The 72,089-nt window shown below is 35.3% G+C and overlaps 1 protein-coding gene across 3 annotated transcripts; it reads right to left on the reverse strand.

The window, feature by feature from the left end:
* Nucleotides 1–7,746: 7,746 nt before the first annotated feature.
* On the reverse strand, nucleotides 7,747–52,558 carry LOC150098310 (U11/U12 small nuclear ribonucleoprotein 25 kDa protein). Of its 3 annotated transcripts, none has more exons than XM_090405480.1 (4): nucleotides 52,403–52,558; nucleotides 38,402–38,526; nucleotides 23,409–23,806; nucleotides 7,747–8,234 (listed from the first exon to the last, which is right to left on the reverse strand). In XM_090405480.1, the coding sequence occupies exons 3-4, from the start codon at nucleotides 23,793–23,795 to the stop codon at nucleotides 8,070–8,072; spliced, it is 552 nt and encodes a 183-aa protein (XP_090261606.1). In that variant the 5' UTR covers nucleotides 23,796–23,806; nucleotides 38,402–38,526; nucleotides 52,403–52,558; the 3' UTR covers nucleotides 7,747–8,069. The 3 variants fall into 3 exon arrangements, with proteins under 3 accessions (XP_090261606.1, XP_090261608.1, XP_090261607.1); XM_090405482.1 differs by having other exon boundaries at nucleotides 52,418–52,556; XM_090405481.1 differs by lacking the exon at nucleotides 52,403–52,558 and adding an exon at nucleotides 51,880–52,378.
* Nucleotides 52,559–72,089: the final 19,531 nt, after the last annotated feature.

Here is a 72,089-nt window from a genome sequence, read left to right on the forward strand (position 1 = left end):
TCTGTACCATTCTATTCTTAGAATCTTCCTGTAACAAGTTCTTTCAAATGCTAAAATTCCTTTTCTTGATTCCTTATTTATTGCCCACGTTTCAGATCCATACAGTACACCACTGAAGATGCATGTTTCCAATACTCTTAGTTTTGTTTGCAGACTGATCACTTTATTTTTCCAGATGTTATCCATGGCCTTCAGATTTGTTCTTCCCTTTGCAATCTTGATCTTTCTTTTTTTACAATCCAAGTCATATGTCAGTTTACGTCCCAAATATGTGAATTGTTCTACATTTTCTATAGCAGTTCCATCCACTTGTATCTTTTGTTTCATGTTCTTCTCACCAAATACCATTGCTTGTTTTTTCAAAGTTCATAAGTCTAAATCACTTCCCTTCCTCATTTAACAGTTTCAGTGTTTTTAGTAGTTCTCTTTCGTCTTCTTCAATAATAGCAATGTCATCTGCAAATCTCAGATTGTTAATTCTCATTCCGTGTACAGATATTCCTTTGGCATCTTCTTTCATTTTATCCATTGCTCTTTCTAAATCTCAAGTTGCTGTGGGAAAAATAGCTGCATCCAGAATTTCAGCTTTGCTTCTGTGGTGATAGATCTATCCTTCCAGATTTTAGGGAAGTCTCTGACTGTTGTTTTAGACATTCCTATCAGTTGGCCAACTTGTACAGCGAGCAAGTCGATGTGTTGAGGAAAACCCATTATTTGCATCCTCTCACATTTTCACATGCTGAACGCCGTCAAAATCTTTGAAGTAGTCTATGAAACACATTAGCAAAGGAAGTTTAAGCTCTGCATACTTCTCAATAATCTGTTGAAGACAACAGATCTAATCTCTGCTATGGCTACCTTTCTTGAAATCTACTTCTTCCTCAGGCATCTTTTCCTCAACTTTGGCCTCAATCCTAATTATGATCTTTATTAAAATATTTCATTAGAAATCAAACTAATAATTCTGTAGTTCTTTTAATCCTTTGTATCTTCCTTCTTGTGTAGTAGTATGAAAGCCTCTTTTTTCCAATCTCTAGGCCAGTGTTTCTCAAACTTCAGATATCCATGTACCCCCTTCTTAAACTTTCATTATTTCCAAGTACCCCCCTTATAATAATATTATGATTATTATTATAATAATAATCATAATATAGATGTAAATAAACTTATTTACATCTATATCTCCTCCAGAGATTCTTATTCAAATAAAAGACCTTGTAGCAACTTGTATAGGTAAAGTTGATAAGGCTCTGTGTTACTAAAACCTTGGTATTTAGGGTCTAGCTACTCACTGAGACCTCAAAAAAGGTTGAAACCGGTCTGGGTTGTGACCCCACCGATAATGTATTGCAGTATACATCCCTTAGTGAGATTTGCTTTACATTATGGAAAATACTAAGAATAGTGATCAGAGCTTTATCCACCTTTACAATGAGTTGCCCTGGTGTTGCACCACCTTTAGACTTGAACTACGTTCAGGTGCAAACTTAACTGTTTGCTTACTTGGAATTAGGAGTAAAATAACCAAGTTTATAAAATTACTTGGTAACCCTTATATATATCATCATCATCATCATCATCATCAAATTCCTGCCATGTACCCTCAAGGGGTGTACAGGATATGACAGTACTACATGAAAAAATTACATCATTACTAACTTCCTATCTACAATTTTCCTCCAAATCAGTCTGTTACTTGTCAAGACTCCAACATTATCAGATCTTATATTTCTATCATCTAAGGCACTTTGTACCGTATCAATCCACCTATATCTTGGTCTTCCTCTGGGTCGTTTTCCTGCCAACCTGGCAGAGAACACTTGTTTTGCTAATCTTTCCTCTCCCATTCTATTTAAGTGACCATACCATCTGAGATTAGCTCTGCTAACGCATTCCTGGATGCTGACAATGTCAAGTTCTTTCCTAATATCCTCATTTTTAATATGATATTGCCATTGATGCCATCTGTTCACGCCTCGAATCTTTCTCAGGACTCTCATATCTGCGGTCTCTAGTCTTTGGTCAAGTGTTTTACTTCTGACCCAGCTCTCAGATCCATAAGTTAAAATTGGTTTGAACACAGTCTTGTATACAGCTAATTTAGTGTTCCGACTAATTTCTTTCTTATTCCATATGAATTTATTCAATTGACTTCCCACGATACCAGCTTTGCTGATTCTGTTGTCCATTTCTATATTTAGTTTACCATCTTCAGTAAAAATTGTGCCTAAGTAGCTGAAATGTTTTACTTGTTCCACAGGTTCTCCATTCACAACACAGTTGACATTTTCAATGATTCTGCCTATTTTCATTGTCTTTGTCTTTTTATTGCTGACCTTCATACCATATCTATTACAACAGCTATTCAATTTAGTCAGAGAATCTTGCAGACTTGTAGCGGATTTATTTAGAAGTATAACATCATCCGCATAAAGCAAAGAGCTGACATTAACATCTCCAATTTTCATATCAGGTTTAATACCACATTCCTTCATAATGTGATCCATATAGATAATGAATAACAGAGGGGATAATGTACATCCTTGTCTCACACCAGATTTAACATTAAACCATCTTCCTGTACTTCCTTCAATTCTAACTGCTGACTCACAACTCAAATAAAGACTAAGTATTGCTTGACATAATGCCCCATTGACACCATATAACTGCAGCGTATTGAATAGCTTCTCTCTTGGCACCTTGTCATATGCCTTTTCCAAATCGACAAAACTTAAATACAGATCTTTGTTATATTCCCATGCTTTCTCGACTATTTGTCGTAAAGTGAAGATCTGATCCTGACAGCCTCTATTTGGCCTGAATCCAGCTTGTTCTTCACCAAGCTTTTCTTCCACAATTCTTCTCAACCGTTTCTCAAGTATACTTGCATAGATCTTGCCAGGAACACTCAGTAGGGAAATACCTCTGTAATTCTCACATTCAGTTTTATTTCCCTTTTTATATATGGGTACTATGAGAGCTCTACTCCAATCATCGGGAATTCGTCCCTCTGTCCAGGCTTTCTGAACTATGCAGTGCAGCCACTGTAAGACTCTTATACCACCATACTTCAGCATTTCTGGTCGAATATCATCTACTCCTGCTGCCTTTCCACATTTCAAGCCTTTGATGGCTTTTTCTACTTCAAGTATGGATATGTATTCCTGACTGCATGCCTGGTCAGTGTTTTTTATCACTGTGCTGTCATCACTGCTTGTTTCATTTAGCAGTTTTTCAAAGTAATTACTCCATACTTCAAGGATATCTTTTTCTCCTGTTTTCATTTCACCTTTATCATCTCTAATTCCTTTTACAGCACTCTTTCCTCCATTCCTAAGCTTCTTCAACAACCTCCAGAATATTTTGCCACCTTCTTGATATTTATTTTCTATATTCTTGCCAAAGTCCTCCCATGACTTTTGTTTAGCTAGTTTTACACACTGTTTAGCTTTCTTACATTTGTCTCTGTATTCTGTAAGAGTAAAAGCTGACTTATTTGCCAGGAACTTTTGATATGCTTTCTTCTTTTCCTTCACTGCCTCTTTAACTTCCTGTGTCCACCAGGGAGTTCTGATTTTTTTATCTTTGCACACAACCTCACCACATGCCTCTCTGGCAGAATCAATCAATGTTTCCTTCAGAGTTTGCCACTGAATCTCCAAGGTTTGATTCCTGTTCTCAAACTCTTTCATTTTCTTTTCAATAATATTTCTGTATTTTAGTCTACAGTTTACATCTGAGAGCTGCTCAACTTTTATTCGCTTTAAAACTTTCTTACATGTTATTCTTTTCAATATATATATTATATATATATATATTATATTTTATTATATTAACATGGAAGTACTTGGAGATAAGTTTATGACAGAAATTAATTTTAAATTAACAGTTATAAACACTTAGGACATTATAATAATTTCAACTCCTGCAAAAGAAAGTCACAAGGAACTTAGGAACTGCAGCAGCAAGTAAATCTTATTGCAAAGTACAGAAGAAATTGTAATTTGAAGTGACTAGTTCTGTAAGAAGGTTTCAGTATTGAAACCACATTATGATGTAAATAAAGTTTAATAAAAATAAGCAATTAAAATGAGACAAGTTCCATAAGTTGTAAGACTTACATCATTAGGGAAATAACTACACAAGTCTTACACAACAAAAGCCTACCAACAGTTAATTTCACGTATTAGATGTTTTGATAGCTTCACAACTGTTATATATAATCGATAAACCAGAATACAAATGGTAAATTCGTTACTGTTTGTGTGTTAAACATTGCTAGTTGTTGAAGAGTTAAATTTCATGAAAGTAGACCATATTTGATGTAAAATTAAAATGCAATAAGACAAAAAAAAATATTTATGTCACACAATAGCAATGGGACTCCATGGAGGTGCATTTGATATTATGATAATCCCAATGACATAAGGTTTTAACCTATAGCCATATCAGGGATTTATTGTAAGGATATAAGGATTTAGATACTATCCAGAAACCCAGCTCTGGAGACTAAACATCTTTCTTTTTCTAACCATTTTAGACTTCCTAGTAGTATACTGTTGGCCACATGTTGACAATGAAATTCTTCTACTACTTAAAAATATTCTTGTAATTGACTGATAGATCAACATTTCCATTTTGCAACAATTCTGCAGATTTTCCTATTAATGCATGCACACTGGGCACTGTTTCACACATGCACTGTCAGTAGTAGGAACTCTATTGTATGTTTGTCCCTTTCACACTGGGCAGGAGCATATTCACAAAGTTTATACCACATGTAGCTGTAATTTTTTTTTTTTTAGTATAATTTTATTTGTAAAATAAGCACTTGTGAACTTCTTCTCTCAAATGCAATTTGAACTCATTTCAAGTTTAAAAAGTATATGCATATACATCTTTATTTGCTTTACATAAATTGTTTGCTTTGTGCACCCAATAACTGCAATATAAACAGGCAGTTATTAGGTGCACAAAGCAAACGGTTAGCTAGTTAGATACAGTATACAGTTTTGATAGATCAGCTACAACATTTCCTAGAAGTCTAGGAAAGGCACCTGTTGTTTACATCACATTTAAACATGGTATAAGCATAAATTTAAGGAGGCCTGTGAAATTCTTATCAGCCGCCCTAATCTTAACAATAATGATGGTCTAAAAACTCCAAGAATATGTTAGGTATATATTCTACTGCATAACTTCTTGTTCAAGAGTTAATTATAAATAAGAGTGCAAGTAATCCAAGATCTTAACTCTAATATAAAAACTCTCATGTTAAATTATGATGCTCTTAATATGAAGGCTGAAACGTCAGGAAATTAAAGTAATTAATTCTAACACGGTTGTAGTCTCCATAATTTGTCTGAAATGAAGACGATCACCATGTAACACTACAGAAAAGCATTGCACAAGTGGACAGATGATGCAATATTCTCAGATGGAAAAGACCTGGACTCTATTCTCATTGCTGATCACTCCTCCTTCACCTAAAGTTGAGTTAGCTTGTCCTATTATCAGGATTTTTTCCTTCTAGAAAACTGCTTTTTTCATTACACAAAAAATTGTCCTGGAAACGTACAGCAAAATTCAGGAATTCAAAAAAGAAATGGCATTGTGGTGTAGACACTGTGCATGCACACATACCAGCCACAGAATTAGAAGCTCATTTAGTACCATGTTGGACCTACTTTAGCCTGAATTACAGCACATATGTAGTTTGGCATAGGTTTCACAAAGTGTTGGACTGCATCTCTATCTACAACATAAAAGATATTCACCAGACAGTAATTTAACTGGCTCAAATTTGAAGAGAACTTTGCTCCCCAATTTGTTTTTTTTTTAACATGTCCCACACATTCTTAATAGTTCAGATCCAAGCTTTGTGGTGACAAGGGAAGTTGGTAGAAGTCGTAGTCATGTTCACTGAACCACTTCTGAACAGTTCTTGTGAGATAGACAGTATCATTATCATCCATAAAACAACAATCACCTGCTGGATGGACTTGATTAGCAACAATGTTCAAATATTTCTTGGAAGACACCCGACCTTCCAGCAATAACAGGGGACTTGTTCCATGCTAACAGAACATGCCCCACACCATGACTCTACCTCCACTTCAGGACACTGAGTTGTGTTTACAAGGCAAGCTGGGTTCATTGCTTCATGGAGCTCCTGCCAAACTTGCTTACTGTCAAGTACAGAACAAAGTTATTGTGACTCATCAGACCATGTGACTTTTCCCAGTCTTCCGGTATTCCTTACACCACTGTAGACAAACTTTCCAGTTCTTTGCAGAAATCAGTGGTTTCCATATAGGCATGCAACTTCCAATACTGATCCTCTTCCATTCCCTGTACATAGTTCAGTGAGATATGGGTTGGGAACAGCCTTCATTAAATCCTTCACACAATTGCTGCACATACAAAGTTCTGTTTGTAAATGACAGACTATCTTGGGACCACAGTTACACCTCTTAGACAAACAATGTAGTTTATTTTTCCACTGATTAAACACCCAGGATATCTTACCTTTTGAGAAACCAGTCAGCTTTGCTGTTTTCAAAATTGTGGCTCCAGCCAGACAGGCACCCACAATAAGCCCTATATTGAACTCCAATGGATCCTTTGTTTTTCCCATTATGATAGCACTATTGACGATTATCAACCAGCAGCATTCTTAAACAGTAGCCTAGAACACATGACGCACGTGACCAAGTATATTGCATATACACTATGTGAATGATGTTTACATACGACTGCATAAAAGTTTCTAATTCAGTGGGCAGTAACGTGTATATTAGGCTTGGACAGATATTAGTTTAGCATTCTAAGGGATCAAGGACTAGAGTGTGTGTTTGTATAAAACTAGATTTCAAGTCTGAAAAAATATCAGGAATCTCAACTAATACACAAAAATGTTTGGAAATTGTAATTAGGGTTCATAAAATATTGAAAACATAAAATAATACAAACAACTCACATAACATCTCTTTAACATGACTACCAAGGAGGCAGACTGTTGTTTGCCTCCTTGGTATTCATTGATCTTCCCAACATGGGAGTTGTACTGTAGTTATTTGGAATTATGGCCAAAGAGCATTAACTGCTAACCAGTCTGGGTAGTGACCTTCCACCATAATGTATAACATCATACATCTCCTAGGAGTTGTGTTTTACATTATGGAAAATACTAAGAATAGTGATCAGAACTTTACCCACCTTTGCAATGAGTTGCCCTAGTGTTGAACTATGTACTTTAGCTTATGCTACAATCCACCAAAACTTTTATAATTTACAATATTCGGCATGAAACTCTTTAATTCCGATCTTTGAAATAATGTGGGATTTAATATCTTCTTAATTTAAATAATGTTACATTGCCAAAGCGAAGCCTATTGGCTCTTTATTTAAGTAACCATATGTGAGTTTATTGTGAGAATGTCATACACACTATATACATCAACTCTTAAGTGAAATTTTAAGGAAAATTCATCTAGAGAGAGAGAAGTAAAAAAAGATGCTTGTTATAGTGAGCATACTCACTATAAACAAGCTACCAAACTATCTTGAGAAATTACTATTATAATGCAAACTAATCCTGAAATAATGTTGTTTACTTAAGTATTACAGCCACATCATAAAATGGAATGAAACAAAATCGTGTGTTTTTCTTTCTGTTTCATTAAATTTTTCTCAATTTATTTTATTTATTTATTTTTTATCATTCAGTAAACTTCTGGAAACAGGTATTCCAAAACTCGATTTATTTATTCTTTTTTTTGTTATTTACATATACAAGATTTTTTTTTCTTTTTATATATACAAGAAATGCACTTTTTAAAGTCCAATTAAATGAGCGTAGCCAAATATTTCATATATTCAAGCTTCTGAGTTTTTTTAAGCAAGACTCCAAATAAAGATGCTATTAAAAATAAGTATAAAATCATAACTACTACTTTGAATATTATCTTATGAGATTAATAACCTATACATTTTCTTAAAATTTGTTGATGATGATCAAAACATAATGAACTTTGAAAGAGTGCTTCTGGAATAGCTTAACAAAGCATCTACTTAGACTTGAGCCTTTTAACAAATACTACTTCTGAGTTATTTCTGATGCCATAATCCTGAAGAAGAGAATTATCTTGTGACAACTTTTGGTTATCAAAATATAACCAATATGTCTTCCATACATACCTCCAACTTATTGTCCTCACAGTGCCTTTCCTAGTCTGAAAATATATTTTAATTAGATAAAAAATTTGATAGGAAAATCAACTCAATAAATGTATATGAAAAGAGAGTGCAATAAGTGAAAAAACTAAATCAGTTGTATGCACAGCAGTGTGTATACACTGCTGTGTAAGAATTATCTTCTGTGACATCAAATTTGATAAAAGAAAAATCATTCTAAAATAACATTACAAATGTAACAGCATGTGCTGGAATTTTTTATTTATTTATTTTAAAGAAGCTATATGCAGCTGTACATTTAAAAGATCTAGAAAGAATTATAAACCTAAATGTACCAGATGATAAAATCAAATAAAATACAAAAACTATATAAAGTTTAAATCAACATAATCAAATTTCTAACATGTATCCTCAGGAGGTGTACAGGATATCATGATAGCACTTATTTGTAAGCTGTACATCATTACTAACAACTTTCCTCCAAATTAATCTACAATCTGTCAAGACTCCAATAATATGAGATCTTATATTTTGTCTTCTAAAGCACAAGCACTTAACACTGTATCAATCCATCTAGATGTTAGTCTTCCCCTGGGGCTTTTTCCTGACATCCCATCAAAAATACACTTGTTTTGTTAACCTTCTCGATCCCATTCTGTTTAAATAACTATACCATCTGTGCAGAGGTTAGCTCTGCACATGTGCACACACAGATGCACACACACACACTCTCCTGAATGCTAACAACATGGGGTTCCTTCCTAATATCTCCATTTTAATATGATACTACCACTGATGGCATTTGTTCACTCCTTAATCTTTCTCAGAGCTTTCATATGACTTTGTTCTCAGTCTGTGATTAGATCTTTTATTTCTTATATAGCTCACAGATCCACAAGTTAAAATTGGTCTGAACACTGTTGTGCATACAACTGATTTAGTGTTTTCACTTATTGCACTCTCATTTCATATACATTTATTCAGTTGATTTTCCTTAATCAACTGAACCAGCTTTGCTAATTCTGTTGCCCATTTCCATATTTAATTTGCTATCATCACTAAAAATTTATTCAAATAAACAACTGATATATTTTAATTGTTCTATAGGTTCCCCATTCAGAATGCAATTAGTTTTCTGTGTTCCTGCCTATTTTCACAGTTTTGGTATTTTTATTGCTGATTTTCGCACTAAATTTATTACAGAAGTTATTCAGTTTAGTTAGGGAATCCTTCAGACTTGTACTAGGTTTATTTAGGAGTATAACATCATCTGCATAAAGTAAAGAACTGAAATTAATACCTTTAATTTTCATAGCAGGTTTTAATGCCACCATCCTTCATAACGTGATCCATATAAATGAATATAAAAATAGCACGCTTCCTTCTCATACTTGAATTAACATCACATAATTTTTCTGAACCTCCAAATTTTAATTGCTGACTTACAATTCAAGTATAGACTAGGAGTGGGGATGCTTGTATAACTGGGAGGAGACATCCACGTAGCCTTTCAAGGAATATGGAAAACTGACCAGGGCTTCTGAATCTAATGTCCAATCCTCACCTTCTTAAGGTGCACCCTGTTAGGTATCTACTGGATACTGAATGAACGAGGATGGGCTGGCAATTTGGGATTTAACCAAATTGTATTCTTATTGGTTTAAACCACAATATAAAATGATGGTACAACATGACAGAATTTCATGCCACTGGGGTGTTGCCCCGGATACTGATTTGGAAGAAAATTGTAGACAGGAAGTTAGTGATGATGTAAGTTTTTCATGTAGTACTATCATATTCTGTACACCCTTTGAAGGCACATGTCAGAAATTTGATGATGATAATTATGTACTGTTTGATATGTCCCATTTACACAATATCATCATCAATTCCTGACATGTACCATCAAGGGGTGTACAGGATAGTATGATAGTACTACATGAAAAACTTACACCATTACTAACTTCCTATCAACAATTTTCCTCCAAATCAATCTGTTATTATCTGTCAAGAGTCCAACATTATCAGATCTTATATTTCTGTCTTCTAAGGCACTTTTCACTGTATTAATCCACCTATATCTTGGTCTTCCTCTGGGTATTCTTGCTGCCAACCTGGCAGAGAACACTTGTTTAGCCAATCTTTCCTCTCTCTCATTCTGTTTAAGTGATCATACCACCTGAGATTAGCTCTCTGCTAACACATTCCTGAATGCTAACAATGGCAAGTTCTTTCCTAATATCCTCGATTTTAATATGACACTGTCTTTGATGTCATCTATTAACTCACCTAATATTTCTCAGAACCCTCATATCTGTGGTCTTTAGACTTTGGTCAAGTGTTTTATTTCTAACCCAGTTCTCAGATCCATAAGTTAAAATTGGTTTGAATACTGTCTTGTATACAGTTAATTTAGTGTTTTGACTAATTTATCTCTTATTCCATATAAATTTATTCAGTTGACTTCCTACCATACCAGTTTTGTTGATTCTGTTGTCTATTTCCATATTTATTTTACAATCTTCACTAAAAATTGTGCCTAAGTAGCTGAAATGTTTTACTTGTTCTATAGCAGTGGTTCTTAACCAATTTTTCCTGGCACACCTGATCAATTTTACACTAGATTAATGACTCAATAAGATAATTATAATATATTATTAGTCAAACCTAAATTACCATCAACATATGAGGTCTGGCTATTAAATAACTAGACAAGGTGCGCTGTGAATCGTGTACTCGTAGCAGTGGGATGCGCTTGCACCGTGATTGACCTTGAAGGTTCTAGAAGCAGTTGAGATAAGCATTCTTCGCTGTTGCTCAAAGTTAGTCTGTAGGCAGTTAAAAAAGAAAATGTGTGAAGACGCTTTGCCGGAATTTTTATATTATTCATGTGGGGTTCCCCTCATTCCTCTACTGCCTCTTAGGACTGGTTGAACCCTCCTAATGAGGGATTAAGTATGTATTTTTGACTGCAGCAGCATGTGTTCACAGGGTTGGTTTGCCTGTTCTGATGGATGAAAAACTTGAGTTTCCAGTAGGAACCTGCCCCCCCCCTCTACCTCCGTATGAGACCAGCTAACTCACCTTTAATCGAAAGAGATCAGATAAAGGTTCCTCACACCATGGACTGGAATCAAACCCAGGTCTTTCCTGCCAAAGGGCTTCATCTATACCAACTGAGCTACGGAGGCTCTGCTTTGCCAGAATAATGTCTAACATTAAACTTGAGCAGCGCATTAATCTCAAATTCCTTGTGAAATTGAAGAAATCACTGACCGAGTGTTTGAAACTGTTGCAGGAGGTGTACGGTGATAATGTAATGTCACATGTGCAAATGTCTGAATGGCACAAATGCTTTGCTGAAGGTCAAGAAAACGTTGAAGATGACGAATGACCAGGTCACCCTGTCACGGCAGCAACCGAACAAAACGTGAAAATTAATGAAATTGTCCGCAATGATAGCCGATTAAGCATTCAGAGAATAGCAGACATAGTGCACATTGATAAAGAGATTGTACGACAAATTTTGCATAGCAATTGAACATGAACAAAGTCTGCGCCAAAATGGTTCCCAAAAACTTGTGTCAGGAGCAGAAAGACACCCAGAAACAAATATGCACTGCCATCATGGAATGGCTGACAGCAGAGCCGGACTTGCAGGAGAAGATCATCACATGTGATGAGACGTGGATTTTCCAGTACGATTCAGAAACAAAGAGAAATCGATGCACTGGAAAACTCGTCACCGAGAATTAAAAAAGCAAGAATGAGCATGTCAAAACTGAAGGCAATGTTGATCGTTTTTTTTTTTTTTTTATAATATCAATGGCATGGTAATGGTTGAATGGGTACCAGAGGGTCAGACATTATTAGCTTGAGGTTCTGGCCAAGCTGAGAGAATGAGTGAGGAAGAAGAGACCCGATCTGTGGAAGAACAATGTTTGGATTCTCCAACAGACAACTCCAGCCCACAGTGTCTGTAAAGCAGTATCTGGCTGATAAGAAGATCCCAGTGTTGGACCATCCACCTTACTTGCCGGACTTAGCTCCATGTGACTTTTACCTTTTTCCAAAGTTGAAATCTGCATTGAAGGGCACCCATTTTCAGTCGGTGGATGAGGTAAAGTAGAAAATGGCAGTACTACTGAAGAAGATAACACCTGATGACTTGCAGCACTGCTTCCAACAATGAAAAATTCATATGCATCGGTGTATAGAGGAAGAGGGTATGTTGAAGAGGATAACAATTAAGTTGTACTATTGTAATAATATACCACATTTTTGCAACAGTCTTGTTATTCAGTAGCCACACCTTGTATTTGAACATAGTTAATTAAAAATTAATTATTTTGATACAAATTAATTTTTACTCAAAAAAAGATGTAAACTTAGTGTATTTAATAAGCCAATCATTAATGGCTCCCCTGAGCCTGATGAAATCATTCTAATTTTTCAATATCAGGTACAATGGTTGACAAAAGAAGTCTCAAGTCTCCTCTTTCACTTATTTGCAATCTATTTCGCTGCATAGCTAACAATTGCTATTAGAACCTGATGAAAGAAATTAAAAAGAGAAAAAGTCAGATATTTTGGACATATTCTGAGACATAACCGCCTACAAAGGACACTTCTCGAAGGAACTGTTGAGAGAAAGAGAGGAAGACAAAGACTGGAGTGGATGAAAAATATAGAAGACTGGACCTATCTCTCATATGAGGAATGCAGCAGAGAGGAGCAGAATAGGACATGGTGGAGACACATGGTAGTCAATCTCCTGGAGGGAGAAGCCACCTGACAGGACAGGAGCTAACAATTGCAACATCACACTGAATCTTATCTTGACCGAATATGAAGAAGGAAAAGAATTTTATTTCTTGCCAAAGCTGAGGATAACTTGCATTGCATGGTTGGCCAGAATCTTTCATCCCATGCTGCTGAAATTGTACTTGTGCTTAAAAATCATTTTTTAAGTTAACTCAAATTTGGATGAACAGAAGTGGTATCAGAAAGAAATGGATTTATAACCCAGTCAGGTATTTTAAGCTCATCAAAGTCTTTGAATCTAATCATCGAGTCTTCTTTCAGTGTCAGAAGATGGGAACAATAACAATCCAAATCTGTATCTAATATTAAATCATCTCATCTTCTTTATCCTTCTTCTACCTTGCAGTGTCGAAGGTTAGTTAATCATCGGACCACAAACCGTTCACAGGATAAGGTGGTCAAGCCCTATACCCCGGTGTATCCCATGTCCGTAATGTTGAGTTCTCAAGGTCGGTTTGCCTGCTTTGTGGGATAAAAAACCCCAGGATAAACTGGGGTAAAACCCTACTGTCCACGCCCAAGACCTGCTAACCTGGCTATGGCTGAGGAAGATCCTTCAACACCTCATGTCACCAATGGGAATCGAACTTAGGACACTCCTTCCTCAAGCGGGATTTGCAGAAAATCTTGTCTTGCAATGCTCTGCTTGTAGAATGTTAATTTGCTGATAAAAGCATTTATAATTTCCTTTGCTTAAATAAGATTAATGTCACTTCCCTGCAATTTGATGTTAAACTCGTTTAATTTGGTAAAAATATCGGAACGATATGCAATGTCAATCTTTTCCTGTTTTGGAACATTACACAAGTTCTCATCACGTGATTTAAGAAATTCCAAAATAGTATCATAGAGATCATTAAAGTGTTGCAGACAGTTTCCATTTGAGAGCCATCTAACTTCAGTGTGAAGCAAAAGACACTCAAATTCTTCTTCATTTTCATTGAAAACTTCCCAAAAAATATGGGCATTCAATAACTGGGCTTTTATTTTATTCACTACTTTAATAGTAGGAATGTTTTTAGCATTAAAAAAGTCTTTAACAACCTTAAAAATTGTAGAACATTTTGTGTCAGTTTTCAGTTGTTCAGCAAACAAACTCTTCAATAATTTCTTGATTAGTATTTATATAATGCACGTAGGAAATTAACAAAGCTTCGTTGCCACGTAAAGTTGAGCTCCAAAAAAAATTCTATGGTTTTTAAATCACCACAAAGTTTTTTTCAATGTCCTTTGCCATCTCGTCAATTCTTGTTGATATTGAACTATTGCTGAGAGGAACTGATGACATCATATTACTTTTACTTAAGCCAATCATCGTATATAAAACTTCATTTATAGCTAGTAAGATGAGAGTTTCGCCAATAGTATATGGCTTTCCACATTTGGCAATTAATTTTGAAAGTTTGTAAGACACAAGTTCCTTCTCTTGTTGGTTACTTTGTTTTGCAACTGACCCTTTAAGTCCAGGATGATTTTTAAATTTAGTCTTTAATTCGCGATAGTACTTCACATCCATTTTTGCTTTATTTGTATGCTTTGTTCTTAAATGCCCAAATCATTTCTGAAGGCTTCATTCCTTCGTTTGAGAAAGTTTTTTTACATTAAGTATATTGGTAACTGCTCGTTATTTATAGATGAAATAACTCCTTATTTTAAATACTCACTTGAATATTGACGATACTTTCTTTTTTCACTCATTTTAAAGGGCTACACTGTCGACGCTAGTGCTACACAATATCAAAGACGGGCACCACACGATACCACGAGCTAGATTTAATCTTCAAACCCGAGTTGTTAGATAGGCATTAGGAAAAATAGCATATAAAGCTTATAAAAGTGGTGAATTCTGCCAAATTAATAATTTTCGATGTCAACATTCAACAAAATAAGCAGCGAATAAATTTGAACTGTATTGCCAGACATTACAATATTCTGAACAGTGTTGACAAATATACAATATAAATAGGGATGCTAGATTAAATAAGAGCTTTTATTATTATTATTAGTAGTAGTAGTAGTAGTATAATGCTTACCGCCAAATTCAGAATTCACAGTACCCCAAGAGGACGCTACAGACCAGGTTAAGCACCACTGTTCTATAGGTTCTCCATTCACGACACAGTTGATATTTTCAACTGTGTCGTGAATGAACATACCAAATTTATTCACAACAGTTATTCAATTTCATCAGGGAATCTTGCAGACTTGTACAGGATTTATTTAAAAGTATAACATCATCCACATAAAATAAAGAGCTGAGATTAACATCTCCAATTTTGATATAGAGTGATCAATATAGATAATGAAGAACATAGGGGATAATGTACATCCTCCTTGTCTAACACCAGATTTAACATCAAACCATCTTCCTATACTTCCTTCAATTCTATCTGCAGACTTACAATTCAAAAGACTAAGTGTTGCTTGATATAACATCCCAATGCCATATAACCATAGTGTTTTCAATAGCTTTTCTTTTCTCTTGGCACCTTGTCATATGCCTTTTGCAAGTCTACAAAACTTAAATATAGATCTTTGTTATATTCCCACGATTTCTTAACTATTTGTCGTAAAGTGAAAATCTGATCCCGACAGCCTCTATCTGGCATGAATCCAGCTTGTTCTTCACCAAGCTTCTCTTCCACAATCATTCTCAACCATTTCTCAAGTATACTTGCATATATCTTACCAGGAACATTCAGTAGAGAAATATCTCTGTAATCTTACATTCAGTTTTATTCCCGTTTTATATCATCATCATCATCAAATTCCTGCCATGTACCCTCAAGGGGTGTACAGGATATGACAGTACTACATGAAAAAATTACATCATTACTAACTTCCTATCTACAATTTTCCTCCAAATCAGTCTGTTACTTGTCAAGACACCAACATTATCAGATCTTATATTTCTATCGTCTAAGGCACTTTGTACCGTATCAATCCACCTATACCTTGGTCTTCCTCTGGGTCGTTTTCCTGCCAACCTGGCAGAGAACACTTGTTTTGCTAATCTTTCCTCTCCCATTCTATTTAAGTGACCATACCATCTGAGATTAGCTCTGCTAACGCATTCCTGGATGCTGACAATGTCAAGTTCTTTCCTAATATCCTCATTTTTAATATGATATTGCCATTGATGCCATCTGTTCACGCCTCTAATCTTTCTCAGGACTCTCATATCTGCGGTCTCTAGTCTTTGGTCAAGTGTTTTACTTCTGACCCAGCTCTCAGATCCATAAGTTAAAATTGGTTTGAACACAGTCTTGTATACAGCTAATTTAGTGTTCCGACTAATTTCTTTCTTATTCCATATGAATTTATTCAATTGACTTCCCACGATACCAGCTTTGCTGATTCTGTTGTCTATTTCTATATTTAGTTTACCATCTTCAGTAAAAATTGTGCCTAAGTAGCTGAAATGTTTTACTAGTTCCACAGGTTCTCCATTCACAACACAGTTGACAATTTCAATGATTCTGCCTATTTTCATTGTCTTTGTCTTTTTATTGCTGACCTTCATCCCACATCTATTACAACAGCTATTCAATTTAGTCAGAGAATCTTGCAGACTTGTAGCAGATTTATTTAGAAGTATAACATCATCCGCATAAAGCAAAGAGCTGACATTAACATCTCCAATTTTGATATCAGGTTTAATACCACATTCCTTCATAATGTGATCCATATAGATAATGAATAACAGAGGGGATAATGTACATCCTTGTCTCACACCAGATTTAACATTAAACCATCTTCCTGTACTTCCTTCAATTCTAACTGCTGACTCACAACTCAAATAAAGACTAAGTATTGCTTGATATAATGCCCCATTGACACCATATAACTGCAGCGTATTGAATAGCTTCTCTCTTGGCACCTTGTCATATGCCTTTTCCAAATCGACAAAACTTAAATACAGATCTTTGTTATATTCCCATGCTTTCTCGACTATTTGTCGTAAAGTGAAGATCTGATCCTGACAGCCTCTATTTGGCCTGAATCCAGCTTGTTCTTCACCAAGCTTTTCTTCCACAATTCTTCTCAACCGTTTCTCAAGTATACTTGCATAGATCTTGCCAGGAACACTCAGTAGGGAAATACCTCTGTAATTCTCACATTCAGTTTTATTTCCCTTTTTATATATGGGTACTATGAGAGCTCTACTCCAATCATCGGGAATTCGTCCCTCTGTCCAGGCTTTCTGAATTATGCAGTGCAGCCACTGTAAGACTCTTATACCACCATATTTCAGCATTTCTGGTCGAATATCATCTACTCCTGCTGCCTTTCCACATTTCAAGCCTTTGATGGCTTTTTCTACTTCAAGTATGGATATGTATTCCTGACTGCATGCCTGGTCAGTGTTTTTTATCACTGTGCTGTCATCACTGCTTGTATCATTTAGCAGTTTTTCAAAGTAATTACTCCATACTTCAATGATATCTTTTTCTCCTGTTTTCATTTCACCTTTATCATCTCTAATTCCTTTTACAGCACTCTTTCCTCCATTCCTAAGCTTCTTCAACAACCTCCAGAATATTTTGCCACCTTCTTGATATTTATTTTCTATATTCTTGCCAAAGTCCTCCCATGACTTTTGTTTAGCTAGTTTTACACACTGTTTAGCTTTCTTACATTTGTCTCTGTATTCTGTAAGAGTAAAAGCTGACTTATTTGCCAGGAACTTTTGATATGCTTTCTTCTTTTCCTTCACCGCCTCTTTAACTTCCTGTGTCCACCAGGGAGTTCTGATTTTTTTATCCTTGCACACAACCTCACCACATGCCTCTCTGGCAGAATCAATCAATGTTTCCTTCAGAGTTTGCCATTGAATCTCCAAGGTTTGATTCCTGTTCTCAAACTCTTTCATTTTCTTTTCAATAATATTTCTGTATTTTAGTCTACAGTTCACATCTGAGAGCTGCTCGACTTTTATTCGCTTTAAAACTTTCTTACATGTTATTCTTTTCAATATGAAATTCAATTTTATCCTGCTCAAGACTAAATAGTGATCACTTCCAATTTCAAATCCTCTGTACACTCTGGTGTCCTGCACCAGGGAGAAAACATCACTATCAACAATAACATAGTCAATGAGACTTTTCTTATTCCTAGCCTCTTCTCTCCATGTGAATTTGTGCACATTTTTATGTTGGAACATGGTGTTAGTAATAACCAGTCCATGTCCTGAGCAGAAATCCAACAGATATTTGCCATTATTATTAGCTTTGCTCTTTTCTCCAAATTTTCCCAAAATATTTTTGTATGTCTCACAATCATTTCCTACTCTACTATTTAGATCCCCAACAAGGACCAACTTTTCCTTTTTCATTGTGTCAGTTGCTTTTTCTAAAGCCTCAAAAAATTCCTCCACTTCTACCTTAGTAGAACCTTCTGTAGGACCATAGGCACAAATGAGTCTCATTGTCCAGTTCCCCATTCTCATATTTGCCCACATTACTCTACTTGAGACTGACTGCCATTCAAGAAGATTAGCCTCGTATTTTGTGTTGAATACTATGGCTACTCCTTCTTTTCCTTGATTGTCATTGCCTGAATATAACATTTTGTATTTATTGCTCAGAAAGATCTCACCAGTTTTGGTCTTTTTTGTTTCAGTCACCCCTATTATGTCGATCTGGTACTTATCTAATTCCTCAGCTAGCTCCATTTCTTTGCCATTCAGGCTTCTTACGTTGATAGTACCGATCTTTAACTCTGGTGATGTTGAGTTGGGGTTTGTTTTCAGATTTGTTCCAGTAGCTGACTTTTCGCTGTTCGGCCTGGTTCCCTGGCGAAAACAACGGGGGCCTTGTTTAACCGGGCGACGCCCCAGCCGGCATGAAATTTTGTCATGTTGTACCATCATTTTTTTATTTTGGTTTAACCAATAAGAATACAATTTGGTCGGCTAAATCCCAAATTGCCAGCCCATCCTCATTCGTTCAGTATCAAAGTAGATACCCAACAGGGTGCACCACGAGAAGGTGAGGATTGGACATTAGGTCAGAAGCCCTGGTCGGTTCTCCGCATTCCTTTAAAGGCTATGTGGAGGTCTCCTCTCAGTTATACAGCTTTGACCCTTAAGCACCCGTTTTATATATGGGTACTATTAGAGCTCTATTCCAATCATCTGGAATTTGTCCCTCTGTCCATGTCCTCTGAACTATGTAGTGCAGCCACTGCAAGACATTTATACCCTCATACTTGAGAATTTCTGGTCGAACACCATCTGCTCCTGCTGCTTTTCCACATTTCAGGCTTTTGATGGCTTTTTCTACTTCAAGTATGGATTATGTATTCCTGATTGCATGCCTGTTGAGTGTTTTTTTACTGCTGTGCTGTCAATGCTTGTTTCATTTGGCAATTTTTTTGAAGTAGTTACTCCATACATTGAGGATATCTTTTTCTTCAGTTTTCATGTCACCTTCATTATCTGCAATTCCTTTTACAGCACTTTTTCTTCCATTTCTGAGCTTTTTCAACATCTTCTCTAAGAGCACAAGCTGACTTATTCACGAGTAACTTTCGATATGCTTTCTTCTTTTCCTTCACCACCTCTTAAACTTAATGTGTCCACCATGGAGTTCTGATTTTTCTATCCTTACAGACAACCTTACCACATGCCTCTCTGGCTGAATCAATCAGTTTTATTCTGGGCTTGCCACTGAATCTCCAAGGTTTGGTTTCTTTTCTGAAACTGTCTCATTTTTTCTAGAGTAATGCTTGAGCATTTTCGTATGCAGTTCACATCTGTGAGCTTCTCAACTTTTATTTGCTTTTAAATTTTCTCGCATGTTCTTCTTTTTAATATGAAATTCAATTTGATCCTGCTCAAGACTAAATGATAATCACTTTCAATTTCAAATCCTCTGTACACTCGAGTGTCCTGCACCTGAGAAACATCACTAACAACAATAATATAGTCAATGAGACTTTTCCATTTTTATGTTGGAGCATTGTGTTAGTAATAACCAGTCCATGTCCTGAGCAGAAATCCAACAGGTATTTTCAATTATTCTTCTTCATGTAGCTTCCTCAAAATGAGGGTGGAGAACTATGTCCATCCAGTCCTCTCTGTTGCCAGCTCTTCTTTTTGTTTTAGCATAGTCACATGATCCTGTCATGATTTTATATGATCACAACATGTCCTTTTTTTGCCTCTTAATCCTCTTCCCATAATCTTTCCTTCTAAAGTTTTTAGTGTCCTCTGTCCTGCCAGTCTCATCTCCCTCTGGATCATTTCCTGCAATAAAGATTTGTGTTTTCATCCTCTGCATTTGTTACATACTCTGTCCATGAGATTTTCAGGGGCTCTTCTGTAATACTACATTTTAAAGGTCACTATCTGTTGTCTTTCTCTCTTCTTGAATACCCAAGTCTCGCTTCCATATGTGAAAACTGGCCAAACTAATGTTCTTTTCATTTCTTTCTTTCCCTCACTAGAGGTCCCTCTAGGATCAATCAAAGCAATTATGCTGTAGCTTACTAGAGTGTATTGTGGTGAAGCTTGTGCCAAGGGAAACTGTAAAAGCATGTTAGGTGTAAGAGCAAGGGTGTTAGGACTAGATTTTTAGCTTGGAGGGTAGTGAGTGAGTGGAATGCGTTGCCAGAGGTGTCAATTGTAAGTGGTTTGTCAGTGAATGAGTTTAAGGAGAGATATGATAGGTATTGTGTGAATAATGGATTTCCAGTGATGAGTCTTCTGATTCTCTGGAGATACATGTATGGTAATGATAAAATTCATCCACAGGTGCTATTTAGCTGACACTAGTACCTGCTTTTTTGTGATCACAACCACACACTATGTTCCACTTGTTAAATTGTCATTTTTACCCATGTTACCTCTTCAATAAACATTCAACACATGTACTCGTTTTTATACACTTTGATAATTACATGGCAAAGTAACATCACAGGCTCTGTCTAGAGTAATAATTTCTCTTACAATTAACAAGTTAGACTCAATGTCCTATAAGGGCCTAGTAATGTAGCTTAAAAAGTTAATAGATGTAGAAATCTAATAATGCTTGTGATAGAGCAGCATAGTCACCAAACTTGTTGATTGTGGAGTATTCTTTGGCTGATATGCCTATCTTGAAGGAAGAAAACTTCCATCAGTGCATGAGACTAGCTAATTTACTTTCAGTTGAAAAGTACCTAAAACGTTCTTTGCTTAACAGATGGATTCAAAGCCAGAAATTTTTAACAAAAAAAAAATGCTTCACCAAATGAGCTACAGAACCTCATTTTCAGAAAATGTAATGAATAAACTATCACTCATTGTATTTAAGAATCAATAATTGTACAATACAACACTTTGGAACAAAACAAAAAAAATAAAATGTTTCATACTGATAAATTAAAAATATCTTATTTTGTTTATAATTTTCAAGATAAAATATCCAGAAACAAAATACAGTAGAACTCGGTTATAACAAATTCCACGGGACCGCATATATTTGTTCATAATAACCGTTATTCGTTATATCCAAGAAGGTCATAATTTGAGCGAATTAAAAATGTTTTCAGATTTTTCTCAGCATAGGTATATTGGGTAACATAAATACAGCATGTGCATACACACATATAAAGAACAAAAATTTATTTTTAAAATTTCACATTTTTACATAAAAAATCATCAAGCGTGCTTTGCTTTGCACAAGATACATATTTCATACGTTTGAAATTGTTCCTTATACCACTAAGATGCTTGAATGTGTCATCTGAACTTACACATCACGATTCTATAAATCTTGTTAAAATATGTAAAGCACTTTCTGCTTCACACCAGGTAACGATTTTCTCATCATTGCTATTTTCTTCCTTGGGGTCACTACTACTACTATTATCTTCTTCTGGTGTATGAGAGATTTGTTTTAAGATGTCAGCGTCTGTCGGTATACCCGAAGTTGCGACGCCATTATCAATGTCTATAAAATTATCAATCTCTGCGCAAGTTTCAAAATTGTTCAAGTTTCGTGCTTTTAACCATGCTGATAACGGTAAGTTATCCTCTTCATCTTCAGATTCGCACTTGTATTCTGCAAGACTGGCTTTCTTAAAACAGCTTTGTATCGTAGACGATGACACCAAATTCCAAGCATCACTCATTAAACGTATTGCGTGAAGTACACTGATCTTCGAGTCATAAGCATAAGCATTTTTTGTGGATTTTTCTCTGCGTTCTATCAGTTCCAAGACTAACAGACAACGAAAATGGGATTTAAAACATCTAATTACGCCTTGATCAAGTGGTTGCAAGACAGATGTCACATTCGGTGGCAAAAACACAAGTTTTATATTTGTTAAATTAGCCACTACAGGATGGGCAGGACAGTTGTCTATCAATAACAAAATTTTCTGGTTTTCACTGCGAAGATTTTTATCCCACTTGCGAATTTCATTTTCGAAAATTGAAGATGTCATCCAGGCCTTCTTATTTGCTGTATAATCAACGGGAAGTTTCTTTATGTGTTTAAAGCATCTAGGCTTTGCCGATTTTCCAATTACAAGAAGCTTTATCGCTACCGGTCATGTTCGCACAAACTAAAACTGTGAGTCTATTTTTGATAAGTTTTCCGCCAATGCACTTTTCGTTTTTAAATTGAAAAGTTTTATTGGGCATTAAATTATAAAAAAACTCTGCTTCGTCTGCATTATAAATGTTGTTGTATCCATACCTTCGTTTGATGTCCGGCCATACATTCTTGATCCAGTCAGAAACAACGTTTTTGTCAATGGACAATGCCTCACCACTTACTTTTGCATAGACAATATTGTTTCTGTTCTTAAAGTGATCAATCCACCTATTGTTGCATTTAAAATCGCTATAACCAAGTTGAACAGCAAATTTTTTGGCTTGAACTTTCAAAATTGGTCCACTAATAGGTAAGCCAGCAGTTCTTTGTACTTTAATAAACCACGAAAGAAGTGCCTCGTGAAGTCACTTTTATTACTCTTTTTAAGTTTTTTACACTTCGATAAATTGTTTTCAAAAGCTTTCAGAGTCAACTCGCGATTCTTCCAAATTGTTGATATTGTAGATGGGGGTAAACCATACTTCTTTGCTACTGTCAGATTTGACTGGCCACTTTCCACCTCCCGTATAATTTCTACTTTTTCGGAAACCAATAAAATTTTCCGTTTGACTCCCGACATTTTTCCACAACCAGAAAATGCGTACATACGAAATGTCAATAAAGGAATGACTAACGTGTATTATTCGTTCGTTATTCCCGTGAAACGAATTCCTAATAAACATGAAATACATGCATTAAATCAAATGTAATTCAAATATACCTTCAAAATTATTCGTTATAAACGTGAATTTGCTGTAACCGTGATCGTTATAACCGAGTTCTACTGTATTATAATTCAATCACCTGTTTCAATTCAACATGTCTTTGAATTGCCTTCTTTAAATCCCTTACTGTGGCTTTCTGACCTACAACAACACTATAACAGTCCTCATCTGCTCTTCTGACTACAACTGTCATAGCACTTCCATGTTCCAGTGATACTAATGAATTGAGTTCTTCTAATGTAACATCAGGAGGAAGATAACTCAACAGAGGGTCTGTGTTTATAATTTCTAAAATCCCTGCATCAACAGCAGCTAAAGCTTCCTGATGTGATAAGCACACCTCTGGAGAATTTGCTTCATCTTTCACATCCAAGCTGGATGTAAAGCCATTACTTTCATTTATTTCCTCCTCATCCTCTTCTTTTAAATGCGGTGCAGCATTTTCATCACTCTGATTAGAAGACATTGTGAAAGGTTCTGAAAAAGAAAGAAGAGTTGCAATAATCTAGATTCAATATTTTGCTTATCAGCAAAATTAAAAAAAGATATAAAGCCATATTTTATTTTATTTTTTTTTATAAACTAAGTAAGTGTTCTAAAATGTTTAAACAATTTGATAAGTATGCATATGGTTTCAAAACTGGATATTAGAAGGATTTAAGGACATCAAAAGTTTTAAAATTATGACCAATAATTAAATTAACATTTCAACTTTCACACAGAACAGTTTTCTTTCAACCTTGACAAATAATTAAACAGTATGCAATGAACAAGAATGGTGCTTTGAAAGTGCTACAGAATGGAATATGTAAGGAAAAGAAAAATCTTAAAACACTGCACATTATGCTGATATCTTCATTTTGAACAAGTTATTGATATTACTGATGAATCTATTCACTCACCTAATTCTCCTTAGAACTCTCATATCTGTGTTCATCTTTGAATCACTTTTATTTCTAACCCAAATCAATTCCATATGAATGTTGGCTTGAACATGTATATGGCTAGTTTGGTCTTTTGACTGATTTTTCACTTGTTCCACACAAATGTATTCAAATCCCACAATGCCTAACGTGCATTATTATCTTTTTCCATATTCAATCTGTCATTATCACTAACAATTGTGCCTAAGTAGCTAAAATGTGTAATCCATTTCTATAATGAGAATGTAGTGAATGTTATGTTTCTCCATCTACTTTCACAGTTTGTCTTTTAATAAATCACTTTTGCAAAAAATTTCAAATAGCAATTATTTAATAAAAAAAAAAATGGATAACAAATATTTATCCACATTAATAATTGTTAATTTTTTCAACAAAGAAGTAACATAACTCTTTCTTACACTATTATCCTGTCTTTAATATCAAATCATCTTCCTATGTATCTTTCAATTCAGATTTGCAAGTTAAGTATAAGCAGTGAATTGATGTGTATAAGGTTATATTTACACCATCTACATATGTTTTCAGACAGTTTTTTCCCTTGATACTTTTATCATACTTTTCATTATCAATGTAATTTAAATAGCGAACATTACTCTCTTGATTTTCTGACTGTCATATTTTAATTTTTATACAATTTCACCACTTGCTTTCTAGACCAAGTATGAATTTAGTCAAGTGCATAATGTTTACAAGCTTCAGATTTTGTTACTTTGTCACCAAACTTGGGGCAACAGTTATCAATAGCATTTATATATCTGAGCCTATGATATGCATCTAAGATGTAGAAACTGAAATTTGATTCTTTCCAAAACTTTAGTATATAATTTTTGATTCGGTAAGATATTCATTTATGTTCTGTTCGACATTTACACAGTAGTCATTTCAATTTCAAATACTATGCATACTTTTGTATCTGAGATCAATCTGACATTACTATTGACAGTAATGTAGTTTATAAGGCTTCCTGGTTTTATGTAATGTGAATTTGAATTTCTGTACATTTTTCTACTGGAACATGGCATTAGTAATGATCAGTCCACATGTCAAGCAGAACTCTAGCAGGTACTTGCCATTATTAACGCCTAAGCCACCACAGCCCAGTCACAATGATGATGCCATCTAGTTAGAAAGACCTAGGTTTGAATCTCATATAAGATGTGAATAATCTTTATAAGTTTTTATTTTTTATTTATTTATCAAGGAAAGTGTTGAATCTGATATTCAAAACATTAAGTTTTGAATATCAGAAACATTAAACTTAGTTCTTTTTCACCTGAAGGTGAGTTAGTCTCATATGCAGGCAACAGGGTGGGCACTCTCCTAGAAAATTTGGTATACTTCATCCCACAAAACAAGCAAACTAGATAAGAAGTATGCACAATTTACAGACAAAAATACATTAGAACCAAATATATGTACTGGTCAATCCTCTACAGCTTCCTATACAATCATCTACAGATTCCTGTTTCACAAGCTAGATCGTGAACATAATTCACCAGTTGTTGATGACCTTTTCGCAAACACAAGCTACCAAATTGTGGGTGCAGGATGTCAATGGTCATCCAAAGAAAGGATCATCTTCAGTCGAGTTTCAACCATCCTTAAACCTTTTGAGATACTCAACTGTCATTGACCAGTTTAAGGCATTATCCCCAAAAGCTTCATCATTACACTGTTATATTAAAAAAAAAAAAAAAAAAAATCGGTTGCACTTATACAGTTAATCAATGCATACATATATAAGGGATCCCAGATACATTGGGAAAAAAATACGGGACACTTATAACGAAATCACTGACTTTTGTACTTGTACTAGCTCGAGATGCGGATTTATGTCTTTTTGTAGCAATGTGCTGGGTAATGTTGGACTTTCCGCCATGCTCGACGCTAAACAAGTCAACACAAACTGTACACTGCACTTTATCTGTCTCGCCAAATTTAGTAATTTTTTTAAAAAACGGAAATTGAGTTTTTAAAGCATCTGTATAATCACACTTCGCTTTCGGCATTTTCAACGTTCAACAAGGCCACAGGAGAATTGAAAAACCATACATTTTAACAGCAGCCGTACAGTAATTAATACTCTGCAATCACCAACCTGTTTCTCTCGGAGCAAGCTTCTAAAATAGCATGGGCCAAGCAGACCGTTCCATGCTATTTAAAGCTGAGCCAATATCATGGAACATGCAAAAATGTCAATGCATATGCACACTGTTCTAACGAACTTATTATTGTTGCAGTGTTGCCATCACTCGCCTTGAGAAAATAACAATGCGTCTACATCGCTCTTCATCATTACAGTTACCTGTAATGACGAAGAGCAATGTTTGTAATAGAATAGAAAATGTAACTCATCAATTTTGTTATTCAGCCTTGAACTTTAAAATACAGGACAAAACGCTGTCCCGAAGAGTTTTCTCGGGACAATGGGACGATCCTGCATTTTACGGGACGTGTGGGATCCCTATACATATACACAACAGCCTCTGAAGATTTAAACATGGAGATTATGCACTTGAAACAGATTTTTTTAAACCATTCTTATTTCCAACAATTAATTGATTACGCCGACTCTACAGCAAAAAATAAACTCTGTCAACCTGCAAGCCAAAATTAATGTTTCTCATTGCAAAGTCCTGAAATTCCCATCATCATCAAATTCCTGATATATACATTCAAGGAGTGTACTGGATATGATAGTACTACATGAAAAATTTACATCATTACTAACTTCTTATCTACAATTTTCATCCAAATCAGTCTGTTACTTGTCAAGACTCCAACATTATCAGATCTTATATTTCTATCGTCTAAAATTTCTATTGTCTAAATAAAGGCTAAGTATTGCTTGATATAATGCCCCATTGACTCCATATAACTGTAGCGTATTGAATAGCATCTCTCATAGCATGACATTGAGATTCTAATGTTTGGTTCTGAGTATACAGAGGATTTGAAATTGGAAGTGATCACTATTTAGTCTTGAGCAGGATAAAATTCAATTTCCTATTGAAAAGAATAACATGTAAGAAAGTTTTAAAGCGAATAAAAGTTGAGCAGCTCTCAGATGTGAACTGTAGACTAAAATACAGAAATATTATTGAAAAGAAAATGAAAGAGTTTGAGAACAGGAATCAAACCTTGGAGATTCAGTGGCAAACTCTGAAGAAAACATTGACTGATTCAGCCAGAGAGGCATGTGCTGAGGTTGTCGGCAAGGATAGAAAAATCAGAACTCCATGGTGGACACAGGAAGTTAAAGAGGCAATGAAGGAAAAGAAGAAAGCATATCAAAAGTTCCTGTGAAATAAGTCAGCTTTTGCTCTTAGAGAATACAGAGACAAATGTAAGAAAGTGAAACACTGTGTATAACTAGCTAAACAAAAGTCATGGGATGACTTTGGCAAGAATATAGAAAATAAATATCAAGAAGGTGATAAGATATTCTGGAGGTGGTTGAAGAAGCATAGAAATGGAGGAAAGAGTGCTGTAAACGGAGTTAGAGATGATAAAGATGACATGAAAATGGGCAAAAAAGATGTCCTTGAAGTATGGAGTAATTACTTTGAAAAACTGCTAAATGAAACAAGCAGTGATGCCAGCACAGTGATAAAAAACACTGACCAGGCATGCAGTCAGGAATACATATCCATACTTGAAGTAGAAAAAGCCATCAAATGCTTGAAATGTGGAATGGCAGCTGGAGTAGATGATGTTCGACCAGAAATGCTGAAGTATGGTGGTATAAAAGTCTTACAGTGGCTGCACTGCATAGTTCAGAAAGCCTGGACAGAGGGACGAATTCCCGATGATTGGAGTAGAGCTCTCATAGTACCCATATATAAAAAGGGAAATAAAACTGAATGTGAAAATTACAGAGGTATTTCCCTATTGAGTGTTCCAGGTAAGATTTATGCAAGTATACTTGAGAAACGGTTGAGAAGAATTGTGGAAGAAAAGCTTGGTGAAGAACAAGCTGGATTCAGGCCAAATAGAGGCTGTCAGGATCAGATCTTCACTTTACGACAAATAGTCGAGAAAGCATGGGAATATAACAAAGATCTGTATTTAAGTTTTGTCGATTTGAAAAAGGCATATGACAAGGTGCCAAGAGAGAAGCTATTCAATACGCTGCAGTTATATGGTGTCAATGGGGCATTATATCAAGCAATACTTAGTCATTATTTGAGCTGTAAGTCAGCAGTTAGAATTGAAGGAAGTACAGGAAAATGGTTTAATGTTAAATCTGGTGTGAGACAAGGATGTACATAATCCCCTCTGTTATTTTGACCTTCAGAATACATTCACACATTGATACTGTTATGTATTTCTTTGTCAGTTCCCAAGCAGCATTCATTTCCTTATCACTCAATTCCTCATTTCATGCTATAGCTCCAAGCTGTCTCCTAAGCTTGTCATAATCACTAGCCTTGTACTTCCACATATTTTTTTTTTTTTACAGAAGTCTACACACGGCTAGTCACAACCAAGGTGATCACATAAGGATGTATAAAAGCTTTGAAGTGTCCACAATGCACAATTCAGAGGGCTTCATTAGAAGGTTGAATTCCAGATAATGGAAGAGAGCTCTCATAGTTCCCATGTATAAAAAATAAAGCTAAATATGAGAATTACAGAGGCATGTCTGTACTACGTATTTCATGTAACATTTATGCAAGCATACTTCAAAAGAGATTGAGAAAAATTGTGGAAAAAAAAAGCTGCGTTCAGGACAAATAGATGCTGTAAAGATCAGATTTCCACTTTAAGACAAACGGTTTAGAAGTCTTGGGAGTATGACAAGGATCTGTATTTAAGTTTTTTAGATCTGAAAAGATATATGAAAAGCTGCATAGAGAAAAGGTTTTCAAAAACACTACAGTTATTTGGGATAAATGGAACATTATACAGAATAATACATAGTCCATATTTAAGTTGTAAGTCAGCAGTTAGAATTGAAAGAAATATAGGAAGATGGATTGATGTAAAATCAGGTGTAAGACATTATCATCATCATCATCATCAAATTCCTGATATATACATTCAAGGAGTGCACTGGATATGATAGTACTACATGAAAAATTTACATCATTACTAACTTCTTATCTACAATTTTCATCCAAATCAGTCTGTTACTTGTCAAGACTCCAACATTATCAGATCTTATATTTCTACCATCTAATGCACTTTGTACTGTATCACTCCACCTATATCTTGGTCTTCCTCTGAGTAGTTTTCCTGCCAACCTGGCAGAGAACACTTGTTTCTAATCTTTCCTCGCCCATTCTGTTTAAGTGACCATACCACCTGAGATTAGCTCTGCTAACGCATTCCTGGATGCTGACAATGTCAAGTTCTTTACTAATATCCTCGTTTTTAATATGATATTGCCATTAATGCCATCTGTTTATGCCTCTAATCTTTCTCAGGACTCTCATATCTGCGGTCTCTAGTCTTTGGTCAAATGTTTTACTTCTGACCCAGCTCACAGATCCATAAGTTAAAACTGGATTGAACACTGTCTTGTATACAGCTAATTTAAAGTTATGACTAATTTCTCTCTTATTCAATATGAATTCATTCAATTGACTTCCTACCATACCAGCTTTGTTGATTCTGTTGTCTATTTCTATATTTAATTTACCATTTTCACTAAAAATCATGCCTAAGTAGCTGAAATGTTTTACTTGTTCCACAGGTTCTCTGTTCACAACACAGTTGACATTTTCAACAATTCTGCCTATTTTCATTGTCATTGTCTTTTAATTGCTGACCTTCCTACCATATCTATTACAACAGTTATTCAATTTAGTCAGGGAATCTTGCAAACTTGTAGCGGATTTATTTAGAAGTATAACATTGTCTGCATAAAGCAAAGATCTGACATTAACATCTCCAATTCTGATATCATGTTTAATACCACTTTCCTTCATAATGTGATCCATATAGATAATGAATAAGAAAGGGGATAATGTACATCCTTGTCACACACCAGATTTAACATTAAATCATCTTCCTGTACTTCCTTCAATTCTAACTGCTCACTTACAACTCAAATAAAGGCTAAGTATTGCTTGATATAATGCCCCATGGACTCCATATAACTGTAGTGTATTGAATAGCATCTCTCTTGGCACCTTATCATATGCCTTTTCCAGATTGACAAAACTTAAATACAGATCTTTGTAATATTCCCATGCTTTCTCAACTATTTGTTGTAAAGTGAAGATCTGATCCTGACAGCCTCTATTTGGCTTGAATACAGCTTGTTCTTCACCAAGTTTTTCTTCCACAATTCTTCTCAACCGTTTCTGAAGTATACTTGCGTAGATATTACCAGGAACACTCAGTAGAGAAATACCTCTGTAATTCTCACATTCAATTTTATTTCCCTTTTCATATATGGGTACTATTAGAGCTCTACTCCAATCATCAGGAATTTGTCCCTCTGTCCAGGCTTTTCGAACTATGCAGTGCAGCCACTGTAAGACTTTTATACCACCATACTTCAGCATTTCTGGTCGAATATCATCTACTCCTGCTGCCTTTCCACATTTCAAGCCTTTGATGGCTTTTTCTACTTCAAGTATAGATATGTATTCCCGACTGCATGCATGGTCAGTGTTTTTTACCACTGTGCTGTCATCACTGCTTGTTTCATTTAGCAGTTGTCCAAAGTAATTACTCCATACCTCAAGGATATTTTTTTCTCCCGTTTTCATGTAACCTTTATCATTTCTAACTCCTTTTACAGCACTCTTTCCTCCATTCCTAAGCTTCTTCAACAACCTCCAGAATATTTTGCCACCTTCTTGACTTTTGCTTAGCTAGTTTTACACAGTGTTTAGCATTCTTGCATTTGTCTCTATATTTGCTAAGAGCACAGGCTGACTTATTTGACAGGAGCTTTTGATATGCTTTCTTATATTTCCTTCACTGCCTCTGTAACTTCCTGTGTCCACCAGGAATTTCTGATTTTTTTATCCTTGCAGACAACCTCCCTACCTGCCTCTCCTGCAGAATCAATCAATGTTTTCTTCAGAGTTTGCCACTGAATCTCCAAGGTTTGATTCCAGTTCTCAAACTCTTTCATTTTTTCTTCAATAATATTTGTGTCTACAGTTCATATCTGAGAGCTGCTCAACTTTTATTCGCTTTAAAACTTTCTTGCATGTTATTCTTTTCAATATGAAATTCAATTTTATCCTGTAAAAGACTAAATAGTTATCACTTCCAATTTCAAATCCTCTGTACACTCTGGTGTCCTGCACCAGGGAGAAAATATCACTATCAACAATAACATAGTCAATTAGACTTTTCTTATTCCTAGCCTCTTCTCTCCATGTGAATTTGTGCACATTTTTATGTTGGAACATGGTGCTAGTAATAACCAGTCCATGTCCTGAGCAGAAATCCAACAGATATTTGCCATTATTATTAGCTTTGCTCTTTTCACCAAATTTTCCAAAAATATTTTTGTATCTCTCACAATCATTTCGTGTACTCTGCTATTTAGATCCTCAACAAGGACCAACTTTTCCTTTTTCACTGTGTCAGTTGCTTTTTCTAAAGCCTCAAAAAATTCCTACACTTCTACCTTAGTAGAACCTTCTGTGGGGCCATAGGCACAAATAAGTCTCATTGTCCAGTTCCCCATTCTCATATTTGCCCACATTACTCTACTTGAGACTGACTGCCATTCAAGAAGATTAGCCTCGTATTTTGTGTTGAATACTATGGCTACTCCCTCTTTTCCTTGATTGTCATTGCCTGAATATAACATTTTGTATTTATTGTTCAGAAAGATCTCACCAGTTTTGGTCTTTTTTGTTTCAGTCACCCCTACTATGTCGATCTGGTACTTATCTAATTCCTCAGCTAGCTCCAATTCTTTGCCATTCAGGCTTCTTATGTTGATAGTACCGATCTTTAACTCTGGTGATGTTGAGTTGAGGTTTGTTTTCAGATTTGTTCCAGTAGCTGACTTTTCGCTGTTCACCCTGGTTCCCTGGCAAAAACAATGGGGCTTTGTTTAACCAGGCGATGCCCCAGCCGGCATGAAATTTTGTCATGCTGTACCATCATTTTTTATTTTGGTTTACCCAATAAGAATACAATTTGGTTGGCTAAATCCCAAATTGCCAGCCCATCCTCGTTCGTTCAGTATCCAAGTAGATACCCAACAGGGTGCACCACGAGAAGGTGAGGATTGGACATTAGGTCAGAAGCCCTGGTCGGTTCTCCGCATTCCTTTAAAGGCTATGTGGAAGTCTCCTCTCAGTTATACAGCTTTGACCCTTAACCACACCTTCCTAATATCTTCATTTTTAATATGATATTGCCATCGATGCCCCTAATCTTTCTCAGGACTCTCATTTCTGCAGTCTCTAGTCTTTGGTCAAGTGTTTTACTTCTGACCCAGCTCTCAGATCCATAAGTTAAAACTAGTTTGAACACTGTCTTGTATACAGCTAATTTAGTGTTTTGGCTAATTTCTCTCTTATTCCATATAAATTTATTCAGTTGACTTCCTACCATACCAGGTTTGTTGATTCTGTTGCCTATTTCGGTATTTAACTTACCATCTTCACTAAAAAACATGCCTAAGTAGCTGAAATGTTTTACGTGTTCTATAAGTTCTCCATTCACAATGCAGTTAATATTTTCAACGTTTCTGTGTCATTTCATTGTCTTTGTATTTTTAATGCTGACCTTCATACCATATCTATTACAACAGTTATTCAATTTAGTCAGGGAATCTTGCAGGCTTGTCGCAGATTTATTCATAACATCATCTGCATAAAGCAAAGAGCTGAGATTAAACCTTCAATTTTGATATCAGGTTTAATACCACTTTCCTTCATAACATGATCCATCTAGATAATGAATAAGAGAGGGGATAATGTACATCCTTGTCTGACACCAGATTTAACATTAAACCATCTTCCTATACTGTCTTCATTTCTAACTGCTGACTTACAACTCAAATAAAGAGTAAGTATTGCTTGATATAATGCCCCATTAACACCATATAACTGTAGAATTTGGAATATCTTCTTTTTTGGCACCTTGTCATATGCCTTTTCCAGATCTACAAAACTTAAATACAGTCATACCCAGACTCACACGAATTCGGAGTTACGCGGTTTCTTATATGTACGTATTCCCATCCCACTTCACACCTCACCACTAGTCGTATCTTTCGGGCCGGATTCGCCAGTGTTGCACATGCTGTGAATAAGCACTGACGTGTTTCACGTGGTGTCCATTCATACACAATTTTTATAGTCTACAAACCTTGCGATTGCTTAATGTTATGTTCTTGATAAAAAATGTTATCACATAAAAAATAATAATGTGATCCATAAGAAGCAAGTTCGATTCTTCTACAGCTAGCAAAAAAAGAAAAACATTGACTTTGGAAACAAAACTCAACATTATTATGGATTTTGAAGGCAGAATGAAAATTTGTGAGCTAGCAAAGAAGTTTGATCTACAGGAATCCACAGTAAGAACAATCATAAAAGAAAGGTTTACAGATTTTGGAGGACATAGATTCTAACGAGGAACGAACTGTAGCCACAATGCAATCGGCAAGGAATAAAAAAATCGTTAGCTTGCTATGAAGAAATTTTGTGTGACAAGAAAAAGACATTATGCAGTCAGACAAATCTATTAGATTTTATGAAACCATCGACATCGAAATAACTTTCTTTTTTTTTTATGTATGAAAAACTACAATTATGATTATATTCCTTAAAAATTATAGGTGTGTTTGTAAACCTTTGGTCCCAATTGTATGTTTGTATATATAAATTACATGCAAAATTATACCCTGAGTTACGCAAATTCGACTTGCGCACTTTTTGTTGGTCCCACCTACCGTGTAACTTTTTACTGTACAGATCTTTGTTATATTTCCATGATTTCTGATCTATCTGTCGTAAAGTGAAAATCTGATCCTGACAGCCTCTATTTGGTCTGAATCCAGCTTGTTCTTCACCAAGCTTCTCTTCCATAATCCTTCTCAACCGTTTCTCAAGTATACTTTCATATATTTTACCAGGAACACTCAGTAATGAAATGCCTCTGTAATTCTCACATTCAGTTTTATTTCCCTTTTTATATATGGGTACTATGAGAGCTCTACTCCAATCATCAGGAATTTGTCCCTCTGTCCAGGCTTTCCAAACTATGCAGTGCAGCCACTGTAAGACTTTTATATCTCCATACTTGAGCATTTCTGGTCGAACATCATCTACTCCAGCTGCCATTCCACATTTCTGACTTTTGATGGTTTTTTCTACTTCTAGTATGGATATGTATTCCTAGCTGCATTGCTGGTCAGTGTTTTTTACCACTGTGCTGTTAATACTGCTTGTTTCATTTAGCAGTTGTCCAAAGTAATTACTCCATACCTCAAGGATATCTTTTTCTCCTGTTTTCATGTCATCTTTATCATCTCTAATTCCTTTTACAGCATCTTTCCTCCATTTCTGAGCTTCTTCAACAACCTCCAGAATATCTTGCCAACTTCTTGATATTTATTTTCTATGTTCTTGCCAAAGTCCTCCCATGACTTTTGTTTAGCCAGTTTTACAGTGTTTAGCTTTCTTACATTTGTCTCTGTATTCTCTAAGAGCACAAGCTGACTTATTTGCCAGGAACTTTTGATATGCTTTCTTCTTTTCCTTCACTGCCTCTTTAACTTCCTGTGTCCACCAGGGAGTTCTGATTTTTCTATCCTTGCACACAACCTCACCATGCCTCTCTGGCTGAATCAATCAGTGTTTTCTTCAGGGCTTGCCACTGAATCTCCAAGGTTTGATTTCTGCTCTCAAACGCTTTCATTTCTTCTTGAATAATATTTGCGTATTTTAGTCTACAGTTCATATCTGAGAGCTGCTCAACTTTTATTCTCTTTAAAACTTTCTTACACGTTCTTCTTTTCATTATGATATTCAATTTTATCCTGCTCAACACTAAATGGTGATCACTTCCAATTTCAAATCCTCTGCACACTCTGGTGTCCTGTACCAGTGGAAAAACATCACTATCAAAATAGCATAGTCAATGAGACTTTTCTTATTCCTTGCCTGTTCTCTCCATGTGAATTTGTGCACATTTTTATGTTGGAACATTGTGTTAGTAATAATCAGTTCATGTCCTGAGCAGAAATCCAACAAGTATTTGCCATTATTATTAGCTTTGCTCTTTTCTCCAAATTTTCCCAAAATATTTTTGTATATCTGACAATCATTTCATACTCTGCCAATTAGATCCCCAACAAGGACCAACTTTTCCTTTTTCATTGTGTCAGTTGCTTTCTCTAAAGCCTCAAAAAATTCCTCCACTTCTACCTTAGTAGAACCTTTTGATGGACCACAGGAACAAGTAAGTCTCATTGTCTAGTTCCCCATTCTCATATTTGCCCACATCACTCTAAATATATTAAGATATAATATTAATATTAAGATATCTTAATAGACATATATTAAGATATTTAAATATCTTAACATGATTTGGTTTATTAAAATTATTATTTTAGGTAATTGAAAATGAAATAAAAGATGTATAAAAATATTGTTATGTTGATAAAATTGTTAAAATGATTATTTTACTGTAAGAATAAAGGAGCAGTGCTTGTGGTTTCAATATTAATGGTTGACTAGCAAGGCCATTATACCTAACTATGCCTCATTGTTCAAGTCATCATGGAAACAGTCTCTCATTCAGCAGCATGAACAATCTACAAGATGTATGTACCTTTCTGCACTGTTGGAATTAAAATCCTTGTACACGTTTTTCCTACCAAGTGCAATGAACTAATCATCAAGTGGAAAAGAAACTTCATTGTACTGCAAACAAACATATCAAGTCCGCTATTACTGAATAACTTCTCTTCAGTGTTTCTTTTTTCATTTCACGCAGTCACAACTGAAAGAATACAAAGTATGCTTGACTGTGATATAAAAATGAATAGCTGATGTACATGAAAGAGACAGAGAAAGAAGATATATTTTATATATATGTGGAGAGACAAAAAAAATGGAACAGGCAGAAGAATATGAGAGAGTTAGATATAATTACCTTTAAGAAATAAGGGAAAATATAAGGAATTAATGGCTGTGTTTTGCAATTTCCTTCTATGTTCAAGTTCCTGTTGAAAAGTTTATATATCTTCACTGTCGTAATTTTTTTTTTTTTTCACTGAAGATTACATGAAAAGCTATTTTTTGTTTGTGTTGAACTGATAGTTTGAAGTAAAAATGTTGGAACAGTCCATATACGCTGTTTTCTGATTCAGTACTGGATAACTGAGTTTTATGAAGTAGACTGTTAATGTTTGGGTGCTTGTGCTAAGTAGTAAACCGAATATGCTAGAAGTAAAGCACGTATTGAATACACAGGTATGAATTGTCATTTTCTTGTGTGATTATGTGGATGAAAATTTGTTGATGCTGTTTCCCTTAGTGAACTTAAAGATTGATGAGGAACTTCCGTCTTGACTTCCCAGAGCAAGATTGCAAAGTTTTCTATTACGTTTGACTGATTAAGAGATGTTAACTTCTACCAATGTAGATATACGGTATTTGCATCCTATCATTGCTTACCAAATTTCAAAACCTTACACTTAGCAACATAAACTGATAGCCATATAGAATATTGTATTTAATGCCAGAAGACCTCATATTTTAAGGTTATGAAGGTGTGTGAGTGAGTAAAATGTTCACTACTGTTTTAATAGAAATTTATTTTATTTGTTTATAAATATATATACACACACACGCACATACACACATATACTTTGCTAATAAAATATATAAAAAGAAAACTTGGTATGCATGTAGCATAGTGAAACAACAATTACATAGGCCTACGGAGAGAACCTGTAAAATTTAGAGGAAATATATATATGTGTAAGAAACTAAAAAATTAACGAGGATCCACATTTTCTCCATTCTAATTCATCATCTATATGGATTGCATTATAAGAGAAAGTGGCATGAAACCAGATATTAGAATCAGAGATATCAAACTTAGTCCTTTGCTTTATGCAGATGATGTACTCCTAAACACATTCGGTGCAAGTCTAGAGGATTCTCTGACTAAACTGAATTTAGTCAAAGAATCCTCTAGCTGATTTTCATGCCAACAAATATGGCATGAAAATCAACAAATAAGAAGACCAAAACTAAAAATAGGCAGGGACATAGAAAACTTCAGCTGGGTTCTGAGTGGAGATCCTACAGAGCAAGTAAAACATTTCAGCTACCTAGGCACAATTTTTAGTGAAGTTGAGAAATTAAATATGAAAACTGACAACAGAATGAGCAAAGCTGGTATGATGAGGAGCAATTTGAATAAATTTATGTGGATTAAGAGAGAAATTAGCTAAAATGCTAAATGAGATGTATACAAGCTGGTGTTTAAACCAATTAGGGAAAAATATAGATGTAAAAACCGCTAAAAAATTAACACAAGGATGCACATTATCTCCACTAGCAGTATACAAGACTGTGTTCAAACCAATTTTAAGTTATGGATCTGAGAGGTAGGTTAGAAATAAATTACTTTATCAAAGATTAGAGACTACGGCTATGAAAGGTCTGAGAAAGATTAGGAGATTGTACAGATGGCATAAATGGCAGAACTATATTAAAAATGAAGGTATTAGGAAAGAACTTGACATTGTTTACATTCAAGAATGTGTGAGCAGAGCTAGTGGTATGATCACCTAAACAGAATGAAGAGTAAAGTGTAGCAAAGAAGTTTTTGATGCCCAGATGGTAGGAAAAAAACTCAGAGGAAGACTAAAGTCTATGTGGATTTATTCAGTCAGAAGAACGAAATCTCATCTATTAATCTCATCTCCAATATGACAATATTGGAGTGCTGACAAGCCGGAGAAAAACTGTTGACAGGAGATTAATAATAATGTAAACTTATTCATGTAGTGCTGTCATAGTAGCCTGAACACACATTGAGGGTACATATCAACAATTGATGATACCATGCTAAGATATTACTTTACTGTAAGTAATTTACACTTATCTGATTAGGTTATGAACAATGAAGTAGACATTCAGAAATTCAATGCTAAAAATATAATGCAAAGCAAAAATACCTTGGTTTCCTGTTGTTTATACTATAATGCATCACACTAAATATGCAAATTTAAAGTCTACAATGCAAAGTAAGAACTGTTCATGGAGAGTTAACAATATCAGGCATTCCTTAGAATTGTGTATTCTACAAAGCAAAAAAAAAATAAATAAATATATTATAATAATAATAATAAATAAATAAATTCACATTTCACATAACTAAAGGATTCAACAATTAGTATGTCATATTATTTTTCCTGATCATACCAATCATATAAAAGAAAACTGCTAATTCAGGTTTATTTCAAAAATTACTTTTCTATAATACAAATAATAATAATCATATTATTCCAGTTATTTAAAAATTGATACTTTTTTTAAAAGCCTGAGTTGTAATTTAAAAGAAAAAAATTTATTCAGGATTGATTAAGGGCTGTTCACATAAATTTTCAATTTTATGATAGAAGTTTCCTCATATACGAGTGATGAGTTGAGACAGCAAGCGATATTCATGAAAGATATATTTGTGATCTTTTTAAATTTAAAAAATTAATTTTTTTATTTTTTTAGAATTGTGTGGTGTGAGGAGAAAGGTGCAGTTTGTGAACATGTGGAATGAATTTAAGGTGCAAATGCTACTGAATAAGAATAATGGACTGCATTTGGAGTTTGGTATGAGTCAACTGGAAAGGTGTTGCTGGAGCATAATGCAATGGCAGAGGTAAATGAGATCTCAGGGAGTAAGATGAATGTTTGTTAGCGAATGGAGAGGTGAACAAGTAAAGAAGAATGGACAGGGAAATGGGGGATGGTCAGAGTGGACAGGATTTGACAAAATAAGAAAAGACGATACTGAAAGCAGTAGTGAATGTATGTATAAAATGGAATTAAAGGAATGGGATGCAAGGACAGTATCTGAATTTGGGAAAAAGTAGAGCATAGGTGGCGAGAGGAACAGCCAGGCAGGAACTGATCCAGAAATGAATTCCTGTGCACAAGAAATTATATTCTTGGTTAAATGCTTTATCCAAGTGTAAGCAAACAAAGTTTGCACCTGAAATAATTTCAGGACTGGGCAACTCGTATATAGAAGCTAATGACTTCACATCACGCCTTAATATCCCATAATGCAAAGCACATATCCTTACGGACATGTATAATGCTATGCATTATGGGAAGAGTCACTACCCAGACTGGTTTCGACCTTTATTGAGGTATCAGTGGGAGCCAGACCCAGAAGTGATACCAAGGTTGAAATAATGCAAAGTCATATTTCCATATATGAGTAGCCAAAAGGCGTCACACCTTATTCCAACATCTATATGTAATCCAGAGTATTTTAATAATAAGGTGCGACACCTTTTGGCTACTCGTATATGGAAATATGACTTCTGCATTACTTCAACCTTGGTATCACTTCTGGGTCTGACTCTCACTGACCTCAATAAAAGTCGAAACCGTAAAGATATGTGTTTTGCATTATGGGATACTAAGGCAAGTGTTGTGAAGTCATTAGCTTCTATATACGAGTTGCCCAGTCCTTAAATTATTTCAGGTAGAAACTTTATTTGCTTACACTTAGATAAAGCATTAAACCAAAAATATCATTTATTGGCATCTTTAATTTATAGTATAAGCAAGTGGGAAGAACTTCCCACATTCCATAGGAAAGGAATGCTATTGATAACTTTTCCTCACTCAAATTTATACAGCAAAAGGCCATTATTCTTGAAAATTATCCTTTCCAATCTATGATTTCTTGCACTACTATTGTTCTACTTTAATTAAAGATATTTCATGTAGTTTCACATTTTGAGCAACATTCAGTTGCTTATAATTTAAAGTTTAGGAAACATGCGGAAAGGCTTATGTTCAGAGTACATGTTATTTGTTTTCAACGGTATTGATGACAACACAGAATGATAAGAAAATAATATTAACTTATTTGCTGATATTTCACTGGTATTATATCCAGCATCTTCAGAACACAAAACACAGTTTGTGACAGTATGCAAAACTACGATTTGGTTTAACAATGGGACTAGTTTAAAAAAATTGTGATGGTCTTTATTATTTTCTTATCATTCTGTGTTGTCATCAATACCATTGAAAATAAATAACAAAGTTGAGGAAAGTTATAGGAAATGATGTTGATGCTTAATCTCTTTTGAAAAGTTCTGAATACTTTTGGCTTAGAGGACATTAGTTTGTGTATGTGTGTATGGGGGATTGGGGGGGGGGGGGGAAGTCGCCATTTTAATGTTGCTAAGAACAAAGTTTGCATTTCATAATGCAGGAGTATGTGATGTACTTTGGAACTGTGCTGCAGGAGAAAAATGATTCAGAATTTGAGTGTGATTGAGAATAAGCGCTAAAGTTCAGGTTGTACATTGCAACAGTTTTGAAAATCATACAGCATACAGGACACTGAAGTGTTGTAACACTGTACAAGGCTTTGATCAGACCTCATTCAGACTATTTGCAAATTTGGGCTTGTTGTGGTGTGGATTTTCATTCTAGGATGAGTATAAGGAAATTATGCAGGAAAATAATTTATGAAATTAAATTGTGTGCTTATAGGAAGAGTTAAGAGATTGTTGTTTTAGATTTAAGGAACTCATTGTGGGAGGTCACATGCACAGCTCCATCAAATCATGTGTTAAATCCATTTGCTGTTTCAGCACACCAGATGCTCTTAGGCATTGCATTCCACGCATCAAATACTCTACAAAAAAAAAAAAAAAAAAAAACAGCTCCTCAAAATATCTGCTTGCTTTATTCTTATAGTTTACAGAAATGACTTCTTGTTATAGCTTGTCCTCCCCCCGCCCCATTCTGTGGAAAATCTTTTTCATATCAATCTGCTCAACCTCTTTTACCAACTTATGAGGCTCTGCAAATTGCATTTCTTCAATCTTTCTGTATACCGAACATGTCAGATAATGGAAACCATAGTATATCCACATCTTGAAAACCAGGTGTCTGCGAAAAGTAATCCATATGAGGACCTTCTACAAGGGAACCATAACTTTCATGATTCCACATGTCATAGGAATGTCCTCAGAATTTTAGCAGAGCAGTGTCCCACTAAATTTGTCATCATCCACCATCACCCCCCAAATTCCTTGTATCCTCTTTTTACATGATATACAAATTGTCTACTTTGCATCTCACCTTTGCTTTCAAATTTTTAAACCTTACACATTGCTACATTGAACTGGTAACTCCATTCACATGTCCCACACAGTCTATTGAAATCTTTCTCTAAGCCAGTCTTCTCTTCATAGTTCTTCCCACATTACATCTACTGTATATATTATACCACATAGAAATACAAGAACCTATACATATCATTGCCACATGTGGGGTGCAGGTAAGGATAGAAAATGAAGAAATCTATTGACATATTTCTTGAAGTGTTGGAGGTTGTAGTTGTTAGATCTGAAACGGGCAACCTCACTCTAAATGAGGTCACCTTTCCAGAGTCTAACAGAAGATATCCATTAAATGAGCATACTTATCATTTGGCACAATTTAACTATGTCTTAAAAGAAATAACAACTGGAAAATTAGAATAAGAACTATTTGTATTGTAGTTAGTGTGTTTATATTTTAATGTAACTGTAAGTCAACAAAAAGGGCTCACATGAGAGTAATTATCAGTGAATTTCTATACATAAAAGAATGCCAATAATTCCGTAAGAAGGGGCAAATGTCGCCCAATACTACAATAGCAGTGTAAGCGTCCGTGGGTGCTACCTCTAAGAAAACATCAAGACACATGCATTCCCGAAATTGGAAAGCCCTGTATGAGGATCGGTGAAGTCACCCAGTTGGGGACGAATCGGAAGGCCGAAAGGAGAGATCAAACTCGGAAAGGTGGTGCTCTTGGGGAGCGTATAAAACCTGCAACACAGAATTGAACCCCCCCGTTTTGTTTGTTCCTGTATTCTCAACGTATGCTTTGAGTGGTCATCGTGATTCAGTTCTTATCTTTAAGAGCTGATCTCCAAGAAATCCCAGTATGGCACCGCCACAGAACACGGCAAATCTTGAGCACAGGCTGTCGGTAAGGAATAGCATCAACGTAAATCCTTAGTAAAGAAAGAGAGCTCCCTGGATCGGGTTTCTTAGAAAAGAAACCCAATCCAGGGAGAGCATATGATTCCCACGTGGCAACAGAACCAAGGCAGCCAGAACTTTGTAAGGAAGGAAGGACGGAGAAAATTCCGAAAGAACCTAAAATAGCGTAGATTAGTACTTTTACATATTCTAGCCCTTTAGAGAACTTGACTAACAGAAACGGAAGAAAGTGTAACTCGAAATTTTGATAAGGATAAGCATGAAGAATTATTATATGTGTGAATGACTCTATACCATTAGACTGAATTCTAAGAACTATTAACTTATTGGAGATTCTGTTGTGACCTACTCAAGGGAGATTAATAATGTGCCAAATACTTGGCTGGCTCCTATTAAGTTGTAAACTAAATATTTGATAAATTGAAAGAATAGTGTTGTAGAGATTAAGAAATCCGTGTTTATCTAAGAATGAGAAAGTGAGAGAAACATAAAAGTTTTAAACTAGCATTAATATCAATTTTGTCTGTATTGCAATTAATTATGAATTCATTAAATTTGTCTGTTACCTTCCATGCTTGCTTTTCTGACCATGTTGACTGACCTAGACCCATCATAAAAATATGAACCTGGTGATCATATATGTGTGCGGGGATATCTTAAGTAAGAAAGGAAAGGGGACATGACTGCAAACAGACAAAAGGAAAACCTACGGCTTCTAATTTCAAGTGAATTATATTAGTAGCATCTGATGCTCTATAACCATCCTTAGGCTGAGTTTGACTCTGTCCTTAAAGCCCAGGCTGGTGCAGGAAAAAAATTTGTCTGAGCGAATGTGGATGACTTATAGAGATCAGGGAATAGGTATTTTCTGGGGACCCAAAATTTAGAAATTGTCAGATAAACAGTAAGATCATATACTCAGTGTTAGGCAGACAATTTAGGGATATATAAGGGTTAAAGATAGCAGACAGAGGCCAACATATATAATAAGGTAAGGGAAGGGGTAGTGATCATTAAATCAAGATAGCATTATACAAAATGAGAAATAAAAACCAGACATAACATAGTGATTAGAAAACACATTACGAGGAAGTTAAGTTTTTTCACTTGGTTATACTATAAATTAAAGAAGCCAAGAAATTATATTGGTTTAATCCTTTATTCAAGTGTAAGCAAACATAGTGTGTGTGTGTGTGAGGTATTTTCACGATTGGGTCACTTGTATACAGAGGCTAATGACTTCATATCAATTGACTTAGTGCCACATAATGCAAAGCACTCATTCTTTAGAGTGTGAATTATATATTATTATACACAAACACGCATGCACAGGCACCTCCATTGAGGCTGTAGACTCATTTTAGGAGGTCCATTTTATTATTATTATTATCTGAGACTTCCAGGGAGTCAAGGACTCATTCAGGAATGCTATAAATCACCCAACCAGCTTTCATACCTTCCCTTAAATTCATTCACACTAGAAGCACTCACTACCCCCTAAAGGCAAACTATTCCACTCACTCACTGCTCTCTCTAGGAGAAAAACCTGAAAAACCTATCTCTTACCCCTTTCTTGACTGTGAACAAACTTAACTTCCATGGTTGTCCCCATGTTCTCTACCCATCCATATAACAAAAAATTTTATCAGATGATGCCCTATAACACCCATTCATTCAAAATTTTATAGACCTCTATCATATCACTCCCCCTCTCTCCTGTTAACCAGTCTGCAATCCACATATTCACAATCTGTCCTCAGATACTTTGTAACTATTACAAAGATTATGTCCATCATAATCTTTGCAACTATTCTTTGCACCCTTTCCAAAGCTTCAACATCCCTTGGAATCTGGGAGACAAATCTGCACACATTTAAATCCATTAATTTAAAAACATTAATCAACAATTGTCAATATGTTAAAAGATTTTCCACTAGGTTATAGTATAAATTAAAGATGCTAAGAGAATGTAATGTAAGCAAACAAAGTTTGTACCTGATATAACTTCAGGACTGGGCAAAATCATACAAAGAACATGTATAATGTCTGAAAGGACATTTATTGAGGTCTCATCAGTGGGGGCCAGACCCAGAAGTGATATCAAGGTTGAAGTAATGCAGAAGTCATATTTCCATATACAAGTAGCCAAAAATTATCGCACATCATCATGCCTATCAAGGATTTAGGCCTAAAGTGGCCTGTTCCGACCTTAGAATTCATTACTGAATCTTTTAAGAGGACGTCCTGGCTTTCTTTTTTCTAATGGCTTGTATTTTAAGGCTTGTTTTGGTAATCTTTCTGTTTTCATTCTTTGAATGTGTTCCATCCATTTATGTTATTTTTTTTAATTTTTTATATTACTAATTCCTGGTTTAATTCTTTCATAATTTCTTCGTTTCTTTTGTGATCAAATATAGTATACTTTGCAGTTTTTCTCATAAACTTCATTTCAGCTGTTATTAATCTTTGTTTTATTATCCAGATTTCACTTTCATACATTAGGACTAGGGCTAATGTATACTTTTAGTCTGGTTTGTTTTTGAACTAGGTTTGGTTTAAATATAGAGTTAATTATACCTGTTATTTTTAAATATTTTGCAATTTTTAGGTTTATATCTTTTTCATTCTCATATGTAATCATACAACCTAGGTAGCTAAATGAATTCACCTGTTCTAAAATCTTATTTATTACTATTTTAGTTCTTGTTGAGAGGCTTATACGCTGGTTAGACATAATAACTAATATTTAAGGAAATTGACAGCGTACACTGGAAAGCGTACGCTATACACAGCGTTCACAGCGTACACTTTTGTGCCATTACGTCCCATAGTGGATGGCATTGATTCCCCCACTTACAAACTAGCCAAGCATTTAGCCAAAGCGCTCTCACACTATACTGGCAATACACCATCACACATAAAAAACTCAGCCCACTTCAAAGCCAGTATAGAAAACCTTACACTCCAACACAATGACATAATGGTCAGTTTTGATGTCTCCTCCCTATTCACGAATGTCCCTCTCAAAGAAACTTTAGAGCTAATCCAAGCTAAATTTCCTCCCGATATCTCAGCCCTATTTCAGTTTACAATGAACTCAGGCTATTTCGTTTGGCAGGAAAAATTCTACAAACAGATAGAGGGGACAGCCATGGGTTCACCACTTTCCCCACCCTTGGCAAACTTTTTCATGGAGATGTTTGAAGAGAAAGCCTTAAACTCAGCCCCACAAAAATCTACCATATGGCTTCGCTATGTTGATGATGTTTTCGCTATCTGGCCACATGGCCCAGATTCACTCCTCTCCTTCCTAACACACTTGAACAACCAACACCCTAGAATCAAATTCACCCTGGAAAAAGAGGAAACAATAACCTCCCCTTCCTAGACACACTAGTCACCCGCCAACCTGATGGAACCTTGGTTTTCTCAGTTTATAGAAAACCCACCCATACAGGCAGATACATTCACCAACAATCCCACCACCCCCCTCACAACAATATGGAGTTATTAAAACATTATTCAACAGGGCAAAAATAATTTGTTCTAATGATCAAGCCCTAACCACAGAACTAAATCACATCCGTGACACTTTCTCAGCCAACGGCTACTCCCTCCAAAAAATCCAAAAAATACTTAACCCAGTTGTCCACAACCCCCCCCCCCCCTTCACAAAAAAGATTACTCTAAATCCATCACTATTCCCTACATCAGAGGCACCTCAGAGAAAATCAATAAAATCTTAAAAAAACATGACTTGACCACTTGTTACAGACCACATAGAAAACTGGCATCCCTTATCCGCTCCACCAAAGACCAACCACTTCCCCTAGACCTACCTGGTGCATACCAGGTCCCTTGCAGCTGTAAACTGTCCTACTTTGGCCAAACAGGCAGGACAGCAAATATCAGAATCTCAAAACACAAGGATTACATCCGATTTCACCAGTACAGCCACTCTGGGCTTGCAGACTACGCTCTGGACACTCGCCACAGAATAAGATGGAAGAAAGCCACAGTAATACACCGCAGCAAGTTCAAGTATGAAAGACTATTCATGGAATCAGCCTCGGCCCTTAGGAACATGCCAAACCTCAACAAATTTGGATGCATGAAACTGCCTCAAATTTGGGAAACTTTTATCAAAAGAACTTCAGCCCAAAGGCTAAGAACTACCAATATAGCCAGCCAGGGGGCACCATCAGGACTTTAGGAAAACGCTAGCGTCCTAGCCTCAGTCTCATTTGTTGTATTAGTACTTGTGTGCACGTGTCCTTTAGTAAGTTCCCAAGAAGATGGCAACGTAACGTTCGCCGAAATATCGGAAAGTGTATATTAAAATTTATTTAATCTATATTTCCAGTGTACGCTGTCAATTTCCTTAAATATTAGTTAATACTATTTTAGTTCTTACAAGATCTTGTCCTTGAAAGGCCATAGTTTTTGATTTTTCTGTTAATATTATTATTCCATAATCTTTGGCTATCTCATTTAGAATTAAAATAACTTTCTGTAAGTTATCTTCAGAATTTGTAATTATTATGTGGTCATTGGTAAAAAGGAGAGTGGTTAAGTTCACAGTAGGCAAAAGTTTAATTCCTTGATGTAAATTTTTATTCCATTTTATTTCATTTAAGTAAATATTAAAAAGAGTTGCTGAGAGGAGGCATCCTTCTCGGACCCCTTGGTTTATCTCTCTCTCGTATATGATAGCTCATGATTTAATCTTATTTGTATTTGCTTATTTTCATATATACTTATCATAGTTTTTAGGATATTATTTGGTATTTGTCTTTCTTTTGATATGTTAAATAATATGTTTCTTTTAACTTTGTCAAATGCTTTTTCAAAGTCAATAACTGTAATATGTGTTTCTAAATTGTATTCTCTTCTTTTCTCTAGGATTAATTTTAGGCAAAAGGCCAGGTCTATACATGATTACCATTCCTTTTCTAAATCCATTCTGTACTTTTAAAATAAAGTTTTCAGAATATTTTATTAGTTTATTTAAAATTATGCTATATATTTTATAACAGGAATTTAGTATACTTATACCTCTATAGTTTTTAGGGTCATCTCTCCTTTTTTAAAGATAAAAAATCACAATTGCTTTTTCTATTCTATTGGTGGGGTTACCAGCTGAATAGATTTTATTTAAAAATAATAGGAATCTTTCTTTGAACCTTGTTCTTGCATATTTATATAGTTCTGAACCTAGCTTATCTTCTCCAGGTGATTTTCCGTTTCTTATTTCTTTCAGGCTGATTTCTAATTCTTCTTTAATTATTTCCTTTTCATTAAATGTTTGCCAGTTATCTTTTAAAAAATATTTGTCTGTCCACAATTCTGTGTAGTAATTTAGAAATTCTTCTAATTTCAATTTGGCATTTAATTTTATGTTTTCTTTAGTATCTGTATTTAAGTGTTTCAAAATCTTATATACATTCGGTCTTATTTTATATAAACCATGTTCTAAATTAGAAACCAATTTGCTCCATGATTCTCTACGTCTTTTTCTGACTTCTCTTTTAGCTATGGCTCTTATTCTTTTATATTCTATTTCATCTTTTAATCTTTTACTACTTAACCATTTGTGATAGGCTTCTTTTTGGTTATTTCTTTGATTGTATCATCCCAGAACTTCAGTTTTTTCCTTTTATTGAATTTTTGGTCTTTTCTACGCTTTCATTTGCTGCTGCATTTAGTATCGTTATTATATTAAGCCATTCTATTTCTTCATTTTGTTTTATTTTATCTAGATATTGGTTAATTCTTTATTCATATAGCCATTGTACATTTGTGTCATTTAATAATCTAGTTTCTGTTCTTATTTATAGCCATTTAGGTGGTAATCTTAATTCTATTTTAACAAGGAAGTGGTCACTACTTATTTCATATCCTCTGTGAACTATAACACCTAAAGAGAACTTTGAAGTCTTTTCATTTAAGATAAAATAGTCTAATATTGATTTCCATCCTCTTGCTGCCCAATTATATTTATGTCTTTATGTTTATAGAAAGAATTCATTATTTTTAGATTATAAACTACAAAGTCGATCAATTTTTTACCATTCCTGTTTAAAGTATGTTCTCTATATATTCCTATATTATTATTAATTTTCGTGTCTCCAATTCTTGCATTTACGTTTCCTGCTAATTATTGTCAAATAACCTCCATCTATTTTTATTCTAGCTTCTATTATTCTTTCATTTCATAATTTATAACGCTTTAACTGCTTTGAAAGGGAGATATGAATCCAAATCATAACTCCTGCTTGTATTCTTTGGTCTCTGTCAACTCCACTGTATATTACATTAAAATTTTTGGTTCTCATGGTTCCCTTTAATTTCTTTTTTGTTTCAGTGATTACTGTTATTTGAAAATTTCTTTCATTTAATATTTGGTCTAATTCTATTTCTTTATATGCTATTCCTCTTATGTTCCAGTTTGATATATGCATTATATTTTGTAGTTTCCATTTTCGTTTTATCTTTTCCATTCCAGGGTTATTTTCCATAGATTCATTTCGATTACCTTTTTCTGTCAGCTTAAAAGTAGAATAATGTTCCCCATGTCAGGTGACTAGCCTGGCGATGGATAGTCCAGTGGTAGGGCTGCTACCTTAAGGCTTCTGAACTAGCCTTCTCCCAAATTTAAACCCAAAGGAGGAATAGGGTATATTGAAAGGGAAAGAGTACATTATAGTAGGATAGAGTACAATTATAGTAGAGGTTTATACAGGGGACATAGATATAAGGTCAGAAATGGGAAAGACCCCATGGCCCTCAAGTACTCTAATAGCATAAGGTTCATAAAATAAGAAAGTTGGCTGATAAGGTCTTATAGGAAAGATTAAAGTGAGTGGATCTTCCTCAATGTAGAGGAAAAAGAGGATAGATCCAGCTAGGGGACCATGGGAGTGCCACTTCCCTTACAATCAAGATGATTGCCCCTTATGGCTTTCTAATCTGTAGTCTGATATTCATTAAAACCAAATCAACTCATTGTCACACCTTATTACTAAAATACTCTGGATTAGAGATACATGTTGAAAGATTTTCTACTTGGTTATACTATAAATTAAAGATGCCAAGAGATTATATTCTTGGTTTAATCCTTTATCCAAGTATAAGCAAACAAAGTTTGTGCCTGAAGTAACTTCAGGACTGGGCAACTCGTATATAGAGGCTAATGACTTCACTTGCCTTAGTTATTTATATTATAACCTTTAATTTGAAGTATAATCAAGTGGAAAAACTTTTAACATCTATCTCTAATCCAGGGTATTTTAGTAATAAGATGTGACACCTTTTGGCTACTTGTATATCGAAATATGACTTCTGCATTAGTTCAACCTTGTTATCACTTCTGAGTCTGGCTCTCACCGATGAGACTTCAATAAAGGTCTAAACTCTTTCTGGATAGTGATACTACCCATAATGCATAGCATTATATGTGTCCAAAAGGATATATGCTTTGCATAATGGGATACTAAAGCAAGTGATGTGAAGTTATTAGTCTCTATATACGAGTTGCCCAGTCCTGAAAATACTTCAGATGCAAACTTTGTTTGCTTACACTTGGATAAAGGATTAAACCAAGAATATAATTTCTTGGCATCTTTAATTTATATTTCCTATGGAATGCTATTGATAAACTTTTTCTGTAACAGTGCCAGAGCCTTTCTAGAAAAGGAACAGTCTCCCAATATGTAACCTATTAGTATTTGTCTGATGACCAATCACCTATCTATCTTATTAATCTATTTTCCATCCTTATCCTTGCTCAAGCCTATACACCAATTCGCCATAGAGCAAAAGTCTATTATTCTTGAAAATGACTCCGCCATAACCTATACTTACACATACTGTTAATGTAACATTTGTTTAATAATATAAACTAACAGGCTATAATAAATTTAGTTTAATTCTTTATCCAAGTGTGTGCAAACAAAGTTTGCACCTGAAAGTATCTTCAGGACTGGGGTAAAGTGGTACAACACCGGGCAACTCCTTGCAAAGGTGGTGCAAGCTACCGACACTCCTATCTCAGTATCTCCCATAATGCAAAACACATCTCCTTGCAGATATGTATAATGTTATGCAATAAGGGAAGGGCCACCACACAGACTAGTTTCGACCTTTATTGAGGTCTCTTCAGTGGGATCCAGGCCCAAGTGGAGATACCAAGGCAGAAGCATTAGCAAGATCATCTCCTCCTATAGGAGCTGTCAAACAGTGTGCCACCTTTTTATTAAATTACTCTGGGTTTAGAGAAAGATGTTGAAAAATAAACTTTCAACAAACTAACAGGCTGCAAGTTCAAATCCCTGTGGCATGCATGTTTGCAAGTCTTCAGAATTTCACTGCCCCAACTTATTTCCACCTTACTTGCTGGAGGACTGAATGAGCTTGAAAAATGCTGGTCTGTAGAGCACGGTGAAATATGTAACACTCAGCCCATCCATAACACTAAAGTGATATACATTCTTAACCAGTAACGCACTCAGGATTTAATCTTGGGGGGGGGGGGCTGAGTTGAGTAGATGATTTAAGAATACACACTATGCATCACATACGACCTATAACTGAGCATCTGCAATCATCGCTAATTCATATGTAGTACAGAAGTAGAAGACATGACACAACATAAATAAAAAATGAATTTTAATTAGGAAAAGATTTTTGAAAAATTTTCCTAGTGTTTTTTTTTTTTATTTTTATTTTGGGGGCCATCCCCCCCTTCTGGTTGCACCACTGTTCTTAACCTTCTGTGGGCAGGTTATCATAAAATAACTACTGAGATTTAAATAGGAAGAGTGTCTGGTTTACCAGACATTCAAATCCCAGTAGAAATAAGTGTGCAAAAAAAAAGTTTCTGAGAAAGGAAAACTACCATTACACAATGAGGATCCAAAACAGCCATGTTATTAAATGGGATATATCAGATCACACAAACTAAGCAGACTTCTGTAATAGCCAGTGTGATGCAATAAGCTTAAGGAAGTTGACTGAATCCAAAATGACAAGATTTGGTTAATGAGAAACAGAATTACTATGAAAAGCAACACGGATTTGTGGTGGAAATCTTATTTCAGTAAAATGGCTACATTTTGCAATTAAAACTCAAGTAGATTACTTGACATATTGCAACTCCAATTTGACAGTTTTTGCCACTGGGTAAAAACTGCAATGAAAGATGGGAAAGAATATCATGCCCTGATTATGTGTATTTGTAAAATTCGGAAATGGCAGTTTTAAAAATAAGGAGAACAGTAATGACCTGAATTGATGGGATTTGAGTATTATTGGTGCATGGGCAAAGGAGGATCATATTAAAAAATTTGAAAAGTTTAATAAGCACAAAAGGTAAAATATATTTAAAAAGTGGTTAAAAGAAAACAATTCAACATACATAAAGAGGCCAGTAAACGATTAAATAATATATGGATATCATGATTATATGAACTTCCCACAGCTTGCCACAGCTTTTTACAAAGCTTGCCATCTTTGTAAAAAATTTCATACACTCTGTCTGCGTCCTATTATCTCCTTGAATGTACATGGCTCAGTTAGTAACATGATTCCACCAAAACAAAACACAGTGGAATAAGTGGATCACAGCCCTCGGTAAAAAAAAAAAAAAAAAAAGAACGCTAACGTGACTTATCCGGAACCTAATAAAAACAAATTCCTCTCTACGCAAACGGCACTTGCAACGATTAATTTCAACCCTCATTTAATGCAATATGTTCTCTTTTTGCCCTCTCCCGACATCGGTCATGACGACTGCCACTGATCAATTGATTTTTATTTAATTGCAAGTTTGTAGAGGAAATTGCTCGATCTGAAAATGCCTAAACATTTTCAGATCGCACAAACTAAGTAGACTTCTGTAATAGCCTATTACAATTCATAAACTAACAACCGATGCTTACTCAAAATTAAATTACTTTGCTCAGCATAAATCTAATTATCTAACGAGCCCATGAAGGTGTCACGTAATAATAATTATCTAGCAGCATAACACATAATAATTTACATAAATATCTCAAACAATAATAAGCGTTAACTTAGCATGCAAGCTTACAGAACATCATAAGACGAAAACAGCGCCCTCTACATAAACTAGAAGTGAAAATTAAAGCTCGTTTTAGCTGATTTCAAAATTCTCCTTATTACAAAAATCTAACAATAATGATGTTAGGTTTTAAATGTTAATATTTTAAGATTTTAAATGGGAAAAATTAAAATTATAATATTTTAAAATCACCTTAGACTATTGATAAAAATTAAAGTTAATTTTGTACTGAATAATTTATTTAAAGGAAGGGCAGTCATTCTAACTGTTCTTAATTTCAAAAACTTAACTTTATTATACACTAATGCCTTTTATTCCCCTATATTAAAAAAAAAGCCTTTTATTCCCCTATATTATTATTATTATTATTATTATTATTATTATCATCATCATCATCATCATCATTATTTGACACCTCCAGGGAATCCATAGACTCATCAAGGGAGGACAACTGCTTTATAGCTATGTCTCCACCACCTGACCGCAACTACACCAGTCATCTACCGCCGTCCACCTGAATGCTTTTCTTCGGAATATCAGCGGTTCGCTCGGTGGTGGTGATGGGTGGAAGGCCATCACTGAGTGGAGTCAATGCTGAGATGGACGGTTTTTCGCCCACAATTGAGTGGCCTAGGGATCGTCCGAATTTTCAGAGATGGCTTTACTTATTCAAAAAGGTTGAAACCGGTCAGGGTAGTGACCCCACCCATAAAAATGTATTGCAGTATACATCTTTTAGTGAGTTGTGCTTTACATTATGTAAAATACTAAGAATAGTGATCAGATCTTTACCCACCTTTAAAATAAGACTGGGCTAAGGAGAATGGATATCAGTTTAATGTGGCAAAGTGTAAGGTTATGCATTTTGGGGTAAAAAGATTAGCAGCAGTATATCACATTGGTGGAACTGTACTCCAGGAGATTGACGATGCCAGGGATTTGGGAGTGTTGGTGAACAGTGAGTTGAAGTTTAGGTGACACCTTACAAAAGTGGCCAAATCAGCTCATTAGATCACTTGGTTACTGAAGAATACTTTGACGAGCAGAGACAAGCAAGTTATTCTTCCTCTTTATCGAGCCTTGATAAGACCCCATCTTGACTACTACTGTGCCCAGATCTGGGCACCAGGGTTTCTTCTTGAAGTGGAGGAGGTAGATAGGATCCAGAGGTGAGTGACCAAGATGATAGCTGGTCTATGGAATGAACCTTACGAGAACAGGTTGAAGATCTGTGGGTTGCAGAAATTGGCTGATAGGCGGAAGAGGGGGTGATATGATTGAGACATTAAAATTACAAAGGATTTTACAAGATTAATCAGAGGAAAATTTTCAGAACAAGTCTGGTGGTGGAGAACTAGGGACCAACTATGGAAACTGGGCAAGAGTGTGGTTAGCAAGGGTGTTAGAACTAGATTTTTTGCTTGGAGAGTGGTGAATGAGTGGAATAAGCTACCAATGTCTGTTGTGGGTGCTATGACTGTGAGTGAGTTCAAAGCAAAGTATGATTTATACTGTGTGGACACTGAATAGTTGTTCTGGACATGATATTTAGGGCCTCTCTGAATGAGTGTAAGGACTCCTTGGAATTGCCTGTCATGATAGTAATAGGAATAATTGTAATAATTTGCATCTAGAAGAGGATTGATGATCACTGAGTTGATTTTCGAAGTTACACCTGCCCCCTGATGAACTGTTGATTCATGACCTAACTCTTACAACTCAAGTTCAGTGCATATTTTGTTGCCGAAATTAAAATTCTTATCAAATAAAATAAGTAAATCAACTAACGCCTTTTATTCCCTTATAGAGAGTAGGCAAAGGCTTTTAACCCAATCTAGCTTTTGGAGACTGAGTGGGCAGTTCAATCTCCACCGGTAGCTGGCCCATGTCTATCACTAATTATAGGCGGCCACCGACGAATAGACGAGCAAACAAGTGCTGCCATCTGTTGGTACCTAACTCTAACAGTATATGTTACTATCTGAAATAATATTGGTTCATCGGTCGATTTTCTTGAGTTTACGGAACAAAAAACCAAAGTTTTCTAAAGAAAAAACTGCTTTCCCATGCCAGAAATCGGCTAACTCAGGAAGCAGTCGAAGAATAGCTTAGAAAAAGTTCCTCCAGTCGGCGACTAGACTAGAACTTAAGTCTATCTTTTGGCTGGTTAGTGCAGAGGATGCAAGGGTCATTTGCACTGAACTACACAGGCCTATTCTTGGTCCATAAATCTTTGTTCTCTTATTGCAGATTCTGCACAATTTTGTTTCAAAATAATGTCCATGCGCTTCCTAAATTCCTGTTTTTCCCCTGTGATGATTCATAAAAACATTTCATAACTTCCTTATTTTCTTCTACAGTACATTTTTTTACATTCTTTGTTTGAGTCGCTTTGAGCTTCCTGCCTGGGTTATCCTACAAGGAGAGGTGGGTCCTATACCCTACTTTTCGCCTGATGACCAGGATCTATATTTGATGATTCAATTCCTGATTATCCCAGTGTAAACTGAGCAGGTGTGGATTTCTTCTTGCTCATTAAGATGGGCGATGGAACACTGTTAGACTGCTTTTCAGTTGAGATCCGAGTGTTTGGCTAGGGTGATGCTGTTGCTTCGCTACCGTCAAGTATGTCTCTCAACGTGACTGAAGCACACAACACCCCACCAAGACAAGACTGTGTTCCTTGAGGAGATTATTATTATTATTATTATTATTATTATTATTATTATTATTATTATTATTATTATTATTATTTCTTTATTATTGTATTATTTCTTTATTATTGTATTATTTCTCTATTATTGTTTCCTATCCCCCCTCCCACCACCACGATCGTACTAAAGGGCATTGTCGATAACCAAGTAAAAAATACAGACTGGAATTCCCTACTTAAAATAAACGATCCTGTAACATTACACGAGAATTTTCAACTAAAGTTCACAGAAATATACAAAAAACCTACACAAACGAGGTGACAAACAGACAACAATCCATGGATAAATGACGACATACTAAATAGATTAACGATGTTCATAACATATCCATAAGAAGTCAACTTTTTTCAATAAGCAGATGACACTGCACTACTAGCAATCCACACAGACATTAACACAGCTCTCTGCAAAGCACAACAAGACCTAAACGAAATCACAACATACTTCCACAAAAACGCAATTCTAATCAACGGCACCAAAACACAGATGTTGATAATACACAACCCAAGAATCATACGTCCCGCTTCACTATCGATACATTGTCACATATACCGCTGCATTAACAACAAAAATACCTGCCAATGTTCCGAAATTAAACCTTTAACACACGCAAAATACCTCGGTCTCTATATAGATTCCCACCTTAAATGGACAAAACATATAGAATACCTACACACCAAACTCCGGATCATCGCAGCAAAACTCTGCCAAGTTAAAGACATTATTCCACCAAACACAAAAAAACTTCTATATCACGGTATCTGCGAATCCCTACTCAGATACGAAATAACAGTCTATACAAATATATCAAACAGCCACCTAACAAAATTAGAAACACTACACGGGAAAAGCGTGTCAACAGTGATCTGGACACCTTACACGCAACAACCAATATCCGACAAGCACATGGCGATACACAGAATTCTGAGCATTAAAAACCTGAAACACTACATGACATTAACAATGAATTACTTCAACATCATCTATCGAAACAACAGAGAGACATGTCGTATAACACGACCTACAACAACTCTCTACATCCCCACACCCTTCAACAACTCATACGGTTCTTTTGTGAGATCATATCAGATACCCACGCAACTCAAGAACCTACCAAGAAAGTTAAAACACGTAGATAACTACAGAATATTAAAAAACGAACTCTGGAAAATATACCAACAAAGTTAAGAAACCATTAACACTAATATACACATCACAAATCACTAGCATCCAATGCCTACATCCCATACATAAACAGTAGCAACAACACAAATAGTGAAGGCTAAATCCCACTCTCTTCATAAAAGCTAACCCAAGCTTCGAAGTAGGTGGGATTAACTTGCCTCACTCATCTACAAGTAATACTTATAAGCAAATGCAGAAATTTGTATGTAATTATAATTTCTTTCTCAAACTTAAAAAAAAAATAATAAAATAAAATAAAATAATAAAAAATTATACAAAAAAATTCAGTATAATCTTCATTGATAATATTAGAAGAACATGTGTTGTAAAAACATAATATAAAGGCAAAAAAAGTATTATTAAAAATTTAATTGAAATCCAATGTAGGAATTGCAGCACTTAGTGCTGAACTCTGTAAAATTATAAGATGCAATGTCAAACAAGATGTTTATTGTATGTATAAATATTTTAGCAATCTATAAAATATATATTATTATTAAAAAATTATTATTATTATTATTATTATTATTATTATTATTATTATACGATTTATCTCCATATCCACAATAACCCTTAGTCACATAATACCTACTATACACTTTCTTTTTCATTCACTCTCATGCACTCTACACTACCTCTGGAAATCAATGGATTTCCAGAGGTAGTGTAGAGTGCGTTCATTCATCTGTCTCCAAGTGGATTATTTGAAGCATGCGCGTGGTAAAGCGCGTGCATGCTTAAAATTCATATTCTCTCTCTTACACTATTTTTTTCGGTTGACCTTTAGTTCTCTCCATATTTATCAGGTACTGAAATATTTATTTTGTATTAATTCTCACACCAGTAACTCATAAACTTCAACCATATCCCCCATCCCACCTTAAAAACCACATACCATCAATTCATTTTGATCGGCAGTATTCTAAAGATCAGTCGCCAGCTTGGTCACCTGTCTCAGAGGTAGTCCTCACCCTAAAAAAATCGAAGCGATCAAATCTGTGCAGAGTCGTCAAGATGTGGCTGTATCATGGACTATAAAGAGGGACAAAAACGTCTATAATCGCCACTTGTCAATGTGTTCCTAAAATCCAAGCAATATCTTGCGATCTCCAGGATGTACAGAAGGAGGGGAAAACTACCAGCACACAGGAGAAAAAGTCTGCATTCACTCGTAAGTACTTATAATAATATCATAAATTTTCGGTGATCAGAATGGGATATGTCAATGAAAATCAGCACAAATTAATTTAATGATGTTTATGTTTAATTGATGTTTAATTAATTATTAATTAATTATATAATTATCAATTATTAATTAATAATAAAAATCAGCTAAAAACAGAAAGATTACCAAAACAAGCCTTAAAGTACAAGCCATTAGGAAAAAGAAACCAGGACGTCCTCTTAAACGATTCAACGATGACTTCTAAGGCTAGAACAGGCCATACTAGGCCTAAATCCTTGATACGTATGATGATGATGATGATGAGCTAAATTTCTAATTAGTTATTAATTAATACATTACAAAATAACCAAGGTATTCCGTGAAAATTTCAGGATTTGTGAAGTGTTCCGTTAGGAAAGATTTCGGAAACGTGAGTTAGAGAATCCTGAAAATTCGCAATGGACGTGTTTAGATTCATTATCTGCAACAAAGTAAAGAGCTAAGTTTGATATTTCCAATTAGGTTTAAAGCAGTTTTCTTCCATAATGCGATCCATATAGCTGATGAATAATAGTGGAGGCAATGTGCACTCTTTCTTAGACCTGGTTTTACATTAAAATATCTTCTTAGGTTTCCTTCAGTAACCTGCTGACTTGTGTCCTAAATATGGATTGTGTATGAATAATAAATGAACCCTGTATAATATTCCATTTAACCCATTTAACTGCAGTATTTTGAACAGTTTCCCTCTTGGCACTTCGTCACATGTCTTTTCCAGATCTACAAAAGTTAAATACGGATTCTTGTTATATTCTAATGATATTATCAAGAAATACAGACTTGTTGTAATTGAAAATCTGATCTAGACAACCTCTTTGGCCAGAATCAATCTGTTCTTCTTTAAGTTTCTTTTCGATAAGTTTTATTAGTCACTTCTAAATTATGCTTGCATAAATCTTACCAAGAACACTTAGCAGAGAAATTCCTCTGAAATTTTATACACAGTATATTTTAATGGAGAACTGGTTAGGAAAAGGTCCAGAAAGAAAGTTAGATCTGGCATTAAAGCTCACAAGGACGATAAACCGTGAGATTGTCTTCTTTGTAGGCTTTTAATGTTTACAGGGAAAATAACAAGTGTGGTTATCTTCCTTGTGGACATCAACACCCACAAGTAAAACAACCTCACTGTTCAGATATTGGCACCATATAAAACTGGAATTTAAAGACAACACCACAGTTCAGTCGCTATAGATGCTCTTCGTTAGTAGGTGTCGTACGTCGGTGATCGTTTTAATTTAGCAAAACGGGAACACCTCCAAGAAACGCGTTTACAGATATTATACACCAACCTTGCCTTGAGTACTTTGGCCGTAGTTTCTAACAACTGTCATTCAAGTGCGCTGGAAAGGAGTCCGTGTGGTGATATATGGAGGACGTTGCGAGGTGACAAATTGCACGGGACTGGTTAAAAATTCTCCATATATGCCCATAGCTGAGCAAAGATTGCAGCATTGCATATTCTTTCTCCGTCTCGGTTTTAACTCATCTTTAACAACCATGAAAATATATAAGAGAAACGGATTAAATGAGGAGGATAAAGCTTTCCAATGCCTTTCAAATCTAAATGTTAGCAATGTTCACTTTCATCTCCACTCTACAACACCACACCCACTTTTCCTAACTGAAGCTGAAATTTCAGCGTCATCAGAGCATTGTGCACCCTACCTTACCCCGATTACACTTTTTTTTGACAGTTTTCGTCTCAAAGTGGAATTTTTGGATACGTTCATTCTGATACCATGTCAGGATATGCTATGTCCAAGAGGTTGCAATTTATAATCTCTTCTTTATGATCTTCTTTGTCTAAATATTGCACTTCTGAATGCATCAAATTCATTTATTGCTGTCGCTCTCTTAATGCCACTGACCATTTTGAAATTAATGATTGATTTCCTTACTTTGAACTTTCATACTTGTAAAGTTCTTGAAGTTTCAATTAATGTTTCACAACTGATTTTCCTTTTACAGATGGAGATCATATTGATAGAGATGCCATGTCATTTGTTATGACCAATGTTGGTACACGAATTATTCGCCTGTCTACTGCAATATTAATAATCTAACTACTTTCTGAAAGCTTTGAACTTTCGCAAGTGAAACCCCTCCAAATATATTGTGGATGTTGTTTTTGATTTGAATCAAAAAATTTTGATTCAGATCAAAATTTTTTCTCCCACTGACCAACATTCCGAACAGAAACTGGAATTATAAGAATCTCAAGGGGAGGGGGATATATCTTGATAGCTCATTTCCTTATTCGATTTATTATTTTCAGTATTTTGACTTCTGTCTTCAAACATTTGCTCTAAATGCATTACCGAAACAAATATTATTATGGAAATTTGACATCCTGTCTCGATTGTCCGAAAATTTAATTTTCGACCATTCTTTACGCCTCAGTTTTTCAAGATGTATTGAAAAATAGCTGAAAGCAAATTATTCACAGCATATAAGACTAATTTTGAAAGAGCTAAAGCAGAAAACAAGCAGAACTGAAGCGGGTATATTGAATAACGAAACGCTTGAACTGGATGTGCATAACGTAGAGCCAACAGCTCTAAGTAGTTTAGCTTTACTTTCTGAGACGCCTTCAACACATGGAATGCTGACATGACAGACCACTTTCGTATCACTATTACGATGACGAACACATGACAGGAAATTCTATAACGATTAATTATCTTGTTGATATACAATTTGGTAAAGTCATTAGTACGGAAGGTCGACTCGATATGATTTATTTCTTGGGAGAGGAACAATTCACTGGAGCAAAGAGAGTGTGCTCGATGCACTAAAGTCCTAATGTTGCCAGATTTTTTATAATTATGATGGCAAAAGAGGATAAATGTAAAATTCAATATGCGTTTTTTTCTGAATAATCAGAAATGAAGACTGCCATCTGACTGACGAAGTAAATAGATCTAAAAAGACAATCCGATTGTACTTTTCTAAATTCAAAGGTGAACCGGATACGATAGTGAATAGTGTTGATCTTATTGTCGAACTATTGTAGGTCTGTACGGGCCTCCCATGCCGAACCGCGGAAACATCATCAACATATCTGTACCTTAAGGATGGCTTAGGAAGAATGCTATTCAGTATCTGTGATATTTCCATGAAGTAGATAGTACGTGTGGGAGAAAGAGGTCCACCCTTTGATGTGACCTCAATTTGTTGTTAAAGTTTGTTTCGGTATGTGAATTAGCCAGAATGAATGACAAATCAAATAACCCAACAATATCTGCCGAAAAATCTTGTTTGAGGAAGTTAAGTGTCTCATCTAAAGGAACATTTGCAAGATCTAGACTGCAATGGAGATCACCTGAGCAAAGATGGAACTCCGATATTTTTACTTTAAAATTAGAACTATTTTTGATAAATGAAGAGGACTTTTCTGTGACAGCCAAAAGCAACTTGGAAAGATGTTTTGCAGCATGCAGGGCCAATTCAATCCGCCAGAGTACGTAATGGAATATTCGCTTTATGGACTTTTGGAAGTCCACATGAACGAGCATGTTCGTCATAACACGAGTTTCTTCTTGGTTTCCTCATTCCAAAGCTAAAAAAATTATGCACAGGTGAGCAGATCGCTACTTATCCTGCAGCTTTCCGAAGCCAAAAAAATGCTTAGCCGTATTAAATAATGAAATTAAATATACTGAAAAAGAGAGCCAAAAGGAAATTATGGAAATTAGATGACTCTATTTCCAGATTTATTTGCAATAGTGCAGCAGATTGAACTGTTTCTGCAGATAAAAATTGTGCCAGATATTTTGCCCGAATGAATTTTCTATCACTTCGTATATAATACTAATAACTCACTTCCCTTAACCCTTCCTTTACTGGATGCATTAACCCTTGCAAACATCTAGTCAGAGAGAGAGAGAGAGAGAGAGAGAGTGTACGGATTCCTACCGTTTAAGTTAATCTACTTTCAGTAGATTAACTTAAAACCTCCACCTTTTGATCGTCAATGGAGATCGCGCCTTATCATATACAGCCTTATCAACTATCAAATATCATTTAGGTTATTAACAATTTCTATCTGCTGTGTTATGTCATAGTTCCGTCTCTCTAGCAATCATTCTCTTTTAACTGACCAATATTCACATGCGCATGCGTATCAAAGCAACTGTGATGAATCTTTGAATTCCTAGCTAGTTGTAAAATGTCTCTTGACATACTTTAATTAACAATTTAATTGGGGATGGCTGAGTGGATATTGTCTCCACCTTGCAACCAGTGATGTCGAATCCCATTCTAACATCGATGCCACTGAAAGTCTTTAGGAGGGTGGTCACGAGACAATTGGTGTTTGTCATTTGTGAGACCCTCCCTTGTTTACCAGAGGCTTCAAGCGATTGTAAAAATTCCGTTTTGGTTTCTAAAAAGAGAGAAGTGGAGAAGATTATCAAACCTTAGTCCATGCACGAACTAAAAATACATGAGAGGTTAACAACAACGTTTTGTGGGTGGGATGCATAATAAAAAGTAAATGTTAAGATATCGCATATATCTGAAATATTGAAAACCTGATTTATCAGTGCATCATTAACTTTTTCTTATTCATCGTTTGTCCATCCTGTCGACTCAAGATTTATTATGGAATTCACTTCTAGGTAGAAACTTAAATATTAAATTCTGAATCTTCCAAGATCAGTAAATGAGAACACCATCCTTTAGATGGAAAGAACTGGAACTCGAATCCCGTCTAGAACGCGAACTTTTCGAATTTTTGATCTTATAGGTGGAATGATTTTTTTTCATCGTCCGACCAGAGAACAGAAGCAGTTAACAACAAACTATATGGGATTGACATTCCCATATTGTAACGTTCATTACGTTTTTAGGAAGCGAAGTTACTGGCCATAAGAGATCTAGTTGAAGGACGAAATTAGCTTCTGTAATTTTAAATTTATTTTTATACAGTGAGTTCGACAAACACTGCATATCCCAGGTAGTGAAAAATGCAAGAAAGCATGACATTAATTTATGACGTAATCTGAAATTATTGAAATTTCGATTAATTGTAATATTTGTTACTAGATGGCGCCATAATACCAAAGTTAAAATCGACTGATTATGTTCGTTTATTATTCATTATTCAAGAATAGATTGCTAGTAATTTTACAGATGACTTAGCATGACAAAGCACAATATGCCAAATACTGTAGCTTAGCTTTTCTCTTTTTATCCAACATAAATACACAGCCTCAGTTAGTGAGCTAAGTATTTCACAAATGGCAGACAAATAGTATGCCCATTTCTAGATCAATGATCATATAGCTTTATACTCACATCGTTGCCGATAGTATGCATTCAGCAAATTTAATATGCAGGGAACTCAATGAGGTAATCCTAAATGATGTCAGACTTTCTTGGGGGATTTTCGACTCCTCTTCCTGTAGGAAAGTGGCACAAAACTTCAGATTCTTCCCTCCTTCATATCACATTAAATTAAAAAAAAAATGAAATACTGATATAATCATGGAACACTAAAAAACTGGATTTTCTTTGTATTTAATAGTTTTTTAAAAAATCTTTTTAAGTCCATTTCGCAAAATATGCAGCCATTTATAACACTGAGCTTAACCCAAACTAGAGTTGTTTCCCTCCCCTCGTTTTAGATACAATCCCTCGTTTCACGAAAGGAGTGTTATGTTTTAGACTATTCATTCCATCAGCTTGATCACTGGACGCAACGGTCAAACTTCTAATTCGTCTTAAAGGTGTTCCTTGGGTCGAGATAGAGACTATGTGCATGGTGTTCCTTTTTTCTTTCCCTCATATCATTTCGCTCAAACATGTGACATTATCACCTGCAGTACGGCATTATACATTGTCATGTCATATATATATATATATATATATATATATATATGTGTGTGTGTGTGTGTGTGTGCGCGTGTGTGTGTGTGTGTGCGCGTGTGTGTGTGTTAAAGATACCAAGCTATTTTTAAACCTGGTTTTACTCCATTTCCCAAGTAAGCAAACAGACAAACAAGTCGAGTTTGCGCCTGCAAGTGATGCAAGTCTAGCTGATCCTACAGGTAGTGCAAGACCAAGGCAACTCGTGGTAAAAGTAGAATAAGCTCTGATCACTAATCTTAATATTTACCCTTAAAGGGTAAATATTAAGATTAGTGATCAGAGCTTATTCTACTTTTACCATGAGTTGCCTTGGTCTTGCACTACGCGCAGGGTCAGCTAGACTTGCATCACTTGCGAGCGCAAACTTGACTTGTTTGTCTGTTTGCTTACTTCGGAAATGGAGTAAAACCAGGTTTAAAAATAGCTTGGTATCTTTAACGTTTATTATACCCAAGGAAATATATATGACTCAACAATAACAATAATAATAATAACAGTTTTCACTGGCAAAGTAAAACCATTTGCCTCCTTTCGATTCATTTTGAAGCAACCGAATGATATTAATAATAATAACGAAAAGATATGATTCAATTCGCTAAGAATTTTCATTGATAATGAAAATTCTTCATGTCCAAGAATAATATTGCTAAATGCATTGTTTATTTTTATTTTATTTTGAAATTTATTCTCTCTCATAATATTCACGTGGACTCAACAAATAATGTTACTTACTTCACCGAAATAGCGATTTGTAAACACCGGTATCGAATTGGCATAAGGACGTGCATTGCATGAGTTGAGTGCAATAGTTAATGGAACGTAATTGCAGTCAGACAGCATTATTTTTGTAGCCATGTTCGATATTATGCATTCGATTGTAATGCAGCATGAAGCGTAGAGGTGTGTAATTCATCTTTAGGGGAAAAAATTGCCGTCGTCCAAGTATTTGTTGAAAAATATATGCACTTTCGTCGACATACGAGATATTACTTTTTTGTCAGCATTTTACTACCTTCAATATCGCTGTTACATGCATACAGACGGACAAGTGAGCATGATAAGCACTCTCGCTTTGTTGCGACAACATTGGAAGCGATTGAAATGAGCAGATAAGAAAGTTATCAGCATGCCACATTGGTCTTCGACATCAGTTCTTACGAGACAGCAGTTGATATTTCAATGTTTCTTTTTTTCTCTTTCTTTTCATTTATTTATTTATTTATTTATTAAAGAAGTGATAGTGGGGAAGGCGTAGCACAAGTCGAGAAGATGAACCTTCATTAAGGAAGACATATCTGACACTCTAAGAAAACCAAGTGTTCGCTTGCATCGGCAACTTATAAAACTCCGAGGTGAGTTCTGTTTTTATAAATATTTAACCGGCATCGTGTTTACGACAAAAGTGCTGCTTATTCAAAGGATCCTTTTGTGTGTGGCTGCCTGAAGCTCTCGATAATACTCCGCACGCACACGCCTGACCAAGTGCACCTTTTAGTGCAGAGGGCAGCACCGGTATCCATTGTGGAGACCACTCAAGATCTCTTTGCCAGCAGCGAAGTGAGGCACTCTCAACGGTAAAATGTTTGCTCCTAAACAGAGCAAAGGGTAACTCGTGCGGTTTTTCTTGTTGACTTATTCGAACAGCGATCTTAAGAGAAAGCGAAACTTAAAGTGTCGAGACCAGAGAAGTGCGTCAAGTGATTAGTAAGAGATCTGTATACACTGCTGCTCCATTGTAAACACCGCACAGACTGGGGATTTGTGTTCCGTGGCCTCGTTTTAATGACGACGTCGGTGTGAACGAACTCTTCGAGATTTAGCGAAGACACTCGCAACGAAATTTAATCCCGAAAAACCTCCAGAAGGTCTTAAGGAGAATCTCCAGAGAGACAAACAAACAAAGAAACAAACGAAGCTTATTCAAACTTCCAAGTAAGTGGGGCTGAGCCAAAGAAAGATAGACTAAAGCGGCTCAAAGGAGCAGTGCTTAGGCGTTTCATAAATGCGACGGAGTTGAAATCTTCAATGCAAACAAAAAGTGCAATTATTTGTGCCAAACAGAATGCTCTGCTGCTTGCTGTCCAACTCACATACATAGTCCAAAAGAAAGAAAGAAGAAGGGGGAAAAAATATATATATATATATTATTTTTTTTTCGAATATCTAATTCGAATCATGCTTTTATCTGTTCTCCTAAACCGCCTCCCTTGTGCAATCGCGAAGAAGATACGAAATTCGTGTTTTGCTTTCGAGTCCAGGCAAGATCTAAGTTCGACTCCTGTCAACGAGTGTTTTTCTTCCTGGTAACTCGGTTTCTGCTTCCGAAACAGACAATTCAGATAGAGATCAGCAGTCCTTAAAACTGTCAATAATTCCTGCATTCCTCTGCTACAAGAGGAGACAAGAGGAGAAGCGCGTAACTTTTTTTCCTGTGAATGGTAAAAGTGAAAAAGTCTAATTTAAAGCAGTATGCATTTCATTTGTAACCAGACTGACATCTTTAAGCAACATTTTGCGTAGTTAAAACTGTTAAAACACTTCGTATTTCTCTTTAGTAAAACAGGAAGAGACTTTTTATGGTTTCTTGCGTCTCGGGCCCTGTTGTATTATTCCGATCACAAGCTATTTAGTAAGATCGTTGTTTTTTGCTTATATTTAGACTTTATTTGTTTTTATTTCCATTTTGTAGCTACAAAGAAAACATAATTAAATCGAACACTAATGCAGAATGGCAAACTGTGAGTTAAATTAGATTTAAAGAAGTGAAGGGTGGGGAAGTAACTCGATCATTCGCTATGTCTCGTGTGATTATTGCTTTTGACAATTCCCTCTCTGAATATTCGACACAAGAAACTGTTATCTCTTAACAGGAATATCGTATTTTCTTCATTTTCACTGCATGTCAATCTAATTCTGATTAGCGATTCAGAAAGCAAACGTTGCTGTCGCGAACTGCAGCTGAAGAACTATGAGGTCGGTTTGTTCTGCCTGTAAATTATGTGTATGTTCTGGTGGTGGTTATCTGTTGAGCGGGATGAAAAACGTGTTTCCAAGAGAAAAAGCCCTCCCCTCCCCACACACACCTTCATGCAAGACCGGCTAATTCGCCTTTAAGTTACCAATACTAAAAATAAATAAAATCGAAAATACGCAAAATGAATTTCACTTTGTTTCCAATTTTTAACTAGAGTGTTTGGAATGCTCGTCAAGAGAAATGCGACGCACCGACAAATTCCTTTTTAATACCGATCATGGATTAGCAGAATATCTTTTGGAGTAGTGCACGAGTTTAACAGATGACTTTGCTTCGAAGAAGAAAACCTCTCTCGAGAATATTCCTGACAAGTATTGGAACCAATACTCGTCAGGAATTGGATTTATTAACTAAAGTTAATAAATCCAAATGTATGCTGGAAAAAGTATTACAAATTATTACTCAGCAAAACTGCACGATGCAAAACACACACACACATGTTATTTTAATTCTAGCTGATATAAAATGACAGGTCGAACAGAGCTCATAAGTTCGACTGCGATAACAACAGCTCACTCTCAGAGATACTTGCAGGAGTGGCTAAACCACAAAAACTAGCCCCTAAACTGTTATACCACTAATCTCACATCGTTCCATGTTCTGGATAACATTGCATTTCCAACAGTTCACTGTTCGTTTCCTGAAGCGTCTCATTTTGCAGGATCGGCACACAACAATCCAGCGAGTTCAAAAAGACATTTCTGACGAGACTCCCCTGTGCAGTTTTTATTTCCGATTGTTTTCGTTTATTTGTTAAAGAACTTCGGATAAAACCGCTTGAAGCAAATTATACGTTGGAGCATCGGCTCCATGAGTGCACAAACCAGAACGCCTTGCGTAATTAATGCAAACTTATCTGGAATTATTCTTGGCTGCTTCATCTGTTTTTAACTCACACGTGCAGTTTGCCGAGCTCCACCGGAGGGCAATGCAATCCCCACGTTTTAGCCAGAGGCTTCTCTTCCTTTTATTTATATGTTGAGAGAGAGAGAGAGAGAGAGAGAGAGAGAGCAATCGCGTGCAAGTGTATGTGTGTGTGTATGTGTGTGTGGTCGACGGAAGAAAGAGGACCTCAAGCGCGGAAATCTTTTCCTGCAAATTAGTGCGCGATAGCTCAAGAAATTGAAAGCGTTCACTGCTCCCGCAGGGGTTGTCGAAGACAATTATTTGTGCCTCAGCCCCCTCCGTGTATATTTAAATGTCAGTCAGCGAGCAGTTCATCCTTTGCTTCGACTGTAAGCCGGGAGATGCTGTGTGTGTGTGTCTGTGTTGTCGACGGAAGAAAGAGAACTTCAAGCGCAGAAATCTTTCTGTTTTTGTGTTTGTGTTTCTGTTTACGCCACACGACGATGATGCTTTTTTTTAACATTTTATTATTTCTCAGATAAATTACATACATTATATGAAGATAATTATGCATAACAAATACTTTCTCGTACATAAAGTTTTTTTTTTAAATAATAATAACAATAACTGTTTACAACGTATATTATTATAATATTCATAATGATGATGATTACAGATGTTTCTTTGCAATTTTACACTCGATATATACAATATCAATGGATATAATCACTCTATATTGCATACTTTTGTTACAGTTATTACATGCATTACATACATTTGATTACATATGATACATTACTTACATTTGTTACATTTGTTTACTTACATTACATACATTTATTTACATATAATACGCACATTACATACTTTGGTTTATATGTGATACGTATATTACATGCACTTGGTTGCATATGGTACATCTTGGATGAGAACAAATTTCTCTGCTTTCATCCTCGAAGCTTATATGTAAGCTTATCTGAGGATGACAACAGATAAGCTTACATAGAAGCTTCGAGGATGAAAGCAGAGAAATTAGTTCTCATCCAAGAAGATGTATCATATGTAATATGATACATCTTGGATGAGAATTATTATTATTATTATTATTATTATTATTATTATTATTATTATTATTATTATTATTATTATTATAATAACAATAATAATTTATTTATTTATTGATTGATTGCTAAAATATTTATACATACAATAAACATCTTGTGTGACATTGCATCTTATAATTTTACAGAGTTCAGCACTAAGTGCTGCAATTCCTACATTGGATTTCAATTAAAATTTTTAATAATACTTTTTTTGCCTTTATATTATGTATTTACAACACGTTCTTCTAATATTAACAATGAAGATTATACAGAATTTTTTGTATAATTTTTTTATTTTTTATTTTATTTTTATTATTATTTTTTTTAAAGTTTGAGGAAGAGTGATTATACATACGAATTTCTGCATTTGCTTATAAGGATTACTTGTAGATGAGTGAGGCAAGTTAATCCCACCTACTTCGAAGCTTGGGTTAGCTTTTATGAAGAGAGTGGGATTTAGCCTTCACTATTTGTGTTGTTGCTACTGTTTATGTATGGGATGTAGGCATTGGATGCTAGTGATTTGTGATGTGTATATTAGTGTTGTTGTGTCTCAATTTATGATTTTTATTCTATCTAATAATTTCCGCCTATTTATATTCTACTATTATCTATGCTCGAGATATCACCAAAATTTTTACTAATATCTAAGTTATTTCTCCCCTTAGTATCCCTAATATTTGTATTATACTGTGCCTTTGGGGACATTTAGTTTAAGATATTATATGCACAAACAAGGAGAAAGGACTAAAATATGTCAGAAAGTGTAACTATATTGCAGTCGTGACACTTTATCTCGTTTCTTAACACATTAATTTCCCGCGTGATTAGGTTCGTAATTTTTCAAGTGGTGCATTGGACAGCAATTTTAGACAACTGTTTTATCATTTGAACAAAGGTTTATTAAATTCCTTAACATGATACAATTCAAATTTTAGTTATTACTCAATTCAATGCTATACTAAATATTTACAAACTGACATTAGCTTAACATAAATAATTAAGCTATGATCCTATAAGCGGTATTACGATCATGCCGCCATACGCATTCAACACATAACTTCATATGACATGGACATATAAGATTAATTCACACTATTTAACTATCCAAACTTAAGTAGCTTAAGTAAACCATTTACTGCACTAACACACAACTATGACATTTTAATTTTCCTATACATTACAATAGACATGCAAAATTCTCAGGACACTTAATTACTCATATAACATTAGCACTAGCCAGCTTACTTTCAATATATTCTGTCAGATACTAAGTCCTAGTATTGTTTTCTTGGTCACATCAACAGTTCAGTATTAGAATAATGATAACTAATACAGACGAATCTTAGTTAACAAGAGATATAATTTACAGCAACTTTCTTTCCTGTGTTTTCCATATGGGCCTCTCTCTTTTTCTGATTGAAGTATCCTGGTATAACCTCTCCGATAATCTGTTTCTCCTATGTTCCCTTTTGAATTGAACTATGCCTATGTGGTCTTTACCTTTCGTTATTCAGGACACACTTTGAATCGTCTATATGACGGCTGTGCAACTCGCGACGTGGATATCGATTTCTTTACAGCTTTCCCTTTTTCGTGGTTGTCACCGAAGTTGAAACACAAAGAATATGCTTTCCTTTCTTCGACTATAAGGAATTCTTCGCTTCTTACATAGAAAATACGGAACCGAAATTCCGCTCACTTTTGTTTCCGTCTTGTGACGATGGAGATATAACTCCAATCTCGCCACTCAGGAAAACACCGTGAAACCCATACGAAGGAGCTCGCGAAGAACTCTCCTGGAACAGATCCAAAAACCAAAAGCCAAATAGGTCTAAAAGCCTCAAAGTCACGTGGGGGGGGGGTTCCAACCCTTTTATACTTGATCCCCTAACGGCACCTTCCTTAACCTCTTTTCTCCGCCCCCTACTTGATTTTACCTCACCGACCAATTAGGGTAGCGTTTTTCTCCCAAACGTCCTTTGGTCGGCGAGCCCTTAAAGATGTCTCAATCCGGGAATCGGCCCTGAGAGATAGTCTGTTGTTTTCCTTTGCTAGCCTCTAACTTAATCCCATTTCCAAAATTTCTCTATGAACTTACTTAATATTTTAATCTCTAGCCTCTCACATACCATATCTTATGACTAATCCTTTTCTGTCTTATTTAGTTCAATTTTCTCTTTTATATCATATTACAGCATTAATATATTCTTTCTTTTGCTAGCTAGTTCAACAAATACTTTTATATTTTATATATTTTATTGGATGCAAGCATATTTCTTTTTCTTTTAATTAATTCATCTATTATCTTTTATGCAGGGTTTTTAATTTATTAATTCTTCATGTTACACCATGATAGCTGAGAATTCTACATTCCTAAGATATCAGGTGTAACAGTGTTAATGATTTCTTAACTTTGTTGGTATATTTTCCAGAGTTCGTTTTTTAATGTTCTGTAGTTATCTACGTGTTTTAACTTTCTTGGTAGGTTGTTGAGTTGCGTGGGTATCTGATGTGATCTCACAAAAGAACTGAATGAGTTGTTGAAGGGTGTGGGGATGTAGAGAGTTGTTGTAGGTCGTGTTATACGATATGTGTCTCTGTTGTTTCGATAGGTGATGTTGAAGTAATTCCTTGTTAATGTCATGTAGTGTGTCAGGTTTTCAATGTTCAGAATTCTGTATCGCCATGTGCTTGTCGGATACTGGTTGTTGAGTGTAAGGTGTCGAAATCACTGTTGAACACGATTTTCCTGTGTAGTGTTTCTAAGTTTGTTAGGTGGCTGTTTGATGTATTTGCATAGTCTGTTATTCCGTATCTGAGTACGGATTCGCAGATACCGTGATATAGGAGTTTTTGTATGTTGGGTGGAATAATGTCTTTTACTTGGAAGAGTTTTGCTGCGATGATCCGGAGTTTGGTGTGTAGGTATTCTATATGTTTTGTCCATTTAAGATGGGAATCTATGTAGAGACTGAGGTATTTTGCGTGTGTTACAGGTTTGATTTCGGAACATTGGCAGGTATTTTTGTTGTTAATGCAGCGGTATGTGTGACAATGTATCGATAGTGGTGCAGAGCGCATGATTCTTGGGTTGTGTATTATCAACATCTGCGTTTTGGTGGAAGTATGTTGTGATTTCGTTTAGGGCTCGTTGTGTTTTGCAGAGAGCTGTGTTAATGTCTGTGTGGATTGCTAGTAGTGCAGTGTCATCTGCGTATTGAAATATTTGACTTCTTATGGATATGTTATGAACATCGTTAATGTATATGTTGAATAGAGTGGGTGATAATATGGCACCTTGAAGTATACCGTATTTTACTTGTATACTCCGACTGTGACATGTACCTATTTTTGTTACTTGTGTTCTGTTTGAGAGGTAGTTCTTGAACCATGTAGGCAGTGCTCCTCTTATACCTATTGAGTATAGTTTGGTGAGTAGTATGTCCTGTTCAAGTGTGTCAAATGCTTTGGTTAGTCCAGCAGTATAATGACGACGTACTTGTTTTTGTCGAGAGCTTTGTTTATTGTGTCTTCTAATAAAGTGATGGTGCTTTTTGTTT

This window comes from Typopeltis vanoorti, chromosome 15 (genome assembly GCF_054136105.1).
Source record: "Typopeltis vanoorti isolate ZY-2024b chromosome 15, IOZ_Tvanoo_1.0, whole genome shotgun sequence".
Lineage (NCBI taxonomy): Eukaryota > Metazoa > Arthropoda > Arachnida > Uropygi > Thelyphonidae > Typopeltis > Typopeltis vanoorti.

What these genes read in the sequence shown, in the direction of transcription:
- LOC150098310 (XM_090405480.1), bottom strand. Translation starts at nt 23,795, where the DNA reads ATGTCTTCTAATCAGAGTGATGAAAATGCTGCACCGCATTTAAAAGAA. An exon ending in GACATGTTGAATTGAAACAG is followed by an intron (nt 8,235 to 23,408) that starts GTGATTGAATTA and finishes ATATATTTTCAG; the next exon opens with ACTAGGAAAGGCACTGTGAG.